At 36.6% G+C, this 72,089-nt stretch overlaps 1 protein-coding gene across 2 annotated transcripts; it reads right to left on the bottom strand.

The window, feature by feature from the left end:
• Positions 1-17,292: 17,292 nt before the first annotated feature.
• Positions 17,293-54,794, bottom strand: LOC131029032 (transcription factor-like protein DPB). Of its 2 annotated transcripts, none has more exons than XM_057959421.2 (11): positions 54,576-54,794; positions 54,198-54,448; positions 51,018-51,279; positions 50,742-50,821; positions 50,339-50,382; positions 22,257-22,319; positions 21,965-22,111; positions 21,719-21,787; positions 21,348-21,446; positions 18,143-18,213; positions 17,293-17,827 (listed from the first exon to the last, which is right to left on the bottom strand). In XM_057959421.2, the coding sequence occupies exons 2-11, from the start codon at positions 54,409-54,411 to the stop codon at positions 17,542-17,544; spliced, it is 1,335 nt and encodes a 444-aa protein (XP_057815404.1). In that variant the 5' UTR covers positions 54,412-54,448; positions 54,576-54,794; the 3' UTR covers positions 17,293-17,541. The 2 variants fall into 2 exon arrangements, with proteins under 2 accessions (XP_057815404.1, XP_057815406.1); XM_057959423.2 differs by having other exon boundaries at positions 54,198-54,392.
• Between the last annotated feature and the right edge of the window lie 17,295 nt (positions 54,795-72,089).

Here is a 72,089-nt window from a genome sequence, read left to right as displayed (position 1 = left end):
TCTAGAGGGTCAAAGACGAATAAAGAGGTAAAACTGTAGTAACAATTCCTCAAAAAACTGAGAAAGGCACGCTTGGATCTCAATGAAATCAGATATTTATGAAGTTATCTGATTCTTGCTTGAGTGTGCTTCAGAAACTACTAAAGGACAATTTGATCACCCTCCCAAAGATTAGACCTCTATTTGATATAAATTCATACCCTAGTTGGTATGATGCTTCTAAATTCTATCAATATAATTGAGCGTATAGGCATGAAACTAAATATTGTGTGCATCTAAGACATGTGATCCAAGACCACATAGATATTAGTACCATTCAGCTAGGTGTTAAGAAACAAAATTCAAATGAAATTGTTGCTAAACCCAAAAATCACGTGCAGATCAATACAAATCCTTTTCTACCTCATTCTTATAACTTCATCATCGCTTCTTCTACTCCTCCACCTAGTGATTTTGAGTATGTGAACATGGTGACTATCACTCTAATCTCCCCTCCTAGTCAAAAGGTTAGGATACTTGTTATATCTTTTACACATAATGACTCATTGTTCTAAGGAGAGTATTCTCCTTTATACATACTTTCTAAATCAATGATAATGTTGTTACTGGCATTATGGTTGATTGCGCCTGCAAGGTAAATATTATCACAAAGGAGACACTCTTCATCAATGGCTTGTATAGGGTGATATATGTCGAGTCACAAGCCATCATCTATACTCATGATGGTCTTTCTCTTCTTCCTTTGGGATATTTTTCTTTGTCATTCTTAATGGGACCTAATGTTGTCTCTACAATATTTGCCATGATTCCAAAATATGAATTATTCAGAGTGAAACTAGGCATTCCTTAGTTGGTTTTCGTGGATGATATTGCTTATGTAGCCCACAAATGTTTAAAGTTTTCACATGATGGTACTATGCAAACTATCTAGGATACTAGATACAAGTCACTAGTCTCACGTGGGGCTACTCTCTTGACCATTTATGACCTACTCTAGTGGGGCCCAAGTTGCACTATGGAAATCTTTTATATAAAGCATATTACAAGTATAAGACTGAGGAATCAACAATTGATTCAGCCCTACCTCCTTTTGCAGCTCCTTCTTGGTCTTCTCTTGCACAACAATGTGCTTCTTCATTAGCTCCTTTGTTAGGGAGTAAGTACAAGTCTACTCCCACTCGTAAACCTCCTTATTCCTATAAGACTTAGCAACCTCCATCGATGCCTCCTATTCCTTTGACTATTCGGTAACACAAGAAAAGGAATGCCACTCGAAGTCAAAATCCCATGTTTTTAAGCTTCCCATTCTTCTTGAAATCACTCACCCTACTTTGTATAGAAAGGGTAAGCATTCTTCTTTGATTGGTCCTTCACGTGCAACATCTATGTGGCAATCTTCAATGGCTCCTCTTGTTCCTTCGTTGTCTCCCAAATTAAAAGGAGTAAAGGCCCTCATAGTCATGACTAAGGTCCTTGTGTCCATGGAACCTCTTGTTCCATTTGTGAAGCCTCATCTTCTATCAATAATAGCTTAAGATGACTTCGCCTATGGAGCACGCTATTATGGAGTCTTCTCAAGATCTCATTCTTGGTCCCCATCTACATTGCAACCATTATGCATGATTGTAACCATCATTCAAGGGTAATTGCTCAAGAATGAGATACCACACAAAAGATTGAGGATGTGTATTTTTGTTTCGGCTCCTAATTCTTCTTCTTTTGTTCATGTTCTAATTTTTGCTTCTCTTTCTGTCTTTGCTCATGTTTCTGATTTTGCTTCCATCTTTCTTCTAACTTCTTTGAGAGATGTTGATGAACCTCACCCCAAAAGATTACAAGTGTTCATTTCTCCCTCTTTGGAGCCACCTCTTATCACCTCTTTGCTTGATGTTACTCTATTCGTATAACACATAGACAAGCTCCATATGAAGGTCATGTCTAGTGTGACTTTGTCCTCTCTTCCTCTTCTCAATATCATCTTCATCTTTCCCAAAGTCCTTCAACTTGCCATAATTTATGTGAATATTTCATATTAGCTACCTAAACGTAGTTTGAGGAGGGATGCATCCCCAGCTTCCATTGTAAGAAGTCTTCTCTTTTGGCTCTCATTTCTTCTTCTATTCTTGTAGTTGAGAAGGCTTTGCCTTCTCTAGAGTTCATCACTACCCCTCTCCTCGAATTCAGCATCTCAACTCCCATTTCGCAACCTTTAGTTGATTTACCTCACTACTCTTCCAAGAAGTGCATGTTTTACTTTCTAGAGGGCATTCTAGCGTTGTCAACTATCTTCACATGATGATTGACACTCAACCCACATAAACTAGTGGATGGGAATGTTGAGGGAACCTCATACTAGTCGTTGCTATAGATGAGATGCTTGGTACTGCCTTGGCCATTATGCTCTACGATCTTTCCCTCCTTCCCCTTATGATCAAGATTATTAGAATGATGTTTTGTTGGAGGTGATTGACTAGAGTAGTGTATCTTCATGTCTTTAGATTAGTGTTTGTTTATTTGTTTGTGTTCCCTCGTACTTGTTTATATATGTTTATGTTATCTCTTGAAGGGCCCAAGATACCCTCATAGGTACTTGGATACAATGAAGAAAATATGTACTGCACTTTCTCTATTTGTATCATCATTCTTCTTTTCTTCATACCTTGATTTTTGATGTTTGGGATAATGCAAAGTGTTAAGGCATTTAGGCTTCCATGTTTAGCCAATTTTTTTATTTTATCTTCATGTGATCCTTCTTCACTATCTGAACCATTTGGGCATATGATGATGATTAATAAACAATTATATACAAATGCTACAAATATGAATCCTACTAACCCTAAATACTAAGATCCCCCTATCTCATTTATGCATGCTTTTGTTGATTTTGTGAGTCTATGTGCTATATGTTGCAAGGTAGCATTCCATGGGTACATCTCGTGATGTTTTCATAACATAACATCTATTCACATTATAGCTTATTTAACTTTCTTATATGTATATTTTTAGAATATGTAAGCATCCATCCATCTTACCATCATATAGCATGCAGCAACCCACAAGACCTTTCTATATACACGTTTATGTATCTTTTCTATGGTAATACAACTTAATAGTTTTTTATGCAGGATCAACTTGGGTCTCTCCCCTGGGGGGAAACTCTACAAGGAGAGAGGAATTTGCATCCCCTTCACATCCTGGGAAAAATACTCTTGAATCTCTACTCTCTACTTTAGATCACATCTTCTCTTAACAATATGCTTGCTAAAGTAAGGGCAAAATGTCATATCGTAAATTGCATCATGTGTAATTTCAAAGCACATATTTCTTCCCTATAGATATGTTTAAGAAAATTATGTTGTTAATTTTAAAATCTGGTCCAAAACATCCCTCAATGTCCCACATGCCTAAATTCTCAACTATTAGGTATGATTTTTGTCAAGACAGATGTGCACCATGTAGACATCTATGTGACACACTAGTGTCCTATGAAACCTAGGATTGTGCTATTCAATAGGTTGCTATACTTTTTGTGTCTTGGTAATTTAATGTCTCTGCCAACCTACGTCGACATTAGGAATCATCTGCCTTTTCCAAAATCTCTCCATTTTACCTCCAATTCAAATTTTTGAACTCTATTCACTTCATTCTTGCATTTTATAGCTCTTAAACAAACTCTCTCACACTCACAACTCTCTCATATTCACACTAGCACTCTCACTTTTCCTTGGACATCATATTATCCATCATTTTCCTTACTATAGTGATTATTTGCAATCTCGTTGTCATCTTACAAAGATGTCACTGTTACTTTGTACACCATCATTGCTTCTTCATTGCACCAATAGGCTACTTGGATTTTGTGCTTGAGGGTTGGTAACTCTTTAAAATTTTATCAAGCATATAATCTTATAGAATCTTGTTCATTCTATTGTTTTATGTATATTATCCATATCTTTGTCTTGGTTGTTTCTGTGGGTGGGAACACCGAAGCAAGATTTTGGCTAAGGCAAACCCCTATAAAGTTGTTCAACATATTTATTTGATCTTATGTGTGTTGGTACAAGTGAAGAAGCTATTTTTTTCCTATAGTATTCTCTTTTATGTCTATATGGATGCTAGCACACCACACTCATCTATGCACCATACAAATGTCCTAGATATAGAGCTAGTTAGATTGCCCAAAAGACCTCAACAATCTATACTTTTGGTTTCTAAATTCTTTGAACCTAGATAAATTATGTGCGTAGTTAAAACGCACACTTAAATAATAAGAAAGTAAACCTAAATTTCATAGTTATCTTTGGGCTTATCTGAGTGGCGGGTCAAAATTTGAGTCCTCAAAGTATTTGATTATCCTTTGTAGTGATTCACTTTTCACACTCTACATGTTGTAAATACCTTTACAAAGTTAGTGAGTGCAGAAAAGTTTAGATGGCATTGTAAATCTATGGGCCTCTCAACCCTTAGACATTAGTTGATAGTGTCATTACTCCCTTTACTCCTACAAATGTTTTAACAAGTGAAAAGATGCTAAGAAAAGTGTCTCTTGCTTCTAATGCTAAGAATATTATTAAAAAATAATCACACTATAAAACAAATAATATTAATAATTTCTAGACTATAGAAGTTGTTTTTAGTCAAACAAATAGTCTGAGTTGTTTGACATTGATTCCCAAATACTTAACATATAAATCCTTTTGAACTCATCAATGATCATTAGCGAAATGACCCGCGAAAATGCGAAAGGCACATTTTTCTAAGAATTTAATTGCAATTATTTTTTTATCATTCCTCCTTTTGCCATTAAATCAAATAGGATACCTCTTAGAAGTGACACCTCATAATGAAGAACAGAAAACAGAAAACCAAGGAAACACTTGGAAACCTTGGCAACAGAAGAAAAAAGTATGGAAGGAAGGTCGAGGGTATAAACCTAGGGCAAACAAAAAATAGCCTTAGAAAGGAGTATGAAAGATCTAGGCTTGGGAAGTCTTGGGATCATAACGATGAAATCAATATAAGATAGACCAAGATGCAAAGGTTGATACATGAAGTAAGGCCTTTCTCATTAAGTCAAAGATCCTAGATTCAACATGGGCTCACCTCAGTAGTTGCTCGTTCTTCACTAAATGTTGTGGAATGAGTAGCCCTTCTGAGTGGATCATGAACTAGTGGGTGGATTCTTTTACCTGTCGAGTAAGAATTAGATCCATTTATCAAGGTTTCTTTATCATAGAATGTGTGGATGATAATTTAAAAATAGAAATCATGTTTGAAAAAACTTTGTTTTTTAAGGTTTTAGTTTTTACTATTTAGATTGGGAGCCAACCTTCAACCCAAACAAGCATATCATTAAGAAATTCCTCATAAGGATCAAACTAAAGGATCTATCTTCCAAGTATTGGAGTATGGAAGTCCTAGGTAAAATTGAAGAGGAATTGGGCTCATTCATAGGTGTGCAGGTTGACTTTTTCTTTAGTAGAATAAGATCGGAAGAAAAAAATTATGTGAACCTAGACATGAATATGAAAACCCTAGATGATCTGGAGATAATTACAGACAAGGGAAGGTGGTTAGAAAATGCGGAAATTGACACAAACCCCTCAAGGAGTAGATGAATTTTAGGGAAAGGGTTTCAAACAAGTTGCTCGGCTCAAAAAACCAAAAGTCCCTACAAATTTAAGAACCCTATTTAGGCCACCAACCATATGTCATTCTCCAATCTAGCTGCAGAATTGAATAGATCAAAGGGGAAAGGTAAGTTGGGGAAATCTAAGGGCAAGAAACCTATGGTGGAGATCAATTAAAGTGATAATACAAAAAAGAGAAAATTGTCCTTACACATCGGCAAGAGGTTGGAACTAATAACCAGACCAAGCCACAATTTACATTGGAATGCCCTCCTATCCAAAGGCACCAAAATGAAAGGGATGTGGTAGAATGGCAAGGAAAGGAATTGATTCAACTCCTAGGAAAAGTATCATAAATCCAAAGAGATATAAATATGCAGATCATTAAAATAATGAATGAGGGAAAATCCCTCGGTAAAAGTTGATGTTCGTCGCATGGCTATAAGGGATTTAACTCCTGATAGAGATAGGGGATCGAAGGAGTAGGGGATTGAGGAAGGGGAGATTGTGAAAGAGGGTCCTTATGGTCATCTAAGAACGCAAGATACATAAGAAGTGGAGGTCAAGGAGGATGACAACTTGGAAAAGAAGGATAATGAATTCTCAAAATTGGGCACTATTTGTGAATACCTTGGAATATCAAGGGAACAATAATGAATTTAGAATCAGAGCAGGCTCCCAACATAGAAATAGAGAAAAAGAAGCAATCCTTCTTAGAATAGTTGATGGAGGAAGGAGATTGAAGCGAGAGAGCAAGGTCTTCTTTTTGCATAGAAATATCAAAATATCATACGATCAGGGAAACAAAATGAGCAGGAGAACTAGGTATCCTACAAATCCCTTCCACTAAAGGAAAACTAGGTTTTGGAAAAAGGATGAGCAAGAAGGTTGGAAGGAAGTCCATACATGAACAAACGAGCAAAGACGAAGAAGAAAAAGATCAACTCAAGTTTACAATGTTAATGGGATTAGGGAAGGGTATCCCCCTTCTCTAGGAGCCATGATACTCCTATCGTTGAATGTTAGGGGCTTAAACACCCCTAACAAAAGATGTTTGATCAAGCGCAAGGTGGGTTGACCAAGGATAATGTCATATTGATACAAGAAACCAAATTATCCACCACAAATGTTGAATCCTTTGTAAAGGACTTTAGGTGTTGGAGGGTAGAGGTTGTCCAATTGGATGGCGCTTTTGGAGGGCCAACTGTACTTTGGAATTCATCTTCAATGAGCTTTGAGAACTAGGGGAAGGAAAGCACTGGATAGGTGGCAAGATACAATGCTTGGTCATCAATTTGCAACTTTTGTTGATTAATGTCTATGGATCGATGTCTTGTCTCAAAACACGAGAACTATGGGCCGAGTTGGATGGATTCATGGAGTCCCATCCCTTCCCTCATAGCATAATTGGGGGAGATTTCAATGGCGTTCTTCATAGACAAGACAAAAGACAGGGCATTGCTTGACTGGGTCAATCTCATAAATACTTTGGTGATTGGGTTTCAAAAAACAACCTTTTGGAGCTTGAGTTAGGAAATCAAGTGTACACATGGAATAATAGAAGATTGGGTTTCAACAACATTGTTGAAAAATTGGATAGATTTTTCTTTAGGGGCAATCTAACAAAATTCCCCTTCACTCTAGATGGAACTATCCTCTCTTGTTTGGGCTCAAACCACTATCCTGTAAAGATAACTATTATGGGCGATGAGAAACCCAATAGATCCCCTTTTAAGTTTGAGAACGGTTGGTTAAAATATGAGAACTTCTTTAACCTGATTGAATCTTAGTGGGTTGAAAAGCAATTTGAAGGCTCTAAACTGTTCTACTTTGTCTCTAAGTTGAAGAATGTTAAATAGAAGCTAATCCAATGGAATAGGGATCATTTCATAAACATCATTATCACCAAAAATAAAATTGAGGAGGAACTAAGAAAGTTAAATGAGGAGGTCATTTTGAATGGTATGGATCATACTAGCTTTCAAAAAGAAAAAAGAGCTAATGAGGGACTATGAAGAGATTCTTGCTAAAGAGGAGATATTCTAGAAAGAAAAATCCAAAGAGACTTGGATTGGGGAGGGTGAAAAGAACAACAAGTATTTCCATAATGTCACAAAATAGCATAGGAAGCTAAACACAATTTCAAAACCTAAGAATGTGGATCACTCCATAGAATCCCAAGGAGATTGTGAAAAGGACTGTGGACTTCTTCACTAGCTTGTTAAACAATAGGGAGGGCTCAGATTACATGTCTTAGAAGGACCTTCTCTGCTGCATCCCCAAACTCATCACGGATAATCAAAATGAAATATTGAAGGTAGGATTCTCAATTGAAGAGGTGGAAACAACTGCACCCAAATAAAGCCCCTAGACCGGACGGATTTTCGATTGACTTCTTTCACAAGTGTTGGAATATCATGGGGGTGGAACTCACAAAGGCTCTGGAGACTACAAGAAACTCTGGTAGATTGAAAAGAGGGGTTAATTACACTTTCATCATGCTTGTACTTAAAAGGAGAAGGCCATAGGGCTGGAGGAATTTAGACCAATCTCCTTATGCATAATATATAAGATTATGGCTAAGGTTCTAGAAAATACGTTGAAGACTCTACTGCCTCACATCATTTTTTAGGAACAAACAGGGTTTGTCCCAGGAAGATTGATTCTAAATAGTGTTATCATTGCACAAGAAGTGATACATTCCCTGCAAAATACCCATGACTTGGGAATGCTTATAAAGTTCGACATAAACAAGGCATATGATAAGGTGGAATGGAGGTTTCTTTGCAAGGTTCTAGATGCCTTTGGATTCAACAAACAATGGATCAATTGGATCTTTACTTTCATATCTAGCCCCAGGTTTCCAGTTCTCATGAATGAATCATCAAAGGGATTCTTTGAATCCTTAAGGGGGCTAAGAAAGGGAGACCCATTGTCTCCCTTCCTATTCTTTATGATGGCAAACGCTCTTCATAGGGCACTTAGGGTCTCACAAATGACTAGACAGATTGAGGTGATTAAAGGGGCTAGTAACATTCAAGCCATCACCTATCAACAATTTGCAAACAACACAATGTTGTTTAGGGTTGCAAAAAGGAAAGAAGCTAGATAACTCAAGATTTTAGCTCAGTATGCCAAGGCTTCAAGGTAGGAGATAAATTAGGCCAAATTTGAGGTGTTCTTTTTTATGGTGCCCGTAAAGAAAGAGGTAGAGATATTTAACATCCTCAACTTCAAGAAAGGTTCATTTTCTTGCTACTATCTTGGGATACCCTTGGACAAAGTGTTGAGAAACACCAAGTTGTGGGATCCCTTGAAAGGGAAATTGGATAAGAGATTAACTGCATGGAAGGTTCGATGGCTCTCATGTGCAGGAAGAATAGTTATGCTCAAAACAGTCATCTCTTCACTGCCCATTTATTTGCTCTCATATTTGGCCCTCACATCGAGAACAAATCATTTATTGGTGCAAAAGATGAGAAGATTCTTTTGGCAATGTTTAGCAGAGAAAGAGAAAGTTGCACTTATATCTTGGGATAAAGTTTATAGGCCGAAGGACCAAGGGGTGTGGGACCCAAAGATTAGATCTGGTAGAATAAGGCACTAGGGGTCATATTGGCCTGGAGGATGTATAAAGAACCACAACTTAAATGGGCAAAAATCTTACAGGAAAAATACCTAAACAACAACCATCCAACTAACATTCTCAAGATTGCTAACCCTCCCAAAGGATCTAGGGTATGGAACTTCATGCTTAGTTGCAAATCAGTAATCACAAACTATTTGTCCTAATATATACATGATGGGGTAGTTGCGCTTTTCTGGGAGGATTCCTAGGGTGGATATCCTAGCAATGATAATAAAATTGAGGCAAACCATACCAAGGCATACCTGAAATGACATTGGGGCTATTTAGAGAAAGATTATGTTGTCTTCCATCAAAATGACGCTACTCTAGGCTGGAAATGGAAGGATTTCCATTCTTTACCCTTGCTTAGGGTTGAGAAAGATTGGGTGAGGATTGTTGTCTCTTGCAAAAGGATAGTGTCCATAAATGGAACTAATAAACTTATTTGGGTCGGTCCAAAGACTGGCCGCTTTAATGCAAAAGATAGATATAGAGTCGTGGTTGAAAATGAAGAACATGATATATCAGTCAATTCAACATAGTTATGCTAGAGCAAATACTGTATGCCTAAGGTAGGGGTATTCTCCTGGGCTACAATCCAAAAGGAAATCATAATTGCGGAAAAGTTCAAGAGGAAGGGATATGAAGGTCCCACTGTATGTGTGCTCTATAAAAATGAGGAAGAAATTGTGGAGAACTTATGGGATGTCCCTTTTCTTAAGAATGACATCATGAGCTATGTGCCAAACTTGGATGGATTATGGCTTTGTTGAATGACATCATGAGCCTATTTAAATAGTGGTCGATCAAGATGGGATCAAGACTATTGGGATGCTTGTGGATCATTTGCTCCTCCCTACTAATTTGGGAAATCTTGAAGGAGAAAAATCGGAGGATCTTCGATGATAAAGAAATGCCAATTGTGTACTACCTGAACAAAGTTGAGGTGGCTATGGTTGAAGTTGCCAATAGTAGAACTGATGCTTATACAAATAAGAAGGGTAAATTCAAAGATTGGGATGGAAAAATCAGGCTAAAATAGAATGGTTCATAATTCCACCGTTTGTTGGGGAAGGCGATATTGAGACAATCAATGCAAGAAAACAGTAATGGCAACCACCAAAACATGGGTGGTATAAACTCAACTTCGATGAAGCCTCACGAGGAAATATAGAGCCCTCAGATACTGGATGCATTATCAAATTGTGAGATGGGGAGATCGTTGGAAAACTAGCACTCCCCTTGAAAGAGGACAATAACAATGTGGCAGAATTGAATGGCAGAATTGAATGCCCTTACCTAGGGGCTTCTACTTTGCAAGAATATGAATATTGCCAAGATTGAATGTAGTGAGGAAGGGTTCCACATCCAATTGGAGGCTAAGGGCTTTGGTGGACATGATTGTGGACCTCTTAAATTCTTTTGAGGAATATACTTTAAACCACGTTTATAGAGAGGCGAATATGGAAGCTGACATCATGGCCAATTGGGCGGTTAATTGGAAGGAATATGGGTCGATTGGTCCATATGTCGTAGGGAATTAAAAATTGTATATAGATATCTCAATCGTTGGCTGGCGGCTATATTTATTTCAAATATGACACTTAAAGATCAAATGGGCTTCCGATTTGAGAACTCTGACATTTCCTTCTTGGGCTCCTACACATTTAGTGAGAATAAATGGATTGGATGGATGCTGAGGCTGGCATCCTTAAGAAATCACAAAACAATGGATTGACAATACTCGTTTAACATTTTTCGACGGCAGCAGGCTTCTCCTACGATGATTTTGGTATAGGACGCATTTACTTCTGCTTTGTGGCAAGACCATTGTGGCTCTTTGGTGAATTGGTGTTGGGCTGGCGGTGTATGAAATCAATCCCATCAAGCCTCGAAAGTTGATTTTGCTTCCTGCGTTGAGACAAAATGAAGGTTCATGTGGCTTCTCCCCTCGTGCAGACCTTAATAACCTTAGCAGTGTCAGCAATGTTGGTTTGGTATTAGTGCCAGAATACTACTATAAGTATCTAGCCAAAGCACGTTTCAACATCAAATGACACCATGGAGACTCTAATCTGCCTGCGTTAATGCAACAAAAGACAGATATCCTTCTTGGGGTATATTTCAGATCAATGACTAGAGTCGATATGCATTGCACCTGCAGTCTTAACCATGGAGGCCATTCGGATGGTAGTGGGTAGGGAGTTTTTGCTACCACTAACAAGCATAAGGTCAATACAGACATTTCCTTATGGTTTCTAGCATCATTACTCGACCTAGGGGAACCTAAGGTCCGGACTCTGTCGCTCCAACATCTCATCTTCAAAGCCAAAGTGTTGGTCAACAACATTGACATTATTGTGGTCGTTGAGCCTGGAGTTGGTATTCCTTGGCCAGACAACATTCTAAGATTGATTGAGCTTGATACGGTGGTGGCCTGCCAGCCTTTCATTCTTGGTCTCGACGTGCAAAGGTTGGAGCGACATCGGAGGTGGGCTACGATTGGACGAGACTTCCTATGGCGAGTGGTAGGGATTGAGCATGATGATTCTCCCTGGCTCGAAGAATTTGCCAAGGTGATCAACTCTGAGGCCTTTTATGAAGATGAATGACCTAAGGTAATGGTGCCTCTTCAGTTTTGTATTTTGAATGACACCCATGACTCGAACACGGCAAGATAGGCATGGGATGTCTCGTTCGAGGGTCATCAATTTTCTATATGAAGCTTTGTTTTGGATTTTGATTGGCTTCTGATATAGAGTGCCTTTGGACGTCATAGCCGAACATATATAATTGTATTGCCGTCGTTTCTATTGGTTCTACCTTTAATTATGTAAACATTTTGTAAACTGCAGTGCCCACGTTTGGCACCCAATAGGTGTAGGCAATGGGGATTCTTTTTGGGGGTCTTTTTCTCACGAGGCATAATAGCTCCCTGTAGATGTACGTGGGTAGGGGTATTTTGAATTTCTGGTGTGTGCCTGAAGGTTTGGGCAAGTATAGATGACTACAATTATGTAAATATTTTTATTTATTAATATAATTCTGTGTCTCAATGTTTTATATAGAAAAAAAAGTTCTTTTGAACTCCGTAATTTTAAAAAGAAAAAGGTCCAAACGGCCTCCAAAATCAAAAGATTTGGCCTTCTAAATGTGGGAGTCTCATATTAAAAATGTAAAAACATTTATTGCACGTCAAAGTTGTAAAATGGAATTACTTATTGACCAACTTATGATGTGGTATGACACATCATAATGTTAGAGCATTTAACTATTAGCTATGCTTTTTTGCTTAAATTGACTTAGTGTACTTCTAGTTTAGCTATAGTTGAGCTTTTTTTAGCTCCTCATGCTTGCTCTCTATATAAGTACATCATTAATGCATTGTATTTTAATCCTATAATCTTTGTTTTTGAGGAGTATGACATATTTTTCTTGATACTCTTATTTGTGGAAGGTGTTCTAATTTATCGTTTGATCTTACAGGCTTGTGTTGCCAAATTCAACATGGTATCAAAGTCAAGTTTAATTCAACATGGTGTAAGAGTGTGGGTTCAACAAACCCTTTTTTGAGCTTTTAGAATTTTTTTTTTTTCAAAAGCGTTGTAGGGTCTCCAAGTTTGTCTTTTTATGTGGATTTGGAAGTGGGTGATTTTTAATTAGCTTCTAGAGCAAAACGGGCCTCAAATTTTTTTTGAAATTTTCAATTTTCAAAAACTTTCTATTTTTGGAAAGCTTCTATTTTCAAAAAGTTCCAATTTTTTGGAAACCATTTCAAACCTCAAAGTCCATTTTGACATGCAGTTGGTTTTTTACCATAACTTGCTCATATAGAGTTCGTTTTTTTACTTTTGCATATCATTGGAAAGCTTGTTTAGAGTGCTATTTGAATTTGCAAGTGGTTTGATCTAATTTTGCTCTTGGTGAGTGTAGCAAGCTATTGAAGTCAACTCTCTTTTTTGCACTTTTGGGGCCATACTTGCACATTTAGATTTCATTTTCCAAAAACCAAATATCATTGAAAAGCTAGTTCAATGCTCTATTCATATTTGCTACTATTTTTTCCAGATTTTACCTTGGGTAGTTTTTATTCAATCTTTTGTGTTTTCACTTTATGGTTGATTACTTGGTCATTTTGACTCTTATTTGTTTGTAGACACACTGAGATAAAGTGTCACTTTCGTGTATGGTTTTTTAGGGATTTTGCACATTCTATTGTGCCTTATTTTGTACATGCATTGTATTATAAAGTGTTATGGGGGTTTGTGTAGTGTCTTTTGTTTTGTCATCACAACTTTGTCTAGTGAGTGTCCCTCCATGACGACATCAAATCCTAGATATTCATGTCCCATGTGTGTCTACATAGGTTGCATACCCTTTTTTAATTACAAGTACTTTCTTGTGCACATCCATTTTCTCCTTCATACACCATTTGGTGACACAGTTTTAGTGGACCTATCATGCCTCTCCCTTGTCAACATTATGGAGGATTTTTACTATTAGTGTTAATTCTTCCTTGGTCTCTCTTTGGAGTGAGCTACATATACAATATTTGTTCCTATGTACTAGCCAGATGCAGTGGTTGTATTTTGGTGGGATGGAGCTTTTATAATATAAACACTCTTGCATTCCAATTTTGTGGAGGCAATCTATCATCAGTTATTCAATTTTTCAAACTATTGGCACCTCTATTTTCAACTAGCAGTTTACTCTTGCACAGTTGAGCAGTGTTGTTGGGGTCACTCGTGTATATTCATGTGCCATTTGTACCTTCGACTAACAGATGTTTTACCTTTGTTTGCCATCTGATTTTTCTCGTAGTGTCATTGGGGGAACTCATGCAAATTATTATCTTCTGTGTCCTAATCATCATCTTGTTTTAGAGGAGGTTTTTCATTCAGCACTATAACAGTTATCTTTATTATCTTTTGTGTCCTAATCATCATCTTGTTTTAGAGGAGGTTTTTCATTCAGCACTATAACAGTTATCTTTTGACAGTTGTTTGCATCTTCTTTGTGCTTTGAGAATGTTCATGTTCCTATTCTTTTGGGGCATTATTTTATTGGAGGCTTCTTAGTCCTTCATTCTCTTCTTCTCTCTTTTGGAGAGGAGTTTTCTCCTACTAGTTTTTTCTCTTTTTCTCTATTTGTGAGAGATTTGCATCGGTTTGTACATGGATACCTCATCAAGTCTTTAGTTATCGGGGCCCATCTTGCATTCATGCATTTAGAGGTTTTTTATTTTACCCTTAGTTTAGAGCATTTTTAGAGCATTTAAACTATTAGCTATACTTTTTTAACTATTAGCTATACTTTTTGCTTAAGTTCACTTAGTGTGCTTCTAGGTTAGCTATAGTTAGGCATTTTTTAGCTTCTAGGTTTGTACATGCATTTAGAGGTGGGGGGGAGAGGGAGAGGAGGGCGGTTTAGAGCATTTTAACTATTAGCCATACTTTTTTTGCTAGTGTGCTTCTAGGTTAGCAATATTTTAAAGACATGTGACCTGTAGGTTGAATTTTATACTCATTGCAAAATCTCACCATTCATTCTCGGCACTAATTTGGGGCTTGAAGGGGAGGGAAGCAGGGAACGAAGGAAACGAAGAACGAGGGATGGAAACAAACAGGGAAGGAAGCACAACCACCAATACTCATCTTACCTACCCAACCTTACCTACCTTAACACCACCTACACTTGCACCTACACAACTCTTTCTATTTAAGCAACTCATAACTCACTAACCCATATGAACTATAGTTAAGCATTTTTTGGCTTCTCAAGCTTGCAGTTTAGTTCTAAATTCAACTCGGGGTATTTTTTTGCTCTCTATACAAGTACATCATTATGCATTGTACTTTCATCTTGTAATCTTTGCCTTTGAAGAATATGGCATATTTTTCTTGATAGTCTCATTTGTGGAAAGTGTTCTAAATTGTTGTTTGACCTTGCAGTCTTCTGTTGCAAAATTCAACACATAAGACATCTTTGAATGAAAATAATAGAGCCAAAATAGAATGTTGATGTTAATCAATAGATAATGACTAACTTATGCCTAATTAAATAAACATGTTATTTTTACCTTATGAACTCATCTTAGAATATGGGTGTTAGACTTTTGACTAAGGATGCAAACATCACATTTTTTTGGATGGTTTTAGATTTCCTATTACCGTTCAATCGTTTTGTGAATTATTTATTTTTATTGTGTGCTTAAGATTAAGGCTTTCATATTGAATCTTATATGGATTATTATGTTGTCAAATCACTTCAAACCTTTGGTTAGTGATTCGCTTGTAAAAGCTTGAACTCTACAAGTTTATTTTAATCTTTAATTACTTAATAACACATTGAATTGCTTTGGAATTAATCTTGAGAAAGGGTTTTCCCCATGTAAATCATTGTTATGATATATTATCATTGTTGTGTATTTTTCTATATAACTACGAAGATATAATTTATGTGCACATACCTACTTTCAAAAACTAGTGAATAGCAAGTGTATTCCACAACTCTACTTCTTTTTATTTTTTTCTTAATCAATAGGCTCTTGATTTTTCATATAAATTCATTCCATAAATGAATGTCTTTAAATACTAAGACAACAAAAGTTGTGCAAATATGTACCAAGAAGACTCACCATAGAGCAAGAGAAAAGTCATAATTTTAAAATTTGAATTTTAGGTCAATCCCAAATAGCTTAAGGTCGATCTCAGCATTGCTTGCCTTTAGAGAAGAACTAAAAACCTCACATTGAGGATCAAACGTATAAATATGCATGCAATGGTGCAATAAATAGCTAGTAATACATGTATAACTAAAAAATGCCCTAAAAGTCTATGTATGAAGACGAGTATAGATGAACATAAAATAGAACCAAATCAAAATAAAAAATGAATTAAACTTATCAAGAATGTACCACTTATTAAGTAATTCGGTCAAAATGAACCGTAAACTAAATGGAATTTGCACCTTACTCCACTTGTAGGCCTTAAATTGAATCCCACGATAACTCAATTTTGGATCCAATCAAGTCCACTAACCAAATAATCCTGAAACACCATGAATCAATGTTTTAAAAGCGCTGCTTGATAACTTTATTCCTTTTAAAAATAAAAATAAGTATTTCATAATATTAGTTGGGATTTTATAATGTCAATTGGGTGGCCCTGGAGCCTTGTGGTTGTGTTAGGATGGTATTTTTGGCATTCTTTTGTTTGCTCTGGTCCTATTGACAATTTGATATCGTAGACATTATTCAAAACTATTTTTCATTCGCTCCTTTAGAAAGGCATTATGGTTCTGCCTCTACCTTTTACTTCAAGATAAGTGAATACTTTATAAGATACTAAAACTAGAGTCAACTTTCACAGCTTTTTATCAACATCGAGGGCTAAAAACTTCAACCTTGAAGTTGTATTTCATGAATTCATGTTCAAATTGGATGCCCCTAGAAGCTTAAATATTAAAGCTTCTTACTCACTAGGGTTCACCGCCTTTAACACATTCAGCTAATGCTATAAACCCCACCCCCACTTATTTCAAAAAAAAGGCGATAGAAGAGTAAAATGAATAAAACTATAACGATTGCAATTCTCAACTTCGTGTGACAACAAATATGGCCTACATAATAATTTCTTCAGTTAAAAAAACCTCCTCAAACCACAGTGACTCTCATGTTCAAATGTACAAGCCATGTTTACTTTTTAAACAGGCTATCCTGAAAATGGCAAAACCTAGACCCAACAAAAGTGGGTTACATCAGCACTACTTAGAACAGATGTTCTTTGTAGTTACACTTCAGAGAAACTGACCCTGATAACTCCTACAGTGTCGACAAACATTGTTATATTAAATTGATTGGAAACAATTGGATAAAAATAAGCATAATGCATGGATAAAGAATACCCACCACATTTTAGTAACTTCAAAATACCAAACATCCACTGTCAATGTTAAATCTTGAGCAGGTGTTAAAAACATGCCATATGGACTTTGAACCAACGAAAAAATCCTCTCCAGCCTTGTAAAGAGGCATTCTGAACTCGAAGACTAAGTCTTCATTATATATAACATTAATATACATTTCGTTTTATCCACACAACTCTTCCCAGGGGGGGATACTGGCATTGTAAGTTGCTTATAAACCTAGAAATATAAGAGACAATAAAAAAATCAATTGATACAGACTACAAAAAAACATCAGCCCATGTATACCCTCCGGAAAAGAGCACTTACTAATACAAAGTGGTGTGGATAGAAGATCATGGACCATAATTAAAAGAATCACGGTTCATGCTTGACACGTGCTTTTAATATTCCTGGAACAGGTGGAGAAGTACAGTTTTTTCCACCAGAACAAGACATGGAATAAGAACCACCTGCTGCCCTCAAAGAATGAGAGGGCAATGATTGTCGGTTCGTGTTACATATAGGCAAGGTATTTTCACCAAAAGCAGTTACATTTGGATAACCATCATGACTGACAAAATCCACACCATCATTTGATGGCTTCTGAGAAAATCCCATTGCTTTGAGCACATATGCATCATCGTGAACCTCAAAAGGTGTACTGCAAAAACATCAGTGACAACAAACATGAGATTGATGAGCTAAAATTATAAATCTGCAACTTCCAGCAAAATGAATGTTGTTACTACTAGCCAGCCATCTCAAGATACTAAACTAGATGCAGAAGCTAAGTGTAATATGTAGATAACTCTTAAAGTCCTAACACCCAAAAAAGCGAAACTTTATCCTCTACCAAAAATCATGTTACTAGCTACCCATCTAAAGTTGTTGAACTAGACTGCTAAATGCATAAACTCAAAGTCATACACGAGGCTTATACAAACAAATTGTTATCCGCATGGGCATCGCAACATACCTATTGAAGTCAAAGTGAACTAGTTGCATATCTTCTGAGATTTCCACTTCAACTGTTGCATGTGGACGGGTCTGATTTGCAGTTCAACAATAACTACTGTCAGCTGGAAAATCAATCAAGGCCTACTTATACTATCCTATAAAAACATAAACATTAGATATATAGCACATGCACAAGGCAAAAGCTAGATCTATCTACAACCATATGAGAAACCCAGTCGATATTGCATGGTAAAAATTTCAATACATATCTATTGTGACTGCATTATAATTGTTTACAAATAAAAAATAAAGAAAATTCCTGAAAAGAATGGCTCCTTGTTTCAAAGGATGCCTCATTACTCAGAACACATCAACAATGCTTGCACATCATTAGTAAGTAATTTAGTAATCATGCCCGTGAGACTAAAACATGTGTTAATTAAGTTCTATATTCAAAGTGTGGACACCCTAACATGAAACATCTAAGCTAAAGCAATTTTCCTAAAAAAATCTGCACTTTGATAATTGACCTGCCGATCTTCTGCAGTTGTTTCTAGTCCTTTCTCCCAATTGTTGGCATAGTTTCCTTTGTTTTATACCCAAAATCATTGATGCATCTGTAAATGCATGCATCTATTTTTTGTTCTATGGATGGAGAAGGTCAAGAGATTTAAATTTTGGTCTTCCTTTGTAAGGTGTATGCCTAATCACTCTCATGTCATCCTCTCTGCTTCTGCACTTAGCCCTGTGATCATCACAGAAAGCTCAAGATTGATAGTTAACTTGATACTAAGCAAAAACAGTGGCAGAAAACACTCAAACAATTGACTATAACCCACTTAATTCAGACTAATCATGGAGGTCCATTAATTTTATTGTAAATTTGAGCAGTCTGAAACTTGGGAATAACTAGGCAAAGTAGTGATTCTGCTTATGTTCCCAAAAAGTGGAACTTAAGATTACTTAGCCACTTAGGATGAGTATTGTAAACATTGAGGATTTTTATCTGTGTTGCCAATGGGATGAAGTGTTTAAGCAATAACCCCAGATTCTGCTTGAAATTTTCACTTATCCTAAGTTGGCTTGATGGCAAAGATCTCATTCTTACGCAGGGTAGGGTTAGGCTTGAATCTTGATGGGATTAGGGTATGTACACCCCCTAGCCAGAGTACAGTCACATGCGCAAGTTGGTCTCATATGCTGTACACTACCCTGTGTTCTAAGAACAGTTAGGTGCACATGGCACAAGGCACCATGGACATCAAAATCCTTTAGAGGCAGAACCATTTGCCTTGCATGAAACAGAATAAAGCCCTCTTCTCTGTTTCTTCTCTTGGGGGAATTCTTCTAATCTCCAAGACAAATCAGTCTCTAAGCTTTTAACTCCTCTTCGGAATTGCTTGTTTCTTCTTGATGCAAGTATCCTCCCTCTGCTTCAACTCCTTGTAAATGCCTTCGATCACTCTGGAATTCTTCTCGAGTGGCTTTGTGATTCAATTTTCACCTCATTAATGCATCACTAGTTACCAATGTACGGGATAGCCCTCCTATGCTCATACATCCTCCCATGAGCATAGAGAGTTGTGTGCTTCCAGCCCTCAGAGTAGTCCCAACAACACTAACATTTCGTGCAGAACACATCTGGAGGAGTTGGTCTACTTCTCTCAACTGATTCTTAGTTCAAAATCCATCAGAACTTAAACATAGGCAAGATCTGTCCTCAAAATACTGATTACAACAATGATCTTTTTTTCCTAGACGCTTAAGATTTTTAAGCCTCTTGTAAAAATGATTTCTTCATTTGGTAAGCATTGTATGCCAGACTTTGCTTGGGAGCACTGTATTTATTCCAACAAGTTATTAGTTATCAATTATTACAGAATATGTTTGGTAGAATCACAAAAAGACCATTGGCAGCATTGCTTGTATTACTAATTGGATGAGTAGCTTCTTTAATGTCTCAGAGGCCTACTAAATTCTTGCTCTCCAGTGAAACCTGGTTCTCTCTTTAACTCTGCTTATTGGAATATTTGAAAATTCTTCAGAGTCCATGTTGTACTGACATGAGGGCCATTATCAATGGTTGCATTATGCTAAGAGATGAGCATCTATGATTTTTATAGCTGACAAAGGTTTAGACAGAGTAGCTATCACAACAAAAAGAACATCCCTACCTCCAAGCTAGAAACGTTCTACAATGATGGTAAAAGAGTTGGCCAGTGTAATCACTCAATCTGCAATAGGCAGCGGTACATTTGATAGCTTGTGTCATCCATTTAATATCTGGTGCAATTAAGATCATCTCCTAGATCTATATATGCAAAGTCTCTTAAATAGTGTATGCATGAAAAGTTTATGTATGAATCTCAACGCTACAGTTAATTGAGCAACACTTGTTGCAATGCAATAATGTGATATATACTTTATTAAGCAATATGGAATTGGTATTCTTTTAAGCCTTGTTAAAGTGCTACATATTTCAATATGAAGAAAAGTTCTTAAAATTTAAAAATATGATCCAAGATACTTGTGTCCGGAAGGGTGCCTTTCATTTGAAAATTACCTGGTGATTTAAAACATCAGTCCTGTTTTACAAAAAGCCTCTGATTTGGCACAATATCATTTAGGCTACTTGGTCCTTCACAGATAAGTAATAAAAAAAATTCTTTACTAATAGCTGAAACATGCAGCTTGGCTATCAAAAATAGTTATGATCGGATACAAAGCTTCATCGACAGAAAGAGCAATAGGAAGGTATGGATATTGAGGTACAAACAAGGAAGTATTGAAAAGTAAAAAATTATATTGATGTGCAAACAACAACAAAAGTATGGAGGAGATTTTTTAAAACTCTGGTGAATCAACAAAAAACCAAGGAATATCCTTCATAATATACACCAACAGGTTGCATAAGACATTTCCAGCACATATCTACACATAGTAGCAATAGAACAGAACAAACTAAAGTCAAACCTGATACACAATGTCTGGCGAAGAGGGCTTAAAAGTTAAAAGCAAGCCATGCAACTCACAAAGTCCAAAAATAGTCCAGCTAGTGTGATAAGCTTTGTTTCCATTGTCAGTTACCAGCACAAAAAGTAATTTCCACTTTCTAAACACCACTACCATCCAACTTCTGGTTGTATAAAAATAATACTGTGAAATCAAAAACAATGCCACACTGTCTAGATGCAAATTTAGCATAACTTAGATGAAAAATTCACCTGAACTAAGATAAATGGTAAATACATTTCCCCAGACGAAGTATTTCCTGAAACATGCAAATGTTCATTCCGTTGCACCAGATTTTGAAGACCTATTATCTATAAAAACAAACAGACAACTGTCAGTAAGACTAAGAAGAAACATTATCAGCAGAGAACTCTCTAAGCTGGTTTGTCAACAAAAAGATCGACACATCACCCTTTCAAAATTCAAATCAATAACTTAATAATTCAACGAAACGTTTAGTTTAACTAGCAAAGATTCATTTCTTTTTAGGCTGGCTGCCTTTAGTTTTCTGAAAAACTTTACATTATTACAAGCAAGGATAGTAAATTGCAGGTCACACCATCAAATCCACAATAACACATACCTGCTCTTCAAGTTCTTGCAAATAGGCCATTTTTTTGTCAATCCTGCTTCTCACATCCAAGCGGTCTGCCTGCTCACAACTCCGTACATTAATTGCTGCAAAATATTACTTCTTGAACAAAAAACCCTAAACTAATATAAGAGGAAAAATATTTGCCCTGATCCACATCTTTTTTAGCAGGAAAGTCACTGAATTCAGCTTCATATTGTTATACAAAAATAATATCCAAGCCAGTACAAAACGAACCTTCAACTGCTCAAGGTCATTAGGGCTTGTGCTAGGTAGCCCTTTCCACTGAATTTCCTTCTTGTCCTTTGATATTATGTCCATTGCCATGAGCACATTGAGTGCATCATACACCCTCCGCCTTATGTTTTTCTCATCATATTGTTGCTGCAAGATTTCAATAAAACATATGTTCAAGAGTTGCAATAAAAAATGCTACAGCTCACACTTTAAGAACTAATGAACTGCCTACACAAGTGGGGCATTTGTAATACATTAAAAACTCAAAAGGCTATCAGATAAATAATCTGACCTGATCAGGAGAAACAAGTGCACTATTAGGGTTTGCAAACTCTGCTACTAATTCATCTGCAACCTGAAAAACCATATACAAATTCCACAAATTTAGTTTTCTAAAGAAAAAAGTATAAATTCAAAAAGAAAGAAAGATCCGACACAATGTGGTGTAACGTGAATGGTAATAGGGGGCATTCTTAAAGCGTGTTCCAGATTCAAAAAGCCCTCACCACAACAAGATGGCCCATAAGTCCAGCTGAAATGTGATAAAGCTGTGGCATAATAATTAGAGGATTCATACAAGGAAAGTCCGTGTAAGTTTGTGGCTCACACTTATCCAAAAACATAAAAAAAGCAGCCCACAACCTACCCAAGATTTACAAAGCAATAGAAAAGGAACAAATATTGATGTACTGGTATGACCAATAACAATCAGTCTGGAAACCGCAACTTCTATAAAAAAAGAAAGAGAATGCAATCAAAATCTCCAATACTAGAGATCCCTTGAGCTTTGACAAAGGAAATAACAAGGTAATTTAACCAAAAGCAATTTTTAGGGCTTATGAGAAGATCAAATAAAATTATTGAGGTAATTTTTGTTTGGAACAAAATGAAAACATAATTGTTGACAAGTCTATTATGTTTACACTAAGTGTGTGTATGTGTAAGATAATTGTTGGCATGTCCATCATGTTTAAGCTATGGTGTCTGCATATATAACATAATTGTTTACATATGTAGATATATGTAAGAATGGTAAAGTCACTCATCATCATCATGGTAGTTGTATATTCTTATTGCTTATTCATTGAAGAAAATTTAATGTTATTTGTTCTTTTTTGTGCATATTTATATTGTGTGTAATTCATTCTCTTTACAATAGCAATCTGGTCGTGTACTTTATCATAGGCCATAAGGGACCCTGAGCCAATTGTGCATGAGAAGGTTGCCACAGAGAAGTGACAAGACTATGGAGCTGATGCAATGGCAGAAAACCTACTTTAATTTGTGATGGCCATAAACTTTCATATAACAATAAATCACTAACTGAAGTGCAACTTGTGCCATTGGAAAGAGGATTTCAATAGCTATACTTCGATATATTATATAATGCCTGAAGAATATTTAAAATGGCTGTAAACCATTGAAGTCGAACTTCCAAATTTTGCTTATTTTGCTGGCAGGGACAGCACCCTTACATGCAGAATCAAACACCAAAAACGTTAGTGCAAACCTGTTGCTCTAACAAATCTGAAACTGTTTAGAAAAGATTTATAAACATATAGGTGATAAATTTTCAAATGACATGTTCTTTGAGCACGGAGAGCTGAGGAGCCAAGTATTAAAAAATAAAAATATTCTTGGTTTCTGACTTAAAAAATTCAAGATAGAAGAAACATCATATTGGTGTACAATTAAAAATGTCTTGACTTTTGGTTCTATAAAACAAAATAAAAAAGTAAAATGTAAAACTCCTACAAATTTAAAAGAAAAAATAATGGAACAAGGAGGACAAACAGCTTTTGTTTGTGTTAGTTCTACTGCTCTATCCTCAATATGCTTGAGCTTGAAAATTTCCACAATGCCAAAAAGTATACATGGTAATATTATCATCACTCTCAGGACCCTCTGGAGCATCAAACATGCTCAGGGGCACCCTGTCTAATCCATGGGGAAAATCTACACCCTCCTACTCATTGTGGCATCTTCAAGATTAACATCCCAACATGTGGCAGAGCCCCAAAAATTCTCTTTAATCTTCTTATTCTTAAGATGAAAATCACTATGAACACCCACCAGCTTCTCCTCTCCTAGGGTGAAGTTTGTTTCTTTCACAATGGATGAAGCACTAAGTGGATCAATTTGTTTGTGCCACATAGAAACTGTTTGTTTGATAGAACAACCAAATAACAAGTTGTCTATGCTCTAAAATTTTGTTGACAACCATCCCCTACCACCCACTCAAGTTCCTTTCTATTAAACATGCTTTATCTTTAGTAGCATTGGTTTTGCTGAAGGCCAAAAAAATTTACAAACTAAAGAAAAAGTTCTGAATGCTTTATTGCCTCCTCAATATACATCTTGTTAAACATGACAACATCTTGATTTTCCTCATCACTCTCAATGGGATTTACTTTAAAAGGTCTATCCAAATATCAGTATGAGGTCAATGACCTCTAATCATTATCATCATTATAAAATTGCATAATAGGTCTATCTCACAATTTTTGCCCTCACTTAGTCCAATATGCCATCAAATGCCTCAGATATTTCTCCAAAATTTGGAGTGTATGTGTGAGCATAGTGGATAAACTTTGGTCTATGGAGTCAAGAAATGAGACTGCATATCTACAATGTCCCTAACAACGATCGTTCAACAAATGACCTTCACCTTCTTCCCATGATTGAACTTACCCTCTCCTCACATGGACCACTCACTGCTCACAACCATACACTGCAAATGCTGTTGCACATCAAACATTCTCTCAAATAAGAGGAAGGAGCTCCCATACCCAATAGCATTGGGCTTGAGCAATTCCTTATATGTTTGGTACGTACAAATGGCTAAGAAAACATGGTAATTGTAGATAAACTTTTTTAAGTCCCTATGATGCACAGAATTAGTGTTTTAAGGTAACACAGATGAATTATATTAAATTCATATTTTATATTTTTAGGCTATATTTGTAATGTTAATAATATGTTTATATTTGATAAATGAATATTATTGTTGTTGTTGTTATTGCATTTTAACTTTTATTAGCCATTTTTCCAATTAATTTTTTTACATGATTAGTTTTCCTTTGCTTGGGAAACTAACCCCTCAAATTTGGGAACAAGAAACAGTAGCATAGACAGGAACTCTCCTCAAAGTCCCCTCTTTGAGAAATGTGCTATAAAGAACAAGGCATAAGGTGCCCTGAAGTCCTCTTTTAGAAGAACATCCGGAGGACACAGGAAAAGCACTCCATAAATTTTCTGTCTATGAAATGGATTCTCCCCAGAAACAGGTCCCCAGTACATGATATATTTCTCCAATACTTGGCCTAATAGTTGTGAGAAAATGCAAATATCATTTTCATTTAACTTTTCAAAAATATTTTTGATATTTCCAAACAGAATTAAATATTTTGGATAAGTTTTGGTAGATGTAAATTCTAGTTTTCACCATAAGAAAGACAGACAAGAAGTTGAAGCAGCAAAATCCCACAACTTAAAAGCAAAGTTGCATGGACATAGATACGGATATGGTATTGGATGTGGATACGGCCATTCATAAAAAACAAATACAAGTATATTTAACACAATTTTGTAAGTTATTAGAGGAGATTTTCATTACTTTAGACACATAATTGCTCCATAAATAATTATAAGTTGATTTAACAATTACAATACAAAAAAATGTACAAACCAGAACTTATAATTAAATTAACAATAATGTCGTTTAGATTTTTGTCTATGTTACCCCAAGTTTCCGAGACAGGGGAAACGAATTTCCAAGATGGTTTTTTATTTGGCCATTTTAGGGGACGGGGAAATGACAAAGGGTATATATATATATATATGGAAATTTCAAATTTCAAATATTCATAATTTCATATGATAACAATGTAACATTGATAAATCTAGATTCTAAATTCAAATTCTATAATCAATCATCATATACATTATAAATAGAAATTTTCTTGGAAAGAGAGTTGAAACTTGAAATTCATAAATTCATATGCATTCATAAATATAATTCATTGAATCAGGAATCACTGTCAATATCATGCATAAAATTATATCAATATCAAAATGCCCAAAGGCTGCAAGTTTCAATGTATCATATTGTCAAAAGTCTCAAACGAGTCAAAGACTCAAAACTAAAAGTAAAACAAAGAAAGTATGCTGCTGCCCCTAATATTCATCAAATCCAAAGTCACTATCACTATTAGCCTCAACCTCAAAGATTGCATCATCCAACATAATCCCAGCCAATCTCTCTTGTTCCTCCTCATCATTAATATCCCACCATAATGTTGGACTCTATCGATGCTCTGGAGTCTAACGATCCTTAAGTCGCAGAGCACTATGCACAGCCACTAAATTCACTCGTCTAGAGGTAAGCCTATTCCTCTTGATGGAGTGGATAAAGCTGTATGTAGACCAATTCCTCTCTGCAATAGACGAACTAGCAACCTGCGAAAGTGGGCGAATGGCAAGCATCCTCAACTCTAGTGCATTTGCCCCATGCCATTGCCACCATCCAATAGGGTTCTTTTGTGCCATTGCTGCTCTATCCATCCTCGCCTCTAGCGTGTTGAAGTTTGGACCATCAAGATTTGAGAAGTCATTCCATTGGTCACGAAGTCTACCAACCTCCTTAGGTGAATACATCTTATGAAGGACCTTCATAAACCCACATCTCACCTCGTCATCATCACAAGGAAGGCACCCTGTAAGCTTGGGCTCATACCATTTTGGATTTAGTGCATAGGCTGTCATATGAAGTGGAGAGTGCATAGTCTTCCACCTCCGCATGATAATGGGCTTAACATACTCATATAAATCCAAATTCTTATCCTTCGCCAAAATTACTTCCTTCATCTTTTGAATCATGTTGTCAAAAGTCTCATATATCTTTCTAAGATTAGGAGTCCATATCAACATATTTGATGACATCTACAACAAGCGAGATGATTGAGCAAACATATCTACAAAGTGCAAAAATAAATTTTAAATAAGAATAAGATTAAAGATTGTCAATCGCAAAGTTAATTGACAACTAAAAAACTTAGAAACTTTGAAAGATTCAACAACAAAATTAAATTATTAAAATCAGAATTTTTTAAATAAAATCAGCAATGTCTTACCTCTCTGTGGACCACCAATTGTCATCAAGGATCCTTTGTTTGATGGGTTTTCCCTCAGCAGTGGTTGCATTAGGCCATCTATTCCATTTTGAATTCACCACCATCAATTGTAGGGTGTCATGCACCTAAATCACCCTCACTAACAAAATGAAATAACAAGCATATCTTGTCTCCACAGGTTTGAGAAATTCCTTCTTTGAAAAAGTTCTGAAGAGAGCAAGTGAGGTGTGGTGGTTGCAAATGAACATTTGAATATTTCTAGCTTGTGCTAGCACTTCCTTTACCCAATCTAATTTGCATTTTCCTTCAATGCATTGTTCAATGCATGAACACAACATGGAGTCCAAAAGATGTGCTTATAAACACCCTGCACCATCAAGCCTACCAATTTGCACATACATGTCGAATCAGTGATCACCTGAACAACATTTGAGGCCCCAACCTCCTCCATGGCCTCTCTCAAAATGCTGAACTAAAATTCTGCCTCCTTGCGTTTCCCTAAACAATCAATGGCTCTAATAAAATAAGAACTAGTTGTGCATGTGACTATGATGTTGATGACTGGCCGGTGTCTAATATCAGTCCACCCATCCATCACAATAGAACAACCTGTCCTCATCCAAGTCCACCTCATGTTCTCCATCACCAAACTCACCTTAGAATATGATTTATCAAGGAGGGTAGTGCATAGTTTATGATCTCCAAGGGGTGCAAAAGAGGAACCAACAACACCTATATCTTTGACCATTTTTTTTAAATAAGAAGATCGCGCCACATGAAATGGGATGGTATGGGCATAAAAAATCAGCAATGGAGGCATCTATCGTTTCCTATGCGTGCACATTGAACATAGTTGAAAGTTGAAACTGCACCTAGCTGCCCACTATCACTAGCCTTTTTCCTTTTTTGCCATCCACACTATAAATACCACCATCACAACCAAACTAGATGACATAGGCTGAAGTGTAGATGGCTGTGAAAGAGGTTGCATTGGCAAGGGCGCACCTTTATACTTACATTCTGCATCCGCATGTAATCTATAACACTCTAGCTCCTCATGCTCCTTTAATTCTTTGCAAAATTTAACTCCTTTATCTGAAACACCCAAGAAATGAGACCACACCCTTGTGTAGCTACCTCTAATATTAGATTTGCCTTTAGGAGACCTGTGGAAACCCTCATATCTCAACATTTCTAGAGGATCCTGTAGCAGATTGGCTGATTCCCATTGCACATGCAAATTGTATACCCTATGATCATGGTACTTTTGAGATGCTTGAGCATATCACAAGTCTTTCATGTCCCGATGGATCAAAGACTTGTCCCTCAGTTCTCACTCCTCATATCGAGACACCATCTCAATCATCTTCATCTTGTGTTATTCTTGATGACCTTAGCAATGGCTAGTGCATAGGCCCCATTGATTCAGTGCAATAGAACATTGTTCTTCCACAGCTACTTGGGATTCATATCTTACAAACATATCATCATTGTTTGTGGAGTCTCATATTGCAGATCTGGCAAATTATCTAGACAGCATTCATCTCCTATTTGTTGATGACCTCATCAATGTTGTCAACCCATCTTCATCGCCCATTGAGCTTGTTCTTTATTAGCTTTTGTGAAGTCCTGAGTTGTCACCTCTTACATCGATTGGGCATGTACCTGATTAGTTTGTGGCGTTATCATCTTTCATGGACATGACGACATTTGAGCAATTTCTAGAGGCACACAGGATTTGAATTTGAATTCCTATTTCTTCCAATCTATTGGAGTGGCTTCTCATATTTTCAGTAAATCTGTTTCTTCCTAAGGGAAGAAAAGTTGTTTGTAGGCAGTGGATCGTATTATGTCTTCAAGCTCTCATCATTGGCACAAGAGCTACTTCTTCATTGGGCGATTCATATCCTCACTTTCTCTCTCCTAAGGGGGGCGGGGGGGGGGGGGGGGGGCTTTGATTGTACTTATGTGATCGATTCAGTTTTTGGCGAGACATCTTGAGTCCTTCATGCTTAGTCACATGTACTCTTTTTCATTTATTTTTCTCTCTTTCGGAGAGGAGTTTTCTCCCATTGGGTTTTCCTCCTTTTCACCAGTTGTGAGAGTTGCATTGGTTTGTACATGGGTACCTAATCAAGCCTTGTTGTCGAGACTCATTCATGCTTGCATTTTGCATTCATTCTTAGCTCTTTAGCTTATCCCTAAGTTAATCTTAAGGGGTGTTTTGGAGTAATTAGGATATTATCTAATTATATAATTAATTAAGTCCTTTATTTACATTATCCGGTTAAGCAAAACTTAGGTGCTTTTTATCTTTCATTAGATTAGGCTACTAATAGATTAAGTTCACTTAAAATAAATAATTTTTAGTTCTTTGAGCTAATTTTAGTTTCTTTTATATTAGGTTTATCTTTATTGCTATATAGCAAGTCATTCATTCATTATAATTTATCCAATTTTCACTCACAAGTTGATCTAATTATCGGATTCCTCTTTGGATCGATCTCTCTCAAGGTTGCATAGCATTAATCATGGCTTTTTTTCTTCAAATGTGACAAATATTTTACTTGCAAGTGATTCATGGACTTGTGGGGTTGAACAAATAACTCCAACAAGTGCCAATGCTAGTGCTAGTGGCAGTACCAGTGCTAACGACACTATTTGTAGTTCCTCTAATTAGTGCTAATGACCATATTTACATAAGGGCCACCACTCAATGTAGGAGCAAATGATGCAGGAATGAAATTCGATGAATGTGGTAGCTCACTATTCGCCTTATCAATAGATTTATTAGATTTATGCTTTTTATCTCTGACTTGGATGGCACCACTATCTATATGGTCCAAGAAGATATATCACAAATGCATATAGTGCTCAATGTCATGGCCAGGTACATGATGATATTGGAAGAACTTTGAGCCATCATACCAGCAAGGGTACGATCTGTTGTCAGGAAGTGGTCTAATCTTGGGGAGGGTCACCAGACTATCTTTTAATAATCCAATAACTTAGTGAATACCTGATTTCGCTAAGGTCCTTGCGTATTTTTCTCAATTGCCTAAGGAATTGTAATTATATTGGCCACAACTTTATTCTTTCGAGACCCACCCGAGGAAGACACACCTCCAAAGGCATTAGCATGAGAGTTCAAAGCAGAATCTCCAAACTGAGTTAGCGTGCGTTGATAATCAATGAGAGTGCTACAGAGATTAGTGAAGTTCGAATATCTATTTAAGGAGAAATCTTCCCTCAATTTTGATTGCAAATTACCAATAAACATTCTTTGGAGATCACCATCTGGCAAAGCATAAGGAACTTTTGTAGATATAAATTGATATTGTGAAGTAAAATCAGTTATCTTCTCATTCGACCTTTGTTTGCAATGAACAAGGTCGACAACGGTAACCTTGTTGCCAATGTTAGCTTGGAGCCATTTGGGAAATGCACCCATCAATTGATCAAATGTTTGAATAAAATAATTTGGTAGAGAGTTGTACCTTTCTAATGCAGTCCCCTTAGAAGACCAGGAGAATACTTTCAGTAGAACATGGTCCAAATTTTGATAATCACTGCATAAGGTAAGAAAAGAATCGATGTGCAAATGCAGATCTCTATCACCATTGTACTGCTCAAACGTCAAAGTCTCAACCCCTTGGAGAAGGTTGGTGTTTTGGATGTGCAATGCAAACGGACTACTGCGATAATACAATGGGAGAGAAGATTGGTTAGTAGTAATTGTAAGGTTGGTAAGTTGTTGATGAAGCTATCCCATGTTCCTGCAAAATGGTATTGAGGACAAGATTAACAAGTGGAGAAGGTGGAGGCGGGTTATGCATAGCAACGGAGACACGGGGACCAAAATCAACACCAGCACTAACACCAAGACCAATGCCAACCCAGGGCCAATACCAGAAACCCACACCAACACTAACAAAAGAAGCATAAGCATTGGAAGTGACAACAAAAGAGCTAGCAGCCATGCCAATGTACCCCAAGGGAGTCTAAGAGACATTGATGCTCGGAATAGTGCCACCAGCCAAAGGGTCAATCATAGGACCCGTATCCACCATGTGAACTGACCACCCAAGAACAGTGACACCAATCCGAAGACCAATGATATTGAACTGATCATCCTAGGGATTAGCTTCAACAAGAGGAGCATGAAATCTCACATTCATAGATAACACCCTTAACACATCCAGGTCCTTCTGATCTGAAATTAGCATTTCTCATAGATTATTGATGATAGAGTGAGCCTGAGGAAGGACATTCTATCGATTCAAGAATCCTTCAAAATCCCTCCGGTTCTCCTCGAGAGACTGAATTTGATCAAACGAAACTATTAGAGCAGATTCATAGTCCACAACAAGAGGAGACCCTAGTGGGATATTCGTTGAGGTGTTGTTTCAGGAGTTAAGATTGGAACCAAATGTAGTAGAGCCTCTTGAAATAACACTTGAAAGAAAAGTCCGAGAAGTGAAAGGGTCACAAGGGTCTACAGTCCTAGAGAACATCGGACCAGGTCTCGTAGGACTATAGCGATTCAGAGGGATGCTAGGTCTAGAAGTCCTCACTACGACCTCAGAAGCAATTTGGGTCATAAAGCTCATAGACAAGCTCCACAACACTTCGACAACCTCAAGAGTGCACAAGAGAGAAACCCGACACAAGCACTTATTGTTTAAGTTTATACAAAAGTTTTACAAGATTTTCAAATAAATTCCAAACCAAGTTCACGTCGGATTTACCAAAATGTAGAGTAGGAAAACTGAACCGCTGCGAAGAGTGGCTGCGAGGGTGGTCAGACCCCTTGAGGACTCAATTACCTCTCCACTCAAAGTAAACCTTCAAGGTCCTCTAACCTCCGAGTTTACTCACTAAGGATATAAATGTGTACAAAACTTGCTGATGCTAATAGATAATATTTTAACTACTGGAACTCAAAGTGCAAGTCATTGAGACCACCTAGCAAGATCCATGTGCTCTCTAATCCTGGATGCACACGAGGGTTGAGGACGACAACGTGGCTTGCAAGCATTCGTATAGATAAAACATAGAAGATCATACAAGAAAGTACATAAATGATCAAACAAAAGTTTTAAGCACTAAATGCCATAAAAATAGAGATAGAAAGATAAGACTAATTGAAATGAACCAATACAAAGACAAAGATGGGAGAGAGAGTTTCACAAGAGGTCTAGCAAATGAAGCCTTCAAACAATGCTATTCCGCTCTTCTTCAAACCTACACATAAAACAAACAAGGACAAAAATGTTGGGGCTATGATTTCTAGTCTGCCAGAGTCAAACCCACGTTTCAGTGTTTCCACCCCCGCGGATAGACAAGATTGATGGATTGATAAACGATAATGAAAGGAACAATAAAGAGATGATACAAAATGATATGCTAAAATGGAAATTACTAAATGAACAATGCAATGAGTGAGAGAAAGAACTCTCGTTCAACATCAAAAAGCTGGAGCTTGGAGTGAAGACAAGCATGAATCCCTCAAATGTGTGAAGCTTCGACGATGGCGATAGTGCAACAGACGTTGCAACAATGGTGGACAAGATGCAGAAAAACCAATAACAAAACCTTAGGAAGCACAAGAATAGAACCGGGGAGCATACGGTTGCAAGAAGGGGAAAGAAATGAAGCAAAAAGGCAAGATAAAGGGACTAGAGAAGCGTCTCGACTTTGGTGGGCACAGAAGGAGGCGTTACACTACCAAAACTAGCAGGTGTAACGTCTCAACAGCCACCTTCGGTCTGAATATTTGCAGGACAAACACGCAGCATGCGGACATCTTTGCGACAGCCAATTGTCCCAGAATAAAATAGTCCACAATCGAGAAATCAAGCAAAAAGGATGACAAAGCAAGCTTAGCAAATAGACGAGGTGGAAGCTTGGTCATCATCTCAGATTCAACTAAAGCAAAGGCACCATTTGACATGGAATTGCACAGGGTGCAATTTTCGACATTATAGGACGAACCCAAAACAAACCAAACCCCAAAAAATATTTTGACCACACCCTCAAACCTAAACCCAAACCCAAACCCAAACCGGTAATTTAGTTTTTAAAGAATAAATATTAATTTTTTTTAACTTCTAATATTTAAACAACATTATATAAATATAAAATTATAAACAATTATTTTTTACCATTTGTAAAAATTAAAACGCCAAAAAAAATAGTATAGTTGCATTGCAAGAAGATCCAAAAAATGGGTCAATAAAATAGAAAAAAAAAATTGCACCAATTAGGTTTTTTTAAATTAAGTTTAGGATGGTTCACCTCAAACATTTAAAAATCAAATCACACAATATCCAACACGATTTGAAAATTATTGTTTTTTGGACATGCATGGGTACATGTATCCAAGACATATCATATCCATATCCATATCGGATACAGCAGTACGCATGCCTGGGGAGGGGTATGTGTGTATCCAGCTACCCTACTTAAAAGTTGAGCAATTACATGTAAAAAGGGAATGTAATAATATTTCTCCCTATCATATAATTTCCTTAAAAATGCTAAGTTACCAGCTCACTCAGGCAAAATTCCAGATCCTGGTCCAGTTTGTTCCCAATCTAAGTTTGCAGTCCAGTCCAGTCCACTGTGGGTGCAAGCCAGGCACAAACTTTGGGCCTCAGCCAGGTACATTCAGTAAATGCAAGAAAGGAACAGAACAAAAATCATTCCTTATAATATAATTTCCTTAAAGAGCTAAGTTGCCGGTTCACTCAGCCCAAAAACCCCATATCTAGGTTTGGTTCGTTCCTGGTTCGGGTTTGCAGTCCAACCTAATGTAGGTGCAGTCAGAGCACAAACTTTGGGCCTCTAATTTGGCTGGGTACATCTAAGGTCCAAATACCATGCCCAGAGGAAAGTCTCTGTGAACCACAATTCTTTTATTTTATTTTTTTGCTTTTCCTTTGCAATGTAATTTTTGTTTTTTGTCATCACATTTCATGAAAATAATAAATAAAACACGTTAATAGTGTGAAACTTGTATAAATGGCACCATTACAATTAGGAAACTGAGCTGAATGTGGTAGGACATGTAATACACTACCATTTCTTAGTTTTGACAGGATTAATGATGGGGCAAAAGTCCCAAGGACTTTGTGGATTGTGAGACTGAATGTCATGGACTGTATTTAATTTGCTTTATAAGACTGATAAACTATGGTTAATTTTGATATTTAATTGCATGTCTCTTGATAATGAATGACAACACAATATCACATGAAACCTAAATTAGATTATGATTTTAATGAGAAGGGATTATAATCTCAATTCTGGATTAGTCTTTGTATGGACCCGAATCACATGTTTTCATGAGAAGGTATTCAGACTACCGTTAGACAAATTATTGATTCAGATTTATCATTATGGACTGATGTCTTAATTATTTAGAATTTGTTGCAAATTCTCAGAATTGATTTCAGATTTATCATTATGGACTAATGTCTTAATTATTTAGAATTTATTGCAAATTCTCAGATTGTTTCCAAAAGGCATAATATTTTCTAAATGTTTGTTGAGTGTGCAGATCAACTGAGGACATGGACCAGACCAAGCAAGTAGAAGGGGGGTTACAAAGCTTCATTCAATCTTGGATTGGTGACTGGTGTCAGTGCATGAGAAGTCAACAATGGGAAAACAGCGCAGCCAGGTGTCAATTAAAAGAGGCCAGATGTCATGAGAAAAAACAGAACAAATAATCCAGTTGCAAGAAATAATGGCTAGACAATGACCGAGGAAAACACACTTGAAAAGGAAATAGACCTGAACCTGAGAACATTCTCATGTCTCTGGAAACGCATGAAATTACTCACCCAACCACTACCAGCAAAATAGCTAATAAGACAATGACAAGATTTGCATGACTTGGATGGACCAAGGACTGACATGATTGCATGACCAAAGGGAAATCTCAGACAAACATATGAGAAAATTAATTTGCTAGAGATTGAAGATTGTCGAATACATGGCATTGAAATATTCAGGCAAGGAGAGTCAAACGACAGAGGAGGTGGCATAGAAATAGCAGAAAAAACGAAAATATCTTAATAAGGTACATGCCAGGGTTGAAGCCAGTGTCGTAAAACACATAAAATAGTGCCAAGTTAGTGTTTCTTGTCGCTGTAAGGTCAGTTGAGTCAGTCCCCATGTGAATCAGTATAATCCAAGAAAGCGTTGTAAGTGTATTAACCAATGACAAAGATGTCTTCGCAGATGAGTACCCCAGGCCATAGGTGACAGGAAAATTAAGGAGTTGATTGACCATGAGGCCTCAATGGAGCTGTATAGACACCAACTAATAGAGAGTGGAGCTCCATGGTCATCCTTGTTGCAGATAATGGCCATCTTGATAGAATTCTGGTGGCTAAATGACAATTATTCCTATAGGTGCAAAATGATGGTATTCTAGTTCACAGGTAGATTGTGTTGCCTTGTTGCCAAGGTGTTTTCCTTGATCACTTGTGCTGGGGCCCCATGGGTGGTTGCGACCTTCCTCAATCAATAGACTTAAGTCTAGCAAGGCTAAGAGGTCAAGTCCTGTAGAAATGTGTTGCCTGTTTGACAAGTGAATTCAAATGTAGAATGATCAAGTTCAATGAATAATGTGTTGAGCCTAAGCAACACATACCACAATAGAGAATAAGAAGTAGTCATAAAATAATACAGTTGACTGAAGCTGTACACTAGTCTGATTAAAACAAACCTCCAATCAGCCTTGTAGCTCACCATCAACCCTATGAAGTCAAATACCTGTTGTGTGGGTGATTGGGTGGAAAAGCAAGCTTGATATATGGGTTGGTCTCCAAAGCCAAGCAAATTGCATTTTGATGATGAAACTCTGTGATATTTAGTCCCTTGCTTTAATAATAATTTTAAATATACCTGTATATACATTAGATCTGATTATGGTTATGATATGGACTTGAATTTCAAGGATAATTAGGTTATTGAATCAAGGACTGCCTGCTTAAATGAATCTTTAGATTGACTTTGCCCTAACATGGTTGCAAGCTAAGGAATAGATGAGGCCTGAGACTGGTCTTGACTCTCTTAGAGAGTGCAACAGGACTGTTGATGTGTTTTTTATGCACATGCAAAGTTGCAAACACGGAATAAAATACCCAAAAGTATCTTATCCTCTCTTGAACAAAGTTACTCAAATGCTGAAGATTAGCTTAAGGATCACTAGAGATAACTCCAAGGTTCTGGTATGTCGGGTCACAACATGTGGATAAGCTCAATGGTTTGATGTGATTATGCTGGAATCACAAGGGGACTTACGTTGAATTGTTGAATGCTTGAATCGCTGGAACTTGATCATCTGATATTGCAATCTTGTGATGCTTTTTATCCTAAACTAGCTTGAATTGAAAAAAAGGGCAAAAGATGAAGGGTTGAGAAGCTCTATTCTATGACCTAGAATGTAAGAAGATAGGTGAATGATCACATGGAATCCTACTAGGTGAGGTCTCACCATCAACTTGAACAATTTGACACAAGCTCAGTGCAATCTTCTAAGGGATAATTCAAAGATATTCGAATCATTACCATCTGTTACATCCCACTTGTGCCCTAGTTGTTAATTTGTGGTATTTACGCCCTGATATATGTTTGCCCTACTGTATTTATGCTATACTTGCAAGATGTTTAACGTGCCTAGTTTCATGTTTAATTTGAACGAATGTGCCTTATAGAATTCATGTTTAAATGGAATGAATGTGCCCTAGTTTTTCATGTTTTAATTGAATGTATATGTTTAGATGTTCATGCATATTTGAATGATGTCAACTATGCTTATAAAGATGATTTAATGGACTTTATTTGGTAAATTGATGGATTTATAGTTAACACTGTGACATGATATTTTACCTTTGTCAATGAATTATGAATAGTCAGAACAGGACAAGATTTTGGATCAAACTGATTTAATTGGCCAAGTGTGTGCAGGAGATCGTCATCCTTCACAAGGGAGGGAAAGTATCATCAGGTCGGGAGGTAAAGGAAATAAAGAACTCATGTCGTCTGAAACTCTAACCTTGAGCTAAGTAGACCTACAATTGACCTTGTCAAACCTTGTTAGCCGTTGCGTCAGGTAACCTACATGGTCCGTGTAGAGATTTTAGGGTTCATAACCCTAGGTTTTGTTGCTTTTCGAGGTAATACATTATTATTATTATTAATTATTATTAATTAATTATTTTATTAATTATTATTAATTAATTATTTTATTAATTATTAATCAAATTTTGCAATGACTAATGTTTATTGCGTATATATATTTATATATATGTATATATATATCAAATATATATCTTGTGTGAATACATGGGTACGAGAGCACATATACATGACCGTATAGGTGCTCCTGCAGTCAGGTATACATAAGATGTATAAGTCGTATATATATATATGTATATCACATTAATTATCTTGCATAGACAAGGTTTATTTTAATAAATTAATTAATACCTAGCCAACTTTATTTGACAATTTCAATAAGACAAGTATATGAAATTAAAGGGGGGTGTCTTGTCATATAATAAATTTAAAAGCTATTACCTAAGCCACAAAGTGTATTACGTAGCACATAGCAAGTTAATTAAACAAATATTCCACCCCATTTTTAGCACATTACATATAAATATATTTTTTACTTGGCCTTGATATATGTTTTATCGGGCAAATAAGTAAAGAGAGGAAATATTTTTCATCAGCAAGTACTTCATTTGAGGAGAGATTCATTCAAAAATGAATGAATAGAGCCGACGATGGGAGGAATGTTTTTGGCGTGAGTTCATGAGAATGTTTTTGGCGTGATGATTGCTGAAGGGAAATTCTCGTAAATAAGAGAATTAGGGCGAAATGAAGAGGAAAAACCCTTATCGTGATGCATATAGCCAGGATTTTGGGAGAAAACAGGACATTCTTATTTTCTTAAGGTCGCTGGAGGTATATCTTTACTCTGCAAGGGAGTAGAAGATCAGAAAGGCAAAAACATGGAAACCAAAGGGGTTTTCTTTGTGAAGGCATTGGAGGTTAAGCTCAGCTGGTTCTTTCCCTCATTCTTCAGGTTATGTCATACTTCTTTAACCCTACATTTGAGCAATTTATTTGTCTTCCAAAATGAGCAGATATATATTCTTTCTAGCCTCTCCCTGTGCATAATAAATTAAACTTTCTCTCTCTCTTGACCTGTCCTATAATGAGAAGTCAGAATAATCTACATTATTGGAATGTTGTTGTTAAATCATACCAGTTAATATTCTTCAGCTGATATCAGACCAGCCTGCAGGAGGTCTATACACATATACAGATGAATATATATATGCATATATATAAATACACATTTTTGGGTGTATTTATATATATAAATATAGATATATGTATGTGTAGACATAATGCAGGTCTGTGAATCATATTTAATTGTACCATTCAGTTTGAACTAAAAATCTGAAAATCATGAAGATGTCTGTTCTGGGTATGAATTGTAAATCTGAAAATATTGAAGATGTATGTTCTGGAAATGAATTTTAAGTCTGGAAATGAATTTTAAGTCTGGAAATCATAAATATATACATCTGCATATAAAGAAATAAACAATTTGAGGATGAATCATATTCCGAAATCATACAGGTTAAAACCAGTAAGTTATGCTGAAATAAACCAATCAGTTGGAGGGTTTACATACCCAAGACCGGTAACATGAAGCATTACCCACTTAATTTAGGGGCTGACTCAGAAATAACCAAACTGAAATATATAACAGCAGAGATAAACCTTCATGTATTATGCGTATTTGCATCTTCACATGTATATATAGTAATATACATGTATATATATATGAGGTATATATATATATATGGGTGTGCAATATAGTTTGTTAGAAGAGAGAGTGTACTGTTATGTTATACAGAAATATACCATTCAATTGGAAGGTTACACACCCAAGACCATGGTATGAAGAATTTACATCTATATTTGGGGCTGTCTCAGACATGCCTAAGTCTGGAAACCATAACAGCAGAAAGGATAACCTACCTATATAATTATAACATTCTAAAACTATGTGGAAACTAAAACCCTAGCCTAGGAAGGTAGTGGGTAGAGAAGCACAGTTGTGCCATGATGCAGATAGCATCTCCATTAAGCGAATATCATCTAAATTGCCTTGACAACAGAGTCATGTCAGGCATGGTGAACAATCCAACTTAAGGGCTGAACGGACACCTGGTGGCTTTTATACCCCTTACTTTCCCATTCTAGGGAACTAGTCATATTATTACAAACCCTTTCAATCATGAATGAGAAAACAAAACAATGACTTCTTAAGAGCATTAGAGTTGAAAACAAAAGAATGTTAAACAAATGTAAGGTCATTATCCTAAATGAGTTCGGTTGAACCCACTTGACCCTAGACCCATGCCAAGAAGGGTGTGATCATTGACAGCACGTTAATTCGTGCTAGCAGTGTTAAACCTTGGTCAAGGTGGTGGTGCGTAATGCATGCATTCGTCTAATCATTAGTACCGGATACACCTCTAGTCAGGAGCGTCATACTAGTAGGGAGTTACCCTTAGTGTATGATTGACTAATGCGTGTAGGTCCTAACACCAAGTCTCAGATGGCATTGAGTTCCACTTCACGTTACATCCCTGCGAAGGGTTGGGCCAATCCAGTTGGATATGGCACGGGGGACTAGATAGTCCGTGGTTGGGCAGAAAAGCGCCCTGGTGATACTTTCCCTCCTCACTAGTAACTTGGTAAAGTTACGAAGTTTAGAATGTTAGCATCAGATGAAATGTACTTTCTAAACCTCTCTCTTTCAATTAATGCAATGTTATTTATTTTCCTATCTTACGATGATGTTTGGTTTAGATCATTGCAATTACTTTCAGTTATTGTTATCTTAAAAAAAAAATCTCTTCCTTTTCATGTTAAGTTGTAATGATCATGTTAACGGCTATTTTTGTTTCAGTAAGTTACATTATGTTTAAATGCTTCATTTAAATTTTAGCATGTTACACCATCAAACATTGATCACCATTCAAATTAATGCATAAGCAATGGATGTATAACAATTCAAAGTTAAGCTCTTATCATTCCAATTGAGCATGCAAGGCACACTTACAATCAGCAAGAGGCTAGTGGTATGGCCTAAACGGATTCCACATAAATGCATTCAGCAATTTCCTCCATCCAATCTAATCAACATGAAAAATAAATTGAGAAGTAAAGACTATGCAAGTTGTTGAAGCAACAAATTAAATTCACCTTAACTTCAATGAAATCAATTGTTCTTTACAACAAGGTTTGGCAACAATCTTTGCCTTCTCCTAATCTAACTTCTACTCTAATTGCTATTCACTATTCTATTCTTCAAAAACTATCTATTAACCTTTACAAATGAAGAGCTTGAGCCTTTTATAATGCTCTCAATACAATTCAATGGCTTAGATCAATTTGAGATCAATGGCCGAGATTTTACAATGAAAACCCTAATTAGGGTTTGTTAAAACAAACTCAATTTTGGCCAGTGAAATAATTACAACACTTTGACACATGTCATCTCTAGAATATTCGACCAATGAATAATGGGGGTATGTGCCTCAAAGTTTGTGCCATCATGGATGAGTCAAGTACATTGCATCTAGACATGATACGATGGAACTCTTTGATTTGGTGAGTGGTGACTAGGATGGCACCTTTGCAACATGGTCTTGTAGACTTGATTCATTACCATGAAGGGATGTTGTAAGATATCTCTTGATACTCAACCTTTCAAGCTTGCTCAAAGTAGTGGTGATGGGAAACATTGAGGTAGTTGATTCCTTCCTTCATCCTCGCTTGCTTGCCTTGGGGTGATTGTATAACTTCTCCTTCGCACTCCTTTGATCTCTTCATGTCTCCATGGTGCGATGAGAGTTGAGATTCCTCTTGGGCATTCTCGTGCTTGTAAATGAAGTTTTCCCTTTTGCGTGGTGGTGTAGATCTTACAATCTTTCTCCTTTTGCTTTGCCATCACCATCCTCTTGCATCTGCAAAACAAACATGATATCAAATATACACATAATATATAACCTTGATAGTTCTTCTAACTTGATATATTCTTTGATTTTATGTGTTTTACAGGTTTGATAAGAGGATTTTAGAGAAAATCCCCTCATGAAAGAGCACTTGAAGTTGTTTTCGCTCCTAGAGAGGAGCACTTGAAGTTCGCTCCAATCACCTTGCTCATGAAGTAACCTTCTATCTAGCCTATTCATCTTCTTAACTCAAAATCACTCCTTCCAAGCATAAAATTGGTTCAAAGCAATGCTCTCATAAACAATCTTGCAAATTCGCTCTTGATCACATGCACATGAAGTTCGCTCTACTTGGCTTGAACATGAAGTCCACTCCTCTACCTCAATTCATGAAGTTCGCTCCCCTTGGCCTGCACATGAAGTTTGCTCCCCTGGGATTGAAGATGAAGTTCGCTCCCCTGGGATTGAAGATGAAGTTCGCTCTCTCTGCCTTGGACATGAAGTTAAAACCAAAATGACCTCTCCCTTCATTACTTCATTGTTTCATCAATTCAATCCTTAGGTTCCTCAAACTTTCATTCACAAAAACATGTCATATTCACCTCATGAAGGCCTAAAAAGGGAAATTTGCTCCTATTAAAGAGCACATGAAGTGGTATTCACTTCAAAGAAGGAGCACTTGAAGTGAATTTCAAAATCAACAATCTAACCCTCTTTGCTCACTTACAAACATTTTCCCAACTTCACTAAGTCATAGCATGCTCAACATGAGGTCTTAGGATGAATTTTCGCTCTAAGAGAGAGACTCATGAAGTTAATTGAAATTTAACACTTAGTGTTTTCTCATTTGCCCTTCTCCATTCCATTAATTCAAGCTTGTTGAACTAGGCTTACGGTGTGGTCTAGGAGCACTTCGCTTTCATCTAAGGGCACTTGAAATGAATTTCGCTCCTCAAGAGGAGAACTTGAAGCATTTTCGCCCTCAACCTTAAGCACTTGGAGTTCATGAAAACATACTCTTAAGTTGCATCTCACTACTTCATACCTTAGTTCATGTTGCTATATACTATAAGTCCTCAAAAACTTACCTTAAATGTGACTTCAACTTTAACCTGGGGCACTTAGAAGTGAAATTCACTCTGGGAGAGGGGCACTTGAAGTTTTCTTATCTAGCAGCCTCTCACACTCTTCGGTTGAACTCATCATGGACTTTACTTCTCATGTGATCTAGACGTTACTAATGGCTAACAAACTCACTCACTTCACCTCTTACACAAGGCTATCCACCTGAGCCTAGCCTCTTAACCAACTATACCCCTCTAATGCAAAGGCTAATAGCTAAGAACTCTAACACTATCCTAGAAAGCAGAAAAGAGTTGGGGTCCCCATTTGCGATGGGGCGATGTGTGAATACCTCACAACAAGGACCACAAGCTCTAGAAGGAAGGGCAGAAAAACTTCAAATCCTTGTTCAATTAATGGAAGCATCTGCATCAAGCCTCTGAATAATTGATTCCAATAGAACTAATCATGTGTTCTTGCAAGTTGGTAACACATTGGTAATGTTTGCACTTTGCAACAATGGCCTTACAAGGTCGCGTGCCTTATGTTTATGTGGCATTGTGGCCTAGACACTAATGCATTCGCTATAGTGCAGTCTAGTGTGGAGAAAGAAATGTTTCAGTATAGTGTCTAAAAGTTACAAAGAAATCCTCATTGTTAAAAGAGCTAAGTTTGAACTGAAAAGTTTTTACTAGGTTGTGGCTCTTGGATTTTCTAACCATGGAAAAAGGACAATAAAGCCTTAAGTTCGGCAGTGACTAATATGTTTTGACTTGTTAGGATATGAAAGCTATTTCTGACTTGCATTGTTTTGGGATATAGTGCTTACTGCTTATTGCAGTCAAACACTAATCTTGGTAAAGACTTATCTATTTTTGAGAATGCACAGAACTTTTACTGCCGAGATATATTTTGAGTTCTTAAATGGCTACTTTATGAGTTCCCACTCCTGTTAACTGAGACCATGTGACTGTTGCATACCCTTGATGATAAAAATGTATCTCCTATTTCAGGTGTGCCAATTTTAGAGCATAGGAGTTTTATAAGTAAATGTGACATTTTGCCACTGAGACACATAAATATAAAAAAGGGTTAGTAGCGCGTTAAGGGTTTTGAAGGGTTGTGAAGAGTTTTGAGGGCTTATTCACAGACTCTCTTCATTATTTCACTTTCACATATCAGGTCTGAGTTTTCCTTTGCTTATGTTTTGATTTAATTAAAGCAAAATAAGGTTTGGATGAGATATACAAACAGAGGAATAGTTATGGACCAGTGATTGGAGAAATGCATGAAAGGCTCTAAGTGCCCTATCTTGCATATCCAATCCATGTAGCCTGCCCTAATTCTGATAGTAACTGTATCATGAGAGGGGTGTGCTTTTGTGTTACAGTGAAATTGTGTCAACTTACCCTGATAACCAATCTGAGATACCCTATGTAGGTTTTTCTCATTGTCAAACTTGTACTTATGCATGCCCAATTGTTGCCCTTATGCCTCTGGCAATTCATCCAATGTTGCAGAGAATCCGAAAAATTGTGTAGGTTTGCCTTGTCTTTAATCTTTTGCAGGGATGATGTAGCTTTTAGAGGTTCAAGAACCACTTGAACCTCTAGCAGGTTCAGCAAGTGAAGAAAGCTCTGACAAGTTCAAGGTGTGTAGAAAGCTCAAAAAGGGGGCTTAAGGAGAAGACAAAGGAAAGAGGTCAGAGGTTTCAACCTCTGACGTGGTTCGCGAGATGGCAAAGTCCCCACCAAAAGTAAAGGAAAATGGTCAAGTGAGTAAGTCCATTGAGTTCAAAAGTTCTTTAACTTGCTGACTTGCAGAAAGAAGTGAAGAAAAAAGGATGAGACAAAAGAGGATGTCAGAGTTTTCAGAGGTTCAAGAACCTCCAATGAAGTTCAAAAACTGTCCAAAGAGCTGACACAAGGAAAGAAGCAAGTCATGTCAGCAGGTTCTTGATTCCTTTAACTTGCCGACACAGTTCAACAAAGCTCAAGAGCAACCAAATTGCCAACATAAAGTAAGGAGGAGAAAAAGGAAAATTGGCTGAGGGGGAGATCAGCGAGTTCAAAAGTTATTGAACTCACCAACATAAAGAAGGAAACAAAGAATTATAAAAAGGCTTAGTCATTCAAAGAATTCTTGAACATCCAACATAGTTCAAGACCAATCAAAAGCTCCAACATGGTTCAAAAGATGAAGAAAGCATCAATAAAATGGAGAAATGGTTAAGGCAAAGTAATGTCAACAAGTTCACAATTCCTTGAACTCTCTGACATGGTTCAAAAAGGTTAAAAGACTCCAATCCATAGTAGAGGAAACATTTTAATAAGTTTTAAAATACAAAAAAAGGCACCTAGGTAGTTTTCATGCCCTTTCTTCTATATGCTGCAACGTGCCATAAATATAGCAGGTAAACTTCCAACACCACAACAACCAGCATAAATGCAAGGGCCTTAATAGAACCAATAACACTCCCATTCCCTGTAGGCGCTTTCAAGTACATCAAACCATGAATTTTGGTGTGCTTCAAAGCCAAACAACCCCCCAACAACATGGACATCCATCACAGAGGACAAATCAGAGGACTATATGTGCTCCTATTTAATCACTTCTCTTTTGTTGTTCATGCAAGATGCATATAGGGAAACTTGGGATTTGGTCTAAGCATTGAGACTTTTAGATTTGCATGGAGAGAGCTCATCCAAGTTGACCACAAATCATCTTGTAACTTGTGTATATGAATGAAACAAAAATTTCTTGAGTTTGTATGCAACATGTAATGGCAATGTAAACAACTTACAAGAAATCAATGCAAGAGATCGCTCTATTCTTGAATATTGCATTTTGTCTCCATTAATATTTTAGATCTTTAGGGGATTCAAGAAAGCTTCAGATACACATTTGTTGTATTTTATACCAGAGGTCTATTAATTTGCATCCAAGAAGTGCAATAAAACTTTCCATCTTGTGCATACAAATGGCAAATGAAAATCTTTCAATCTGGTATGTGGAACTCAAAAGAAGTTTGTGGATCATTAAGTAGAGAATGCATTGTTGAGGTTAAAGGGCATCTATGGGTTTGAGTTTTGCGAGGCAGAGCCAAGTGCATCAAACTCATTTGGAAGCTAGGGTTTGCAAGGTCATTTAAGTTGCACTTAACCTTGATTCTATGTTGCAAGATTAGGCACTGAACTTATGACAAAAACCTAGCCATTCACACCATCTAAAAGTAAGAAAAGCATTTGAAAACTATTTTATTTATTTTACTTTTATTTGTCCTATCATTGTGCACAATCATTGTTCTATATTTCAGCCCTAATCATTGTGAACTTGTAATTGATTATAACATTAGAGGGTTGTTGCATGATGTTGTTCTACTAAGTGCATGATGTTGTAAGTTATTATAATGATTGCACCTACAAGGATCCTTAGCTAGTTATACCCTCTGTTGTTTCATTGAATTAAGTTTCCTAGTAGAAGAGATATGATATACATGTGTACTAGAACCCTTTGCAAAGAATTGTTGTTCAAACCACAGAGTCATCTTTGTGGGAGAGTTCACACTAATCTTTCAAATTGTTGCATTTTAAAAGGACATTTGGGAACACCCTGCTAAGGTTGGCAAGGCTCAAAGTTCAAAAGAGGTGTAGTATCCCTCTTGTTCGTTAGCCTTTTCCAATACCAAATCTAAACGTAGGTTTGCTCTATGTGTGATAAATTTGGTTACTTTATCCTTAACTAGGTAAGAGCCTTAGGGTTAGGGGATGATACAGAAAAAAGAACTAAGACCTAGAAAAGTTGAGCAATGCTTGTTTTCCTTGTCAACAATATTAAGTGGTGTTTGTTCTCCTTGTTGATGAGATTAAGCAATGATTGTGCTCCTCATCTTTGTCTTTCAGCAAAGCACGGTTCATAATTATTGCTGGTTTATTACTTGTTGCAAATGCAATACAGTTAGCATCTTTATCTTTCTCTCTCTCTCTCATCCCTATGGCACTTTATTTCAATTACATAAATAAAAGGAAGGAACTTGTCCTTTGGACTCTAATGTTGATGGTAAAACACTTGCATGATACCCTCTTTCTCATTTCAGCTGGACTAATCATCATATGGTACTTGGCTGGATACAAATCTTACTTGTTGGAGGATACCAGTCTTCTTGTGTAGATGACTGAATCTATTCTACTTAATTAGAGTTATAAAATGTTGTTACATTCAATAATGCTTTTGTAACAAGCATCTTCTTGAGAACACATATTGAACTAGCTATTTTCACTCAAAGCTCTTATGGCAATATGGAAAGAGTATTGCTTTAAGACTCGAAGCAGATATAGCTTTCTTATTTAAAACTTAAACAGTTATGTTTGAATTAATGATACCCTGTTTTTGCTTGGGTCCTCTTATGGACAAAAAGAGGTAAATAAAGAGAACAAAGGCGGAAACTTGTAATACTCAAATGTCTTAAACTATAGGGCTCGAAGATTGAAAAGGAAAGAAACTTAAGTAAAATGAGTAGAAACCTGTAGAGTCCTTAAAGATGCATCACAGATATATATATATATACTACCTTCTTATTCAGGTAACATGATAAGGGCCGAAAGTTTAACTTTGAGTTGAGGGTAAAGTAAACCTCTGGTACATTGACTGCAATAAGTTTTAACTTGGAGGCCCGATTGGTTCTCAGATGAATTAATAAATCTTAACACTTGCAAAGGCATGTCAGCTAACTTAGTCACAGAAGTGTAAGAAGTGGCAGTCATGCATAAACTACTTAAAAAGCAACAGCACCTTTGTAGTGAAACTTTTAGTGTCCATATGATCTACGCCAGGAGACCATGTAACCAAGCCAAAACTCAAAGTGCAGTGTGTGACTACGAAGTCAAGTCAACCAAGTTAGTCTATCTGTATGGACATAATCCTTAGATAGTCAGAGAATCCAAGTAGAGTAGGGGTGGGTGAGTGGATGGCTGCAATCCTTACGTGAGTGTTTATCACAAAATCCTTTGGCCAAGGTGACGCAGAGGTCTGCTTGCGCTTAGCCAACTCACCGTGTCCAGTTACTAGTCTAAACTATGGATCATACATAGTTAGCAGGGTCTATAGTGTGTGACCGGCTAGACCAGAGTAGGATACAAACACCAGGCTCAAGTGGCAACTTGACCCATTCTTGTGTTTGTACTCTCATGAAGGGTAGGGCCACTTTCCATTAGGGAGGTGTGCAAGAGACCACCAGGTCTGTGGTTGGAGGAAAAGCGCTCGAATGATGCTCTCCCTCTATAGACTCAAGCCAAGATTTGGAATTCAGTTCAGACATCTTGACTGCAGTAGATTCTTAACTCTTTCTCTCATCTTTAAATGCTTTGTTATGTCATTATTTGACTACTTGTAAATAAGAAAATGGATGATGTATTTGGTCGATACATGTTTCAGCATTTGCTTGTGTTGCTAGCTGTTTACAGATAAAGATATGAACTTGTTATTACTTGTTACAATGTTTATTGTCAAAAAAAATTGCATGCATTATTAGTTAGATTAGTTCACTTTGACAAGCAATATAATTTGGTTTACTATTTCATATTCCATTTCATGTTAGTAGAAAAGTTATGTTACACATACACCCAACAATGGATAAGTTGTTTTCAACAAACTCTTCCCAAAATGGTATCACAATTTCTATCCTTCATATTCTCACATTATGGAGACTGAAATCCAACCTTTGCAATAAACTTTTGTAATGTCCACAACAGGAACGTTACCTAAATTGCCCTAATTTGCCCTAAGTAGGGTTTGGTGTGATGTTCGGAACTGAGATTGTTGTGTTAGTCCCTTAATCTGGAGCCAGCAACCAGATAGGAGACACAAAATAAACATAATATTCAACAATGTACACATAGAATTTACATGCTCGTGATATTAAATAAATGCCTTTGGAGCTCCATCCAATCAACCCATTGTTATTGTCAAGTTCCCATAGGAGATCATACAAGGCGCCTTTGAGCCTATCCAACAGGTTCAGGGGCATGGAAGTGCGACCATCATATTACGTCGTGCTTAACTCTTTGGAGTTCAGGGGTACGAAAGCACATCCATCATCAACCCCTGCTTAACCCAAATGGTCCCTTGGCTACTTGCCCTCCTTGTATGTGACATATCTCCCCTCCACAACAGAACATCTGATTGGTTGAAGTTCTAAAGAATCTGTTCATTCTACCGTATTATGTATATATACAGATTTAGAAATATATAATCAGACTTAATACAGCATAAATGACAATACTAAGATCATATAAAGATTATTTTACACATAAATATATATTCGCTTTTAATATAGATCATACCACCAGAATAAATAGGAATACTCAGATTGCTGAGTTACTAATGTGTATATCTCTTGCTGATAATGAAGATATTTTGATGTAGTTAAAAGACCTTATGAGAGTAAAGATTTATCTCTGCTTTAACTTCTGATTTCCAAAAAAATCCTCAGACCATTCAATTAGAATTGACTTATGTTCCAGGTCAGGACTTCTTGCTTTCCAATCTGATCCTCTTTTCTGATTTTTCTTCTCTATCTCCCTCTTATGTCTCCTTGCTTCCATGAAGAGAGACATCCCTTTGTAAAGATGATGTCCTTCCAAATAGACATGACTATTCTTCAATAATTAATTCTGCCTCTTCAAATTAGATCACTGCTCTTTTCAGATGCTCAATAATATGTTCATACGTCTGCTTTAATAATATATTTTTGTCTGCTCTGTATCTGCTCTTGTATGGAACGCTATCTTCCTTCTCATTTTATTCCATCTTTATATTCCTATCTCCAAACGAAGGGATACATCTCTTTGAAAAGAGATCTTCTTTCATAGAGACATAATCTTATTATGAAATGATTACTCCTTCACTCCTTCATTAATGCTGCCTTCATAATGATTGCTACCTTAATACTAATCATAACCGTTGCTTTTATAGAATTCTCTCAATCGCACCTTTCATGAATAAATGTGACTTTTGAAAGGGACTATCTTATAGAGAGAAGCGTCCCATTTTATATTTAATACTTTTAAAACAACTACTCCACGTAGGCCTTAACTAATTCAGTGCTGCCTTTAATCTATTGTCTTCTAATATGTTTTGTCTTCTAGTGTCTTTTGTCTACTAGTGCCTTTTATCTCCTAGTGTGGCTGAGTGGTTTATTTTATTTGGCAAAGAAATTTTGTCTTTTTTGTTTCCTCAGGATTCTACAGGGGATGTATGAGAAGTGTTGGCTAAGATACATGGATTAATTTCTTTCAAATTTCAGGGACATTACAGTCCACCCTGCCCAAGATTGCTTGTCCTCGAGCAATTAAAAATTGCTGTGTTTAAGATGATTCTCAATAAGAAATGATTTGGCCTTTGCGACTTCTATCTTTTCTTGAAAATTGCTTTATTAAGATCTTATTTTGCAATTCAACTTCCACCACAAACCAAGGATTGGAAATTTGCAAGGTTGACAAGTTTTCTCTCGCCTTCAAAGAGAAGGAACATGGTCATCTTTGTAATGGCATTTATCTTATTTGCAAGAAATGTCATGGGTATCTTTTTGAGTCAAAGCAAGAGCGAGCTTTCCCCATATTATGATGAGGATTAGAAGCATGACACACATCTATGACCTTAAATGCAATATTCTTTTCTAAAGTGAATTTATATCTTTTGGTTCACTCTAGTTATTCTCATATTTTGGATCAACCAAAAATAAAAATATGTTTACACTTTACAGTAATCATAGATTCTTCATGTAATAGACATACTGGAAACACATCAGGTCTAAATCAATTGTACTAGAACTAATTGTACTGAGTATTTTCATAATTGTTAAGCATAAAATAATCATAGACACACATGAAGTAGACATGCTGGAAACTTATCAGGTATGAACCAAACATGGAGCATACACATGAAAACACAAGGCATACACTTGGATATATGCAAACACGGAGCATACATGTGAATACACGAATTGTTAGATTCCTTCTCATTGACTAGAATGATTCGTTGAAAAAGATGACAAAGAAATTCAAATTATAAGTAATGTCTTTTCTATGATGAACACAATATCCATTCTAGGATAATATACTTGCCTCATTATACGTGGTCCTGCCCTTGCTTTCAACCTTCTCACACACTGGATACCATCCATAGAGAAAGATTTAACTAAATTAGACAGGGAAAATATGTTATTTGGAGTTCCACAAAATATGTAACTAACTTTACTTCTGCAATTGAGAATCGAGATCACCCAAAGTAAAATTAATATTTATATTTCTCTTTAACTGTAAACCATACAATCCTTTAGACCCACAGGTAGCTAATAGCTCTCTGTTAGTATGATACCACTGTGCATATATATGAATTAAAACAAGGATGTGACAATATCACATGAGATAAAGAAAAAGAATATAAAAATGTCATGGGTAAGCTCAGAGGAAAAAGAACAAACCATAAAAAGTGAATGGAAGAGATATGAATTTGTTTTAATCACACCTTTCATGCTAAATTGACGGAGTCCCCTCCCACCTTTTTCTCCTCCAATAGCTCGTGGGCCTCTTTTTTTCTTCCTTGTACTGCACATACAGAGTGGGAAGACAAAAATAGCAACCAAAATTAGAAGTATGAAAATAAATAAATGCTCATATAGTCTCATTAACAGCAAATTTGCTATGGATCAGAACAATGCCTCTCAAATTCAATACTTATGGCAGGCATTGGCAATAAGGAGCAGAAACCAGTAGATTCAAATTTCTGATAACTGAAGCTCACCCTACAGTGTCAGGTGACTCAAAATCCTCTCCTTGTACATCCAAGTGGCGTTGTCTTACAAGAGCATTACTTGGTCCAGGTGTGGCCATTGCTACATCACTACCTCTTGATGGAGAGCAATTGCTCCCACTATCCACGGAAACTGATTGCCCTGGCAGATTTCCCAAATTTCCTGAATGCCCCCCAACCATTCCGTTTGAAGTGGTTGAAAGATGCTCTCCTCCTTTCACCATATCAATATCATTTTCAGTGGTATTCAACCCTACAAAATATGAGAAAATTAATCTTCATTTTCTGGAAACACAATCAACTAAAAATCAGTACGGCATATACCTAATTTTCATGTCTTTATGAGTAGATATGTGCTACACAAATATATCTATTTATCTCCTTAGAACGGTCCATTGGTGCTTCAGAACCTCTGCAGATTCATCGGGTTCAGTAATTTAAGGCCCAAAGTATACCTGAAATAGTGGGAATACTACATAACATGGAAAACTCCTAGTATATCCTTCTAAAATGATCTATCATCATAATCTATAGTACCAAATTTTTAAAAGCCCCATTCATTATGCAACGGGAATTTAAATCACCTCTTGAACACAGGCAAATATTTACATCATTTTATTGTGCTTAACTTACAGCAAATTGAAATGCCATAAGAAATCTCAGTTATTTAACCATAGATGAAAAGAGAGTTGAGGGAATTAATCCAGAAGCAATACTTTTTCTTGACATCAGATCCAGGTCCCACTTATTTTATATAAAATAAGACCAAGTGTTGTTTTTTGGGCTATTTTCAATTCTTCTCAGATTAGATAAAAATTTGTCTAATTTATATGCTGCTCTTCCCTGGATTTGGCCAAGTAAACAACAGGAAATTAGATTACCTCTTGAGCAACCATTTATTTGCATCAGTTTATTGAGCTAATTTACTGAAATACTATCAATATCAGCCTATAAGGTAATTCAGTTATTAAACTATAGCTGTAAAGAGACTAAAGGGAATTAATCCTTGAGTGAGAGACTTTTTGACAGCAGATCCAAATCCCTCTCATTATAAATAATATAAGACAATGTGATGTTCTTTGGACCAAATTGAGGGAATTAATCCTCATGCCAGAGTTTTCTTGACACCAGGCCCAGATCCCACTTATTATATATCAAAGAAGACCAAGTGTTGTTCTTTAGCCCATTTTCCAATGCTCCTTAAGTAAGATAAAATTTATCTAATTTACGTGCTGCTATGCCCTGGATTTGATCAAGCAAACTTCAGGAAATTAGATTACCTCCTGAGTGTATAGACCATTTATTTGTATAATTTTACTGAGCTAATTTACTGAAATACCATCTAGCATCAGATATCTCGGGAACTAATCCTGAAGTGAGTTCTCTTGATACCTGACCCAGATCCTACTCATTATAATAAAATAAGATTATTTGATGTTCCTGGACCATATCACAGTGCTCCTCAAATAAGATAGAATTTATCTAGATTACTTGCTTCTCTGCCCTGGATTTGGTCAACCAATTATGTTAAATCAAATTAATCTGACAAAGACTTGTACTCTCTTTTTTTTCTTTTTGACACTATCTAATATTAATAAGATACTCTAAACATCTGCATCTCATTATCAAAGCTGAATTTGCTTGAAAATAGTCGATGATTTTTTATTGCAGATGTTGGCACATTTGAAATGAGCCTGATACTGCTCAAGAATGGTAGCCCTTAATGACTTTACATTATAAGATCATTCCTGAAAATATATACGGGAGAACAGTTAAATCAAACTGAATGGAACCACTTCGTGCTAAATGATGAATGACTGCAAGTATAATCATTAAGCTAAAAAGAAAACGATCTATACATACGGTTTGATGTACCCAAACATATTCTAATTCATTGTTATTCTATAAGCACCTGCAAATTCATGCAAGGCTCCTGATAAGATCAAGTAGTTCAAAAACGTTAATTCGCTAAATCTTATCTGGATGGCTAAAATTGTCAAGAAAGAAACATTCCCAACCACCACCTGAATACCTAAAGGAAACCCCAAGGAGCATGTCCAGAAAGTTATATGACAAAGACCATGCAGAATCTGAACAGATAATCAGATCAAATCGAATTTCAGCATTAGAGTTGTCAAGGGGCAGAATAATCAACAAGATGGAGTGTTAAGAGAAGCATATAGAAATAACTCGATCATGTCATGTTAAAAAAATATTGTGCCATGTTGGAAAATTCACTATCACATAAACAACCAATAACATACTTTCAAGATGTAGCAGCATAGCCTACTTTGAGAGAAATTCCATGAAAAAACATGATGTTAGATGACGTGATTCTTCCATTCTATATGCTTTACAAAAAAAGTTGTCATTACCAAGCATAATTGACTTATGTTAAACGAGTATGCTCTGTAGCAAAAAATAAGTAAAACGAGACATTTGATAAAAGAGATCAAAATCCTATGGAATTGAGAGAGCTAAAGAAAGTAGGCCAATAATAGGTAGGTGGATTGGCAAGGTTTCATTTTTTCTTGAGCTTGTGACGAGGTTGAAACTTGGGTACAAAATTTAAACAACACAAAAGGTAAAATGAAAAGAGAAATCCTTACATGGGTGGTTTAGAATGCTTCTGGTAAAAAATTTAACAGTTTTTACCAGAAGCATTCTAAAACATTTGCATGCACCGTGGAAATATCATGTCCATTAAGACACAATTTTTACCAAAAGCATCCGAAAACATTTACATGGACTGGGGATGATCATGGCCGTTATCCATATGTGAGTTTCAACAAAGGTAGGTTTATATGGTACACTAAGCTGTGACCTACAGAATGACCTTTCTCTTTCCCTTCTTTAATGTAACTAAATTAACACAAAGGCCTTCAAATATCCAGGCTCATTCAACTCTCTACAATCTAAATACAATTACACGTTAACCGTTAGTGAATTTAATTGAATTTAAACTTCCAAAGTCCGTGGCTTATTAAAACATGCTTCAGGAAAAAGCGAAAAAAAACTGTGAAGACAAAACGATCTACAATTGGCATCACATTTGGTGATCCGTTATCGGGATGAGCAATGTAAAGTTCAGTGATAGAAGACTATTGCACAAATAAAATTCACAATGTACATAACTAATTGCCAAACAGAGCAAAAAAGTAAACCTCTTACTTGAAGGTGAGGCAATTGTTCCGTTGTGGATAATTCCTAGGCCCTCAGCATAAGTATATATGCCAGCCTCATGAAACTCTCGAATAAGGTCCTCCTGCAGGCCATTAGGGTTAGTATCCTCGTTAGGGTTAGCTGAAACTTGCGGCCGAGTTAAGCTCCTCCTGCTTCTAGGCCCTGTTCCCCTCCGCCCACTACCTGCCACATCATCGCCCATTGTTTCAATCCATATCTTCACAGCGAAAACCCTTGCGCTGCAACATGCGCACTTGTTAACCGCAACCCCAAAACCCTCACCTTTTCACCAGAGGAAAAACAAAACACAAAGAAAAATTGCTCGTATGCACTGCAAATAGGGGAATTTGAGCGAGCAAATCTTACCTCGGGGCAACATGGATTGTGCCTGCAGAAAGAGCTCCCCTTTTCTTATCTTATCTTTACCGTTCTATTCTTTTCCATCCCATACGTGATCAGAAATCGTCATAGTTTTCCTCAAACCCCGGAAATTACAAGCAAGTTAAGCTTCTGCAAGAAATTCACCGAGCAGCTGAAACACAAGGACGATAGTAGACATAGCCATATGTTTCATGTTTTCCGGAACCGGGAAACATTGACCGGCGAACTACTGTTAATAACGACACGTCACATTGAGTAGTTATCCACGTAGACTTTCTTACACTAAATTCGTTCCTCTTTTTTGAGTACGAGTAGTTAAATTGCGCCACGTCGGACACTGGGAAAATGGATAATTTTTTAATGATTACTAAACAGTGCTTTTTTACTCCTCATTTTCGATAAAAGTTTTTAAAGAAGATGACGTGGGTCCCACAAAAGGAGTATTTAAAGAATAGCGGGACCCACACGTGTCGGTGGGTCCCACTGGAGTAGATAAACAGAAGCGTGCTAAAAGTTAAAGTTCGAGTACTTCGAAAGAGATGCTCACTCTTGTACACATTTTTAGGTAGAGGTGTTGTCCAAGTTTTTATTATGAAATTCAATTTGGTGGAAATATGTGAAGACAAATTCCAATAAAATAAAATAAAGTGAAGACAAAGCATTAAAACATGTATAATTACACTAGTCAAAATGTTCAAAAAATTCCACAAACTAAAAAGAGGGTTTTAGCATGAATTTGTGTACCAAAGTGATTCGGAGGAAAGGAAAGTGCAAGTAATGATGGCATTAGAAGAACACTAAGGTGTTTGGTAGTGAGACAAAAGTGTGGGAAAATGCACGGTTAGGATGAAATGATCTATTTGTGAGTAAAGAATAAAGGCTACAAGACAATGCTTCCCTCCAAATTTCATAAATAGAGTAGGTTTGAAGTTTTCAAGTGTGCATGATTGTAGTAGTTATAAAAGATTTTGTAAGGCTAGGGATATTGTCAACTCTTAATGTTAGAATATCTTAATGCATTGCATATGACACATTCATATTTATAAGTTGATTATAAAAATAAATAAAAAATTATATATAGTTTTTTTCAATTTTAAATTATTATTTTTTAATCAAAAATTATATTTTAAATTTATACATGAATTTTCAATTATAAGTTTTTTCTATGATGTTTAAGACTATAATAGTGAATCTAATTTAAGTTAGCTCTTCAATTATGAGATTGACTTACATTTTCAAAATTCATATTTTATCACGAGTCCAAGTTGACCTATTTTTAATGTAAGAGATGGAATATTTCTAAGTGTGCAACCCCATAAAAATGCAAAAAGTTAAGCTTAAGATTAAGTTGAAACCATAGTTTTTAGACTTGTTTGATTTTATATATGACTTAATATATATTGTCTTATGTTGGTGCTCAAAACTGCATACTCTCTTCTCTAGTACCACAACGAAAGTGAGACAAGGCAAACAAAGTATCTCAAGTAAAAAAAAGTGTTACATCAACAATTGAAGGGTGGTCTTGGACCAATTCATAGGATTATAGCAAATCCTTGTCTTATTCAAGTTGTTTAAAACCTATGGAGTATTCTCTTAAGGTCTCAATGAAATAAAGAAGATGTCAAACATTATGCCTTGACCAACCATGCTCTAATGGCAATCATGAATAGACCTGGAGGACCTCATATAAAGCAAATTGAACACTAGGTTGTACATGCACCAAGGATGTAGAATAAGTTACACCACTTAAGATGAGTCCCCTTAACATTTCATATTGCATATGCTCTTAGAAATCAATCTCACATGACTTGCATGAGATTCGACCACATAGTAGCTCACAAGATTCGTCATGGGTAATTATCATATAGTAATGAGAGGGTGTAGAGTAGAACCTACATTGAAACTAAGAAGACAGATGATTTATCAAAGTTTAATAATTGCGATGGTGGTGAACAAATGATAACAAACTAGTGCCTTGATCATGTTGGCCAGTAGATTTAAGTTTCAAGCTCCTCATGCAAACACGTGTGAGAAAAACATGGAAATCAAGAGTGCATTCATTATCCATTAGCTAGGCTATATGACTAAATAAATACATTCATTTATATAACCAAGAGCATTCCTAATAAAGTCTATTTAGAAAACTAGCATTAAACAAGGTAAACCCATATATTGCAATAAGAAAACTACACCGAATACACTATGATACATTTTATAATCCCTATATATATTAACTAATTATTACAATAATAGACTAACACATGTGGCCTCGTGAATAAATATAGCATACCATTTCCCTAAACTAACCCTAACAATCGTAGAAACATTTGTGTCATGAAGAAATTCCCACATTCAACACTTTTCTTTGACTTGCAACATCCACTTGATATGAGAAACTAAACTTGCACCTTTAGTTGATATAATGTATAATACATGTGATCAACCTGTGATCAACAATAAAGAACACCTTTGTAGCAGGGAAATATCCAAAGCTTGCTAGCTAACCAATTGTTAGGCCTTACGAGTTTTTATGCCCCTGTGTGTTAGGAAATGATGTCTCAACCTTACATTTATATAAGGTTACTATTTATAGTAAGTTTTCATTTGAGCAACAATTGGTCTAAAATGTTCTTCAAAGAATCATATTGGCTAGATAAGCATCCCAATAATTTTTCGTTGCAAGATCATGTCTAGATTTGAAGATATTATAGTTTTTGTATTTGAAAGTTCCAAACAAAAGTTTCATAGTCAATTTTGAGGGCCTTAGAGGCTCCAAAATGGTCCAAAAGTGTTTGTAGCTATTGTAGCAGGTTATAGATTGATAGAGCATGTCATGAGATTTCTGGTGCATCAAACGGTTCGTCAATCAAACACCCGATACAAAAGTTATCGCCTCCAAAAGTTGGGTCTCCTGAAATAAGAAATATAAAAACATGTTGGACACATAAATGAGTTGTAAAATGAATATATGCATGTTAGTGTGTGTACTGACGTGGCATAATTCATCTTGTATTGGAGATAAGATGGACACCACTCTTGGGTGGTTTTATCCCATAGTTTTGCAATACCAATTGATAGTTCATGCATTGTATCTCCTATATATTAGGTGTATGAGGTGGAGGTTGTGTAAGAGTCTTATAGTTGTTGAGTTGCCTCAGGATCTTAGTTGGTGATACTCTTTTGAGAAGCTTGCAATGCAAGTATATTGTAATTTACTTTTTTATTTCTAAATAATATATTGGCCATCTTTTGGAGTGTGGGGATTTTCTCCCAAAAGGCATTTTCCTGCATAAATCATGATGTTGTGGTATGAATGTTATTTATGTTTTTTTTTTTTACGTTTATATAACTGTTGTAAAGGTCTATAATTTTTTTGCATTAATAATACCCTCCTCTCAAGATTAGTGTAGAAAGTTATTCCACTACTTAGCTTCCTTGCAAGTGGTATTAGAGCCTAATCACCTTTAGTTTCAATTGTGGGTTGTTGGGCTTTTTGAACTAATCCATATTCAAGTGGGAGCTTGTGCTAAAGAAACATTTTTCTCATGTTGCAAGAAAATTCAGATGACAATTTTGTTAGGGAGAATAGAGGTCGAGAAATTTTCTGAAAGTAATTTTGAGATGTGGAAGCTAACGATGGAGGATTTGCTAATAGATCGATATTTGTGGGATGATATTGATGAGAAGGTCTCAAGACCTACAAATCCTATGGCGACCACTGAGTATGATGTTATATATCATAAAGGCAAGGGTCTAATCATATTGTTCTTGGAAAACTATGTTCTAATCAATGTCCATGAAGAGACCTCTGCAAAGAAGCTATGGAAGAAGCTTGGTGATGTATCTAGCCAGATGTTTATTAAATATTTTTTCTTGAGGAAGAAATTGTATTCCTTGAGAACGGAAGAGGGTGGATGGATTACATACTACGTGGAAGTGTTCAACATGGTGGTGGCTCAATTGGCATTTATTGGTGTCAAGATGGAGGAGGAGGAGGAGAAATGTCAAATATTGTTTTTTTCTTTGCCTGATTTGTGGGATTCTCTTGTTATGCATATCGACAATACTTCTATTGTTTTAAAGTAAGAAATGTGGTGGGAGCCTTACTTAGTGACGAGATGTAGAGAAAGGTATCCACTAGTCCAAAGGAATCCCTAATTGTTAGTGGAAGACCTAAGGAAAAAAGGAAAGAAGAATGAGAAGCATGATAAATCCAAGTCCAATGGGAGATCCAAATCTATTGGAAAGTCCAAAGTCATTTGCTGGAATTGTGCTAAATCAAGACACTTCCATAAGGATTGCAAAGAAGAAACAAGAAGAAGTTTGATTCCGATTATGAGTCTGAAAAGGAAGATGGCAATGCATTCATTGCAGCTTTGGCCACTCATTGTGTTACATCCCTTTTTCATGGAATTGTATATGTTTGCTTAAAATTGCATAATTAGAGATGTGGTAATGTCATTTTAAGTCATTGAAAACATGTGTGATGGATTTACAGAATAAATGATAAATTCTAGCAACTAAAGCTTTGTTATATGGATACATGGTATGGTAAAAATAAAATCTAACTAACTCCATATGTTTAAGTGGATGCAGGAGAGGGGTGTAGACATAAGAAGAGGTCAAATTTACCATCATTGCCAAGATCCTTTATATAAGTAACCTTTTAGGTTTTGATCGATTACCCTATAGTTGTTGTGCGGTCAAGTTAGTGTTAAGTCATTGTTGTCAGTTTCCATTTAACTAGTAGATCTCGTCAAAGTTGCCTTCTCATGTTAATTATTTTTCTTGTAAAATCTAATTAAACACTTCGAAGAGGATTTATAATGATAATGATAATTGAGTAATTAACACGAGTTTGGGACTATTTTATATTCAACCAATTTTATCCTCATCACACACACACGCGCGCGCGCGTGTGTGTATGTATGTATGTATGTATGTATGTATGTATGTATGTATGTATGTATGTATGTATGTATGTATGTATGTATGTATGTATTGTGATGCATAAAAATGGAACCAAGTAACTAAGACCTAATCCCACTCTCATGTAAACACAGTGGAATATGCAAGAGCCTAGGGAGATATCTCACTTTGACTACTTCTTGTAGGGAAGAGAGAGTCAAGGAATATCTCTTAGAGTTTCTATTCATTTGTTGTAATAAAGAGTAGATATGCAAAATATGATGTCACAATCAACTATGATAGGAGATGAGAAATGAAGCACACGCAAAATAAAAATGCAGATACTGTCTAAACTAAAACTGAGATACAGAAAGAAGGGCTGAAAAATGGACTAAGAGGTGAACCTACTGTTGAAAAATTGATGCAGATTAGGTAGGACCAAGGCATTGGGCGCCTTGGTCCCTGTGTTGATGGGAAACTGGAATTCTGGATCTGAGGTCTAGAGAGTTTGAGATGCAAATCTGGCACAGAAAACTAAAAAATTCTGGGGACTAGGGCACCACGCCCTAGTCTTTGTAATCTGAGATCAAATTCTGGCATTAAGACTATATTTGTGTCGTCCATCGGTCCCAAAATTCATGTGTTTGCCAAATTCCTGTACCTGCACCTACAACTTGAAAAGGGGTGTCTAGGTGGCTATATAGGGTTTTGCCTTAGTCAAACCCCTTGTTTTGGTGGTTTCCACCTCCATAAATAGTCGATAATATACCCAAAATGTGTGTGCAAGAATCTTGTGTGTATGCAAGATCCTAAATGAGAGAAATAAAGAATCTAGAGTTCTACCCTATGCTTTGGAGAGAAAACCCTAAATGCTTGTAAATATAAATGCAAATGCTTTAAATCATAAATGAACTAGAGATCTAAATAATGAATGTAAATCTGAAAATGAAGCTCATACAAAGACATGAAAATAACATGAAACCATACCAAACCCTAAGGGAGAGGTACAAGTCAATCATCGGTCTGTGATCTTCTATTATTCTTCAATGTCTTCAGAGCTCCTAAGGGATGTTGAAAATGCTTGATGTAGACTTGGTGAATGCTCAATTTTCTATTGTAGACTTCATATAACCTGCACTTTCACTTCACAAGAGGCTCCTTCAATCGCTAGATCTTAGATCCTTCAAATGAGGAAAGGAAGGCTTTATGCAAGAGACCCTAACTTTATTTTGAGTCATAGGCCAACCTAGAAATAATATTTTTCGCCAATTTCTTGGATTTGAATATTAAAATACCGCCAAAACATGCTCTTGAAATTCGGGGAGAAAAAGTCAGGACCAAGCAGGTACCTACTTGGTCCGAACACACGGTCCGACCAACTTTTCGCCAAATTTTTGGAGAAGCAAGATATTGTGATTTTAGAGAAAATTCCAAGAGTACATGGGGATTTGAGATGTCTAGATATGCGAAATCGGGCCTTGAAGGTCGAAATAAGACATAATTAGGGTATTTGATGAAATGATTTATTGGGAGAACAAAATAAAAGGGGCACACTTAATGTAAAAGGGCCCAATTTTATGATGTGTGGAGAGATAAAAGAAGACTTTAGATTAAGTTTAATTAATTAATTAAATTCTTAAAGAGAATTTAAAATGCAAAAGCAAACACACTAAGGTGGGTGCTAACCTAAGCGTGGAATTGTACTACCGAGTTAAGGGTGTACAATTTACAACACTACATTTAGCCCCCACTTTGGCAGTCATATGACACTACATGCATATGCAAGCTAAAGTATTGAAAAGTAAACATTCATGAAAAATGGATATATCCATAAGGTGTTGGACTTAGCCCCCAGCGATATCTATAGTACACTATTAGGAACCGCACCCTACTAAACCACTTGTTAGATAAAATCACAAAGTCACCTAAAGCTTACTAGGGAAGTGATGAAATTCTTAGGTAGCTATATGTCCCCCTGTATCGGTTTGCTAATTAGTGAGGTGAAACAGGGTATCATGTTTACCACAGTGAATTGTGAAAAGAGGTGATGACAAATGCTCACAACAAAGCTTGATACAAGATCTAAGTGCATCATGGAATATTTGGTAAGGAAGAGAACTAAATCATGATTCCAACACTACCAATGGTTCAAAAATTAGAGTTCTTTAGCTCAAGATACGAAAGATTAAGAAGAAAAGTAGAAATTAGGGTTTCGAAAAAGAGAGAAGCGCATACCTTATGAATAGTGAAAATGATAATTTCATTTGTCGTTTTCTCACTTTTTGTCTTATTTGCAACAAAGGAGCCCACATAGCACTCACGATGCCTCGAAGATGACCCGAGAGGCGTACCCGGATGGAGATCCTACGACAGTCTGTCATCACCGATCAGTCGCTCGATGAGGTGAGTGTACTGAACTACCTTTGTACTTTCCATTGACTATGCTTTGACTTTCTAGTATGGAAGAAGATATGATTTCACATGTGCCCCCAGAAGGGCGTCATGGTCTCACTAGGATGCCCTGGTCCTCCTAGAGCACCCTAGTCCTTCCATGGCATCCTGGTCCCTGAACAGGGTGACCAAGGGCTAGCATAGGATCATGCTTTTTGATGTTGAGTTGATTGAGAGAATGATATTGATTGTTGATTGTTTGATTTTTGCAAAAACTATCCTATATGCAAGAACACACTGTCGGACATACATATTGGAGTCTACAAAGTCAGATTTTGTGATTGTCTCAAGATGAAAGAGAGTTGTTTAAGGTAGTAGGGTTGTGGTACATATGCAAGATGTCATCCATGAAGTTCCATCCAGTGATGCTTATGGCACTCATGGAGAGATGGACACCTCCACATTTGTCCTGTGAATGGGATAGATGACGATTACGCTTGAGGACATGTACTGCATATTGAGACTTCCTATTAGAGGATGCACAATGAGATATCAAACAGGTCATACACCATCTTCTTTTAGGAGAGAGCAGATATACTACATTGGGTGATCCATGCCCAATGAGACTAGCGGACGGATCATGATTCAGTGGTTACTACATCCTACCGACGCCATTCCACTCATGAGGAGACTCATGATAGCCATAGTGAGACTAGCCATATGCCCTGATGGATGAGGCAGTCACATGCATGGGGGCCTCACTTATGCTATATGAGCAATGGAGGAGCGGCAGATAGTGTTCTCTTGGGGATGGAGCATGTTGGCCCATCTCTACCATGATTTAGGAGATTATGTCTACGACGAGGGATGTAGTTTGATGGCATGCAACCTTCTTCAGGTTTGGATGTTTGAGCATATCACATGCACTAGGATAGCAAGAGTACCAGTTGATATTGGCTTAGATGACCCTAGAGTATATGCATACCTGCTCACCAAACCATGACAGAATGGTGACTTGTTGCATTGGAGGATTGTGATTGATAGATTGAGATAAGATGTCATCACATGGAGGCCATACCAGCACATGACCGCATGGCCAGGCCAGCACAGTTAGCTTTGTCTTGTGTAGACGAACCGCTTCCTCAAGAGGCACTACAGCCATATCATAGTCCCATTCTATTTCGACCAAGTCAGACGACAATTTGGGCTAGAGCAGGGTATTCCAGCAGATGTGCTAGTTTATATACGTCACTCTCGAGTGATCATGAGACCGGGAGCAGTTCCTAGGCCTTGTAGTAATGAGATTGAGATGATAGATTCATATGATTTTGATCGAGATGTCATGGTCCCTTTTAATGATGATGAGGGAGCTCACTGTAGGTACATCACATGGTGGGACAGGACTTACCCCGTAGCTATTTTTCCTTTAGACTATCTTAGGGGTAATCAACTAACTCCACTAGAAAGGATCATGAGATATCTAAGGACCCGAGTGATGGAGAAACAATGGATCACGAGGATGAGAGAAGAGAAGAGGAGGGAGAACAATAGGATAGAGATGATGATGAGGAGGAGGAGGAGGGAGGTGATGGAGATATTGGTGGGGAGGGAGATCAGGGTGGGGATGATGAGGACGATGATCCAGAGGAAGGGGGAGAGGGAGAGCAGGAGGAGGAAGGAGAGGAGGAGGAGAGAGAGAGAGAGAGAGAGGAGGAAGAGGAGGAGATTCCTCATCACTCCAGAGACAACACCATAGCCCTAGATCCACCAACAGTGTCATCTAGAGGAGAGGGAGATGATCTTAGGAGACCCACGTCGACCTTACAATGATCATCTCCTACAACACCATCTATTGGAGTCGAGAGACACTACGAGCATGGAGAGGGCATCAGAGATGGCCACGACACGCAATCCACACTAGTAGGAGGGATATCCAGGTAAGGGTCCTTTATTTAATTGAGTTTGTTGAAATTTTTTATTATGATGTATACGTGATTTAATTTTTATTCCCTCTTCTACAGTCGGAGTACAGGAGTGGTGGTCCCTTATCTAGCAGACCCTATATGACATTGTCATTGTTTCACGCATACATCGGTCTTTGTAGATCATGCATAGACCTTAAAGGAGAGTCAAATGACATGAGGATCTATTTGATTCAGTTCGAATAGAGCTAGAGATCATGCAAGAAGAGGGGGAACGACTACAACGTACTCTGGCAGAGTCCCGGGCATAACCGTCCATGTATTGAGGCATGGTCATGGATTGGGATCAGAGGAGCTCTTCCAGGAGTCACTCACATTCCTCATCCCATTATACACCCATGAGACCACTGCAACAGGGACCCAAGGGCTTGGGTAGCCACCAGCCATAGATAGTGTTGATATAGCAGAGACCACATTTTGTATCTAGTGGTCGATTTTGTATATGATGATGTACCTTAAAACTTTTGATGATATATATATGATGATATTCTCCTCAAATGTGTTCTTTTAATTTGAAAAAAACAATGAATGTATATATTGCTTTGATTAAAAGTAACAGATTTGGAAATGTACATGTATGTCTAATCTAATTTTTATGCGATTGATTTCTCAATACCTCATGATTAAATTGATACATGTGTGATCTAATTAAATAATGAAGTATTTAATTAAATACAACATTGATGATGTAAATAAATGTATTTAAGTTAAGGACTACATAACTAATGCGATCTAATTAAGGGTTTAATTAAAGACAAAATGATGTATCCTAACTCCAAAACACATGAAGAAAAATGCATGATATACTAGCACATAAAATAAATTCCTATAAATTTACATAATGAATTCAAGACAACCAAAACATTTTTGTCAAGAATGAAGCAATATAGATCAAATGTTAGTAATTTAATACTACATTCTTTAATGAAGACATGCTACCATATCATACAATTTTGAAAAAGAGAAGAAAGGAAAAGATTAGGCATAATATCTACAAAGATGCATAGTATTTATGGGCTCCTTGAAAGGCGTACCTTCCACATTTGCTATTTTGTAGGCACTTGACTCGTAGATCTCAATGATGATATGGTCCAAGCCAATTTGGGCTAAAGTTTCCTCTTTCTTCAGGTAAGGCATTCATGTTATGCTAATTCTCATAGAGGATGAGGTCACCCACTGAGAAGGAACGTTGAATAACCTTATCATTGTAACTTCGTTGCAAGGATTTTATGATATGCTTGAATATGCTCAAGAGCGTTTATGCATTGTTCATCAAGCATTTCAAGTTTTTGAAGGCATTGTTCTTGATAAAAATCGTCATCGACTATACTCTTAAGAGAAATTCTCGATGAGGGAATCTCTAACTAAAGGCATAATAGCGTCAGTACCATAAACACGATTGTAGGGGGTGGTACCTGTATCTATGTGCACACTTGTTCGATAGGCCCAAAGCGCATAGGTCAACTGGGTGTGCCAATCCTTACCATGTTTGTTTAGAGTCTTACAAAGAATTTGTTCAAGGATTTTGTTAGAGGACTCAGCTTGGCCATTAGATTGAGGATAATAGGGTGTGGAAAAACAATGTTGAATATGGTATGTCTTGAGAAATTTCTTCACATATTTTTTCTTGAATGAAGTCCCATTGTCAGAGACCAAAGTGGAAGGAATTCCAAATCAAGCAATAATATTATCTAAGATGAATTGACAAATTATTTCAGCAATAGTGGATCGAAGAGGAACCGCTTCTACCCACTTCGTAAAATAATTTGTAGTAGTTATAATGAAATTATGCCCTTGGGATGAAGGAGGAGAATTTTTTCCAATAAGATCCAAACCCCACATTGAAAAGGGCCAAGAGGCCACTTGTGACTTAAGTTCTTGCGCAGGAGCATGAATCAAATTGTTGTGTTGCTGACACCGGTGACACTTCTTAACAAACACAAAGGAATCTTTCTCCATGGTTTGCCAATAATATACCATTCAGAGCAACCTTTGAACTAAGATTTCCCCCCCAAAATGCCCCTCGCAAGCACCTGAATGTGCCTCCTCAAGAGCAATCGGGATCTCTATTTCATTGAGACAGTGAAGAAGCAGACCATTATAACCTCTCCTATAAAGGACATTAGAAAGGATAATGTATCTTGCGGCTAACTTATGAATCCTAGCTCCAACATTTTTACTTATAGAATCTAGAAATATGCCATCGATCAAATATCTTGAGATATGTGAGTACCACTCATCAGAATCTATGGTATAGAAATAAGCCACATCACTAGGATTATCAGCAATAGCCAGAGAAGAAAGGTTATAAATAACAAATTTAAGGTCTACCATGGGGTCCTCCAAGGATACAAGGGAAGTAACACATGTCATTGCATCAACATGTCGATTATCCTTTCGAGGGACAGGCTCCATGGTATAGGAATTGAATTTTTCTAACAAGGATAAGACCAAATCTTGATATTGTGATAATTTGTCATTTTTAGCCTGATAAACTTTTGTAACTTGTCTAATGATCAATTGAGATTCAACATAGATATGTATATGCTTGACATTCAAGGCTAAAGCCACTCTAAGACTAGCTATAAGGGCTTCATACTTGGCAATGTTATTGGTACATAAGAAGTTAAGATGGTAAGATAAGGGAACATGTTTTTTATTAGGGGGAAATAGAACAATACCTACCCCTGAGCCTGTACGACACCTAGAGCCATCGAAATACAACTCCCAAGTTGCACCAGTCTCAATAGAAAGAACAAAATCATTAGGAAAGGATTCTTGATTAGGTAATGCGAGAGGTGAAGGAGCATCAGCTAAGTGGTCAGTCAATTCTTGTCCTTTAATTTCTTTTTGAGAGACAAATTTAAGGTCAAAAGCAGTCAACATCATAACCCACTTTGATAAACATCCTGAAAGGTCTATCTTAGAGAAAAGATGCTTCAAAAGATCAAATTTGATGATAACATGAACCTTAGCATTCAAAAGGTAATGCCTCAACTTTTGAGTTGCAAAAATAAGAGCAAGACATTGTTTTTCTATCGCAGTATACCAAACTTCATAACCAAGCAAAGTGTGGCTCATGCAATAAACCAAGCATTATTTACTGTCACTATTATGTTGTGCCAATAAGGTTGCAAGAGCATGAGAATAAGTAGTTGTGTATAGAAGAAATGGTCTAGTAGGATCAGCAGGTTGCAAGATAGGAGGCAACTGGCCAAAAAAGACTTTAAATCCTCAAAGGCTTGGTGACAATCCTCATTCCATTGAAAGATGGTGTTTTTCTTAAGCAATTGAGAGAAAGGGAAAGCCTGATCCGCAAGTTGCAACACGAACCTACGAATAGCTTGTATCTTTCCTTGCAAACTTCTCAATTAAGAAATTTTTTTAGGAGGTGGCATGTTGACTATATAATCTATCTTTTTTGTATCCACCTCAATACCATGATGCAAGACTATGAACCCTAACAGTTTTCCACTATCCACACCAAAAACACACTTTCGGGGGTTCAAGCGCATGTTGTATTTATGAATTCTTTCAAAGACTTGACGAAGGATCTTAACATGGTCTCAACGAAGTATAGATTTATCTAAGATGTCATCAACGTAGTCTTCTAAGATTTTATGCATGTAATCATGAAAGATAAGAGTGATAGCATGTTGGTAGGTAACACCTATATTTTTCAATCCAAAAGGCATTATGACCCAACAAAACATACCCCAAGGGGTGGTGAAAGTAGTTTTAAATTGATCTTGAGGATTAATGAAGATTTGATTATATCCCGAGAAACCATCCATAAAAGATAACAAGGCATGTCCAACAGTAGAATCTGTTGGACATTGTTGTTGCTAGGATACATTGTTGTCATTTATGTCAACATATTCCTGCTCTGGTGATTGTTGATTGATTTATTGAGATCATGGTTTGGTGTATGGAGTATTTCTAGTATCATTATATTCTTCTGTATTGGTTTTGGTGATCCAGAAAGCTTAATTGATCATATCAGATGATCTGGTTTTGCAGTTTGATTATTTGATCAAAGCTTTGCAGAGTTCAATATTTCCTCTGGTATATTTCAGTGTGATCATATCTTGAGCTGATATTTTGGGAGATTGTTTGGGATGGTCTTGTGTATATTCATTTCAAATGGTTCATGATTTTATGCCCCACAAGTTATCTTTTCTTCGTGATTGTTGTTGTTGTTTGAATGAATATTTGATAAGTGGTGTTGGTACAACTGTTACTGATGATTCTAGCACGCTTTTTGGTGTTTCCTAATTGTGTCATATTTGTTTTGATGATCCACATTGATCATTGTGTGAGTTATTAGTGATTTTATTGAACTGGTGATGTTCTTTGTGTTATGTGGTGTTCCTGGTGGTGTAGCGTGTTGCGGTTGATCTTGGCGTGATTTACGATGGTGATGAGTGTTTGTATATTTGTTTTAGGTCCATGTTATGACATGTATATCATTATATTGGTCTGGTGGTCGAGCTTTGCATCGTGTGATGTAATTTTGTAATTGTGAGTTGAGGGTTTAGTCGACCTTGTTGTCAAGGTTGATGATTTGTATAAATAGGTGATATTATCACATAATTTATGTGTCAAGGTTGTGTCTGCATTATCAGAGAGTTGTGTATGTGCGAACAAGTGATTCATCCTTTGACATTGTGATTGAGAAGAGATTGGTGTTGCATAGCAAACATTGAGCTTAACCGTAATTTTCATCAAGCATTAGCCGATGCTATTCTTTCAGTTCATTCCTTCTGAATTATAGTCTGAAATCTTGTTGTAAGTCAGTGAGACTTCCCTGAGGGTTGTATCCTTTTGGGTCATTATCTTTTGAACAGTGAGCTCTAGGCAATGTGCCTGAATGCTGGTGCATTCCCCTTTTTAATATTTCACATACTACTACAGAGTATCATCTTATTGTGGGTAGGTTCCCACCGTGGTTTTTCCCTTAACCAGGTTTCCACATCAAAATCTTGGTGTTGTGTGTTGTGCTTTCAATTTTCTTATCTTTATTATTGCTGCAACTTATCAGATCTGTATTTGTGGTTAAGTTTGTACATCCGGTGAAAATTGATTCAGGCCCTCTCAATTTTCCTTCATTGTTGTTGCCAACAAAATCTACTATCATGTCGATGTTGGGAAGCGGAAAATCATCCTTTAAGGAAGCCTTATTGAGATCTTGAAAATCGGTACACATCCTAATTTTATTATTAGGTTTAGCCATAGTGATAATATTCAAAATCCAAGGAGAGTAATTGATAGGGCGAATGAATAATGTGTCCAATAGTTTCTCAATTTCAGCTTTGACAAGTAAAGCTATTTTAGGATTCATTTTTCAAATCTTTAGCTTCACAGGTTTAGCATCACAAATTAGGACAATATTATGAGTGAAAATCTTAGGATCAATGCCAAACGCGTCAAAGTATATCCAAGCAAATATTTAAAGGAATTCATGTAATAAATCATAATATTCCTTTTGTTCTTCATTAGTCAGGCACTTCCCTATTTTTATAATTTTGTCTTCATTAGAAGGATCCATATTTATGTCAATGGTGTCACTTATAAGGAGATTAATTTGTTGAGGAACATCCTTTAGTTAAGGGAATTCCTTAATCATCACATCATTATCTTTGGTTAATTTGACATCTTCCCCAAAGTATGTTCCACATTCAAACAATAGGGAAATCCACGGTTATGATGGTAATGAGGAAGATTATCATAAGCTCCTAGGATCTCAGCTAAGGAATCATCAGTAGAAAAGACATCCAAAGCGAAGACACTGGAATCAAAACTAATGTACTCGAGATGCTTTAATGAAAGGGGTTTAGAAGACAAGGAAATAAATTAACACTAATAGATGGTATCTTGGAGGCTTTGGTGGGTTTGGTGGGTTTGAGGGGATTGTATCCAAGTCCAAAAGATGTCTCATGATAGTTACTTTCTATAGGAACTTTGATCCCTTGTTCTTGAGCACCACAACCATTGTTGTTATATCCATTCTTAGCTAAGATATGGAAACCAGGACCATACAGGTTAGCCATTTCAGTAAGGGAAGGAGGATTTTCATGAGTTTGAATGTCAAAATTAATTGGAGTAGAAATAGGTGTAGGTTTAGAATTGGAAGCAACCACAAAGTTGTTACTCAATGGTTTGGACAAAGTGGGTTGCTTTTTAGGTTCATCCTCGTCCTTCTTCTTTTCAACCTTTAGATTCTCCCAAAGGGATTTTATATTCTCCTACAAAGGTAGGGTTAAAGTCTAAAGATCCCCAATCATCATCCAAGAGCACCTTTTTGAGTGAAAAGACATCATCGGGAGGAGATTCGGATTAAGAAGAATCATTTTCAAGATTCTCTAGATTACTAGGAGGAATAGGAGTATTGGAAGAAAAGGAAGTGCTAGGAGGAGAAGGTTTGATAGAAGGGACTTCAAAAGTAGTTGGAGAAGAACTAGTAGAGGAAGATTTAGAAGCAGATGTTTTTAAACAAGCCTGGAGATTGGTATTGGCAAACAAGGTATACATCTTCTTGTTATAAATGAACTTGACATGCCTATGCAAAGTAGAAGGGACAACTTGCATGTTATGAATCCAAGGTCTTCCTAACAACAAATTATAGGTCCAACTATTGGTCATGACATAAATAGGTGTAGATAAGGTAATTGGTCCTACCTTAACATGAAAGGTTATTGAAGAAGGTGAGAAAATACAACTTCAAAGATCCCAAGAGCACCTGCAAACAAAATACCTGTCACAAGAGAAGATTGGAGACAAAAACACAATAATGGCTCTGAAGAAAAATATTATCATTCAGAGAGGGAATCAATTAATAAAAAAGTACTACAATCCTTATAAAAGGAGAATATGAAACCCTAAAGATGTGCAACCCTAAAGAAACCCTAAAGGGATAATGTGTATTTACCTACAATTATTAAATGCCTAAGTTTAGCTTAAGTGTAGAGTATAATAGAATATTATTAGCTAATACAAGATAACTCTAACACCCCCCTTAAGATGAACTTAGGGAGTAGCCAAAAAACTAAATGCATGAAAGCAAAATACAATTACATGAAGAAGGGAAATTTGGGTCCCGACAACAAGGCCTGATGAGTTACCTAATCACAACCAAATCTCTATGAATTGGAGAAATAAAGAAAACCACGTGGGAAAAAAACTCTACTCCAAAAGAGATGGAAAAAGCAAGTGAAGGACTAAAGAAGCTTCCAAACAAGAATGTTCCAAAAAGATAGGAACAAGAGAAGAGCAGAAGAATCACTAAAGCATGAAGAACTTGCAAACACTGTTGAAGAATAACTGTCGATCTGAAGAACCTCTACTGAAATAGAAGATGATAAGGTAGAGAAGACTGCAATTTGCATGAGTGCCCTCAAATAACACTACTCAAATCAGATGGCAAACAAAGGCACACAATTGAACTCGAAGATACAGATGGCATAAAACACCAAAGCCTGAAGAGTTGATCCAACGAACCAAGGAAGAATTAGAATAACATGAGAACCCCCCCACAATGCTGACAAGGGAGAGGGACAGGTACATTGAAAAGAACAACCAACAAGAATTGCATGATGAAGAACCAGGAACATCGAAGGTGCAGAGAAAAATACATAGTGTCGTGTAAGGAACACTCACTTGACACACATCATGAGGCTAATGTCATGGAAGGAACACTCACATGACAAAGGTAGATGACAAACAAAGACAAACATCAACCCCCCATGACACTTTATAATGTACTACATGTACAATAAGATACAAGATGTGCAAGATCCCAAGTATACAATGCATAGTGGCACTTTATCTCAGTGCATTTGCAAAAAAAAAAAAAATGCTTACAAAAAGATGTATACAAAGATCAGAAGAGACATAAGGCTGGAAATACAAAAAGAATAGCCAAAGATGAGACATCCTATTCAAAGAAAGAGATCCCAGGTCCTGAACATCCAAGATATTCACTAGAGTGATGAAAAGAAAAAAAACTAAATAAAATGTACCTGGAGTAGAATCTGGAAAGAAAACTCATATGACTGGAAACTACAGATAACAAACTTTCCAACAATATAAAGTTTTCAAAAAACGGAGTTCGGATGCTCAAGTGATGTCTCTCAGAGTGCAAAAAGGAACTTCTATCTTTGACAACAAAAAACACCATCAAGAAAGAAAAATCAAAAGATCAAACCTCCAGATCCGAAGA

Source organism: Cryptomeria japonica, chromosome 10 (genome assembly GCF_030272615.1).
Source record: "Cryptomeria japonica chromosome 10, Sugi_1.0, whole genome shotgun sequence".
Lineage (NCBI taxonomy): Eukaryota > Viridiplantae > Streptophyta > Pinopsida > Cupressales > Cupressaceae > Cryptomeria > Cryptomeria japonica.
This window is presented reverse-complemented; position numbering and strand designations above follow the sequence as displayed.

What these genes read in the sequence shown, in the direction of transcription:
- LOC131029032 (XM_057959421.2), bottom strand. Translation starts at nt 54,411, where the DNA reads ATGGGCGATGATGTGGCAGGTAGTGGGCGGAGGGGAACAGGGCCTAGA. An exon ending in GAGTCACCTGACACTGTAGG is followed by an intron (nt 50,822 to 51,017) that starts GTGAGCTTCAGT and finishes CTGTATGTGCAG; the next exon opens with TACAAGGAAGAAAAAAAGAG. An exon ending in TACCATTTATCTTAGTTCAG is followed by an intron (nt 18,214 to 21,347) that starts GTGAATTTTTCA and finishes ACTGCAAATCAG; the next exon opens with ACCCGTCCACATGCAACAGT.